The 60,948-nt window shown below is 32.3% G+C and overlaps 2 protein-coding genes across 7 annotated transcripts; one reads left to right on the forward strand and one right to left on the reverse strand.

Moving 5' to 3' along the window:
• Positions 1 to 16,219: 16,219 nt before the first annotated feature.
• On the reverse strand, positions 16,220 to 50,347 carry LOC139495215 (MYCBP-associated protein-like). 4 transcript variants are annotated; one of them, XM_071283438.1, is made up of 21 exons: positions 50,281 to 50,347; positions 45,289 to 45,389; positions 44,233 to 44,330; positions 43,714 to 43,787; positions 43,102 to 43,208; positions 38,612 to 38,741; positions 35,287 to 35,415; positions 33,887 to 33,959; positions 32,858 to 32,940; positions 31,877 to 31,989; positions 27,860 to 28,002; positions 27,171 to 27,357; positions 26,472 to 26,544; positions 24,237 to 24,422; positions 23,175 to 23,318; positions 22,017 to 22,133; positions 20,829 to 21,013; positions 19,983 to 20,101; positions 19,509 to 19,558; positions 17,624 to 17,842; positions 16,220 to 16,425 (listed from the first exon to the last, which is right to left on the reverse strand). In XM_071283438.1, exons 3-14 carry the CDS (start codon positions 44,298 to 44,300, stop codon positions 24,355 to 24,357), a joined length of 1,248 nt encoding a protein of 415 aa, XP_071139539.1. In that variant the 5' UTR covers positions 44,301 to 44,330; positions 45,289 to 45,389; positions 50,281 to 50,347; the 3' UTR covers positions 16,220 to 16,425; positions 17,624 to 17,842; positions 19,509 to 19,558; positions 19,983 to 20,101; positions 20,829 to 21,013; positions 22,017 to 22,133; positions 23,175 to 23,318; positions 24,237 to 24,354. The 4 variants fall into 4 exon arrangements, with proteins under 4 accessions (XP_071139539.1, XP_071139540.1, XP_071139538.1 ...); XM_071283439.1 differs by having other exon boundaries at positions 35,299 to 35,415; positions 50,281 to 50,346; XM_071283437.1 differs by having other exon boundaries at positions 35,299 to 35,415; positions 49,969 to 50,345.
• LOC139495216 (phosphatidylethanolamine N-methyltransferase-like) lies at positions 50,178 to 60,373 on the forward strand. Of its 3 annotated transcripts, none has more exons than XM_071283441.1 (8): positions 50,178 to 50,234; positions 50,681 to 50,814; positions 51,987 to 52,082; positions 52,542 to 52,657; positions 54,760 to 54,905; positions 57,935 to 58,046; positions 58,697 to 58,771; positions 60,177 to 60,373. In XM_071283441.1, the coding sequence occupies exons 2-8, from the start codon at positions 50,725 to 50,727 to the stop codon at positions 60,220 to 60,222; spliced, it is 681 nt and encodes a 226-aa protein (XP_071139542.1). In that variant the 5' UTR covers positions 50,178 to 50,234; positions 50,681 to 50,724; the 3' UTR covers positions 60,223 to 60,373. The 3 variants fall into 3 exon arrangements, with proteins under 3 accessions (XP_071139542.1, XP_071139541.1, XP_071139543.1); XM_071283440.1 differs by lacking the exon at positions 50,178 to 50,234 and adding an exon at positions 50,370 to 50,493; XM_071283442.1 differs by lacking the exons at positions 50,178 to 50,234; positions 50,681 to 50,814 and adding an exon at positions 50,386 to 50,493.
• The last annotated feature ends 575 nt before the right edge of the window (positions 60,374 to 60,948 follow it).

Consider the following 60,948-nt stretch of genomic DNA (forward strand, 5'->3'; position numbering starts at 1 on the left):
TATCTATACTGGGTGTCTTTTTATTGTTTGTATAAGTACCTATGCACTCTTTGTTTTCTATCCGTTAAGTAAAGACTATTTCAGTTGATTTTCATAGTTTGTTCTTATGTTGAACTGTTACACCACTGTCTCAGGTTAGAGATAGTGTGCATCTTCAAACGAGTTTAACCAAGCTAAATTGTTTATGTGTCTGTCCCTAGTCACGAGCTTGTAATTCAGTGGTTGTTATTTGTAACTGTGTAAAATACTGTTTTCTGTTCACTATTTTGTACATAAATAAGGCCATTATTTTTTAGTTTGAATTGTTTTAAATTTGTAATTCCGTGGGCTTTAATGGCTGAGTATGCTGCGGCTCATTGGCGTAGGCCGTACGGTGTTTTATATGTATAAATGTATGTGTCATTTGGTCTCTTGTGAAAAGTTGTTTCATTAGCAATCATACCACATCTTCTTGTTTTTATAGCATTGTCAAAGTTCCACCTGTAAGTGATCGTCGGTGATTGGGTGTTCCGATCACTCCCTCACCACTAATAATTGATCGTCACGAACTAGCACAATAATGTTGAAAGCGACGTTACCAACGAATCAATCATTAAATATCCTGAATGGCTTTAGAGCAACTTTAAAATCGTAAAAAAACATATTTTAGGTGTTTCATAACACTACAGGGAGATAACTCCTTAAGAAATTTTAATTACGTTTCAGTAATATTACGCTTTTCAATGATTAAAATAGTGTTATTACAAACTACTATATATTCAATAAAATGTGGGGTTCAAGTTTAAAAAAAAATCTTTTAGTCAAAGGATCATAGTAGAGAATAGAAAATGGTTTTTTTTCAAAATTTTATATAAAGTATACGAGCAAAATTCATTTCAGTCAAGGTGTCTGGTACCACCTTGAACACCAAAAATATATAGAAAATAATGACCAAAGCGCCTATAATGAGGGGTCATATAATAACATTTGTTTTTGTTTCTTTTGTAGATAATATAGTTAATAGTTTCATCAATATTCGAAATACTGGGAAAAGTATTAAATGTCCTCTAGGTTTGTCTTCTGGAGAGTGCTACCATCACATGCATCAGCTGATGACAGTCTGGATCAAACGTATGATCTTAACACATAAGCTGGATAATAACACCTGGGAGATCCGAATATAATAAACACGTGACCTGAACATTATGAGCACGTGACCTGAATATTATAAACACGTGACCTGAATATTATAAACATGTTATTTGAATACTTTATACATGTGAACCGAATACTATATACAAATGAACTGAATACTATAAACACTTGACCCGAATATTTAAAACATGTTACTTGAACACTGTATAAATGTTATAATATTTCATTTACGTTTCAGTCATTACAGCTAAACGGATGGTCCGCGTCTCATTATCCGCAAACTGCAATGTGTATACGTAGTAACTGATTTGTTTCGCCGAACCGTGAGCTAATTACAATAAAAACATTTGCAATAATGTGATATTTCATTTAATCATTGATCATTTGTTTTATTCATACTTCATGTTAAGTTATCATTATAAATATGAAAATAATAAAATATAATATATAAAAATTATACCGTGAGTTATCTTTAAGCTATGGCCAGGTATCAATCGATCTATTAAGATTCTATTTTCATTTTCAAGCCGAGCTGGGACAAAAAGATTTTAGAAATCCAATGTTATTATTTTTTTCATCAGATTGTTCTTGAAAATTATGTTAGATTGTTGGTTGCTTATTATCCACCCATAGACATATATCCAAAGGATAGAAATGTAAAAAAAACAAACAAAAAAAACAGAAATTTTGAGAGATTTGATTTCATTAAATTATCATGCTCTAGCATGTGAAATAACACAAAAAATTGAGAACTCAGCTGGAACTCATTAATATATATGTACAATTAATGTTTGCATGAACATCCAATATTTATGCTTACAAACATTTTATATATAAGTCTTGATTTTGAGTAATTTCTCGCAATTTGATTGGCTGGTTTTGTCCTAATAAACATTTTTTTTATTAAGTCAATTCGAATTATCTCCCTTATACCATTGACTTGATAAAAAAAAAAGCCTAATATATTTTTCATTTTTCACAGTTTTAGAATAAATATCAAAATATATTTGGTTGATTTTCCTTATAATTAATATCTTAAATACTATTTACTACCATGTTTAAAGGACAATAGATAAGTGGTGTGATAACACAATCAGAATAAATTCGTTACACAGTGTGCAACTGTCCTAATACGGGAATTTATCGGGTCTATTAAATAAATAGCGGGTGAGGTTTTATGTAGCAATGCAAAGTTAGGAATATAAATAAATATTTAACTTGATAAATTTTCACACCCCTCCCGCCCTTTTGAAAACAAAAGTAACAACAGAAACAATGATAACAAAAGTAACAACAGAAACAATAATAACAAAAGTAACATCAGAAACAATGATAACAAAAGTAACAACAGAAACAATGATAACAAAAGTAACAACAGTAACAATAATAACAAATTAAAAGTAACAACAGAAACAATGATAACAAAAGTAACAACAGAAACAATAATAACAAAAGTAACAACAGAAACAATAATAACAAAAGTAACAACCACAATAATAATTACAAATTAAAAGTAACAACAGAAACAATGATAACAAAAGTAACAACAGAAACAATAATAACAAAAGTAACAACAGAAACAATAATAACAAAAGTAACAACAGAAACAATGATAACAAAAGTAACAACAGAAACAATAATAACAAAAGTAACATCAGAAACAATGATAACAAAAGTAACAACAGAAACAATGATAACAAAAGTAACAACAGAAACAATAATAACAAAAGTAACAACAGAAACAATAATAACAAAAGTAACAAAAGTAACAACAGTAACAATAATAACAAATGTAACAACAGAAACAATAATAACAAAAGTAACAACAGAAACAATGATAACAAAAGTAACAACAGTTACATAAGTCTTTTGTCTTCTATGTTGTGTCTCGTGTACAATTATTTGTAAGTTTTCTCATTTTCTTTTTTAGCCATGGCGTTGTTAGTTTATTTTCGATCTATGAGTTTGAATGTCCCTGTGGTATCTTTCGCCCCTCTTGGCTCTGTCCCCTCAGTCAAATTTTTGTTTAGTTTACATGTATTTAATTTTGATGATCAAAGTCAATGATTTTTGGTATACAAATTTATAGGCAGTTGTAAATTTCGTTTAAATGGAAATTGTATAGCCACCACCTCCTCATCATGGTTTGTTGACTTTGAAACTTGTACATAGTTTAAAAGTTAACGTTTGTCTTTATGTTTGGTTAAAAGGAACGACTAATGATAAGTTGATGGTTTTTGATATGCAGTTGTACAAGCATTGGCACATCTCATTTTCATGGAGATTGATTGGTCATGTACCTTCAGTTGTGGTTCATTGCCTTTTAATATTTTGCATAACTTGCATGTTTAAGTATTGATATTTTATTGTCATCATTTAATTTTTACTAACAAGAAAACAAAAAGGAGAGACATATTATATGTTAAAAATTAAGTCCAGTTTGTTCGTATGTTGAGCTGTTATACCATTGTGCAATTTAGGTGATGTTTCATCACCCCTAATTCTGTTTAACCCTGCCACATAGTGTATGTGCTTATCCTAAGACAGAAACGTGTTATTCAGTGGTTGTCGTTGGTTTGTGTCTATCATATTTGTTTTCCGTAAATAGGCAGTTAATTGTCTGGTTTGATTTGTTTCATATACTGAACGTACAAAGGCAGTATAGCCAGTCAAGGTCATTAAAAATTTCCATATATTCACATGTTTCCAAAATGTTTCTAGAGAGAAAAACTTAGCCAATTCAGTATATATTTATATGAATATTACAATTAGTGATAGTTTAAAAGCATAATAATTCGATGGATTTGCATAAAGAAATTATTTAAATCTACATATAGGATTATTCTGTTATACCGGTAATGCATGTGTTCAAAATGTGTACTTTAACACTTCATCAATATATGGATCTAAAACACTGGTGTAGAAAATCTCGGTTCGAAACATCTAGTGCAATCATTCCAGGAACAGAATCAATTGTGCAATCATTCTATGAACAGAATCACTTGTGCAATCATTCCAGGAACAGAATCACTTGTGTAATCATTCCAGGAACAGAATCACTTGTGCAATCATTCCAGGAACAGAATCACTTGTGCAATCATTCCAGGAACAGAATCACTTGTGTAATCATTCCAGGAACAGAATCACTTGTGCAATCATTCCAGGAACAGAATCACTTGTGTAATCATTCCAGGAACAGAATCACTTGTGTAATCATTCCAGGAACAGAATCACTTGTGCAATCATTCCAGGAATAGAATCACTTGTGCAATCATTCCAGGAACAGAATCACTTGTGTAATCATTCCAGGTACAGAATCACTTGTGTAATCATTCCAGGAACAGAATCACTTGTGCAATCATTCAAGGAACAGAATCACTTGTGCAATGAACAGAATCACTTGTGCAATCATTCCAGGTACAAAATCACTTGTGTAATCATTCCAGGTACAACAGTTTAACTGTATCGTATGCCCTTAACCTGGAACAGTGGTGTTACAGAAAAATGTAGAAACTGCAAAATTTATTGATAAATTGCTTCACTCAATAGAATTGTATGAAACACAAAGATATAAGACATTACAAAAAGACACACAGTACTGTTTTACAAATGCTTGCAGTAACCAAAAAGCTATATTAAGGTAATAGAAATTACGACTATTTGCTTCATTTTAAACTTGTCAAGATATTCATACTTATAGTAATACAAAGGTAATTATGTCAGAATGGGCATAGAATGACTTTTCAATTTTAATATGAAAATTCATTTGAAGCCGACGTAAAGGACAAATTCTAGAAACAGCCATTTTGTTTTGATAAGACCAAATCCTACAATTTGAATTAAGTAAACAAATAAATAGATTTTTTTTTCTTTTTAACGGATTTATTCAAATAGTGTGTGCCGTCGATATCTTACATTACAAATTCTCTTGTGACATAACGATTAAAAGTTATTGTGTATCATCTGTTGGTTTATTTTTAAGCAGATAATAGTTTTGTTAACAAATCAAAAGAAGATTATCTTACTACATCGCGTTTGAAATAAGCCGTGCATTAATCCTAGATCTTAGTGTATTTTTTAAGTCTTTTTAATCCGAACATAGTTTCATTTACAACGTAGGAGGAGATTGTTATTTTAGAAAGTGTATGGAACTGATCTCTCGTATTCACACATACGATGAACCCAATAACAAACGAACTAAAAATAGTGACATATCGTTTACATTTAACCATTTCTCGCTATAGCAAATTAATCAACCAATACAAACTAGGAATCAAATGTATCCGAGTGGGAAAATGTGTTTAATTGAAATATGACGAAACTTTATATCTATGTATTTGCTACGCATGCATAAACGTCACCCATATTTTTTGCGTACAATTTCAAAAGTATATAAATTGATGTCACCTCACTCAATCTATTATTTTTATCATATACCTGTAATTGACCAAAGATGAACACATCTTTCATTGTTTTATTGTTTTTGATTCTGCTTTCGTTGGTATGTGTGCAGGGCCAAAACATGCCACTCTTTGATGCTTTAAAAAGAAACAATATTTGTGGTAAGTTTTATGAACAAATTATCTTAAGTTTGTATACTGTAAACCAACTTATTTTCGCGTATACTTTATTTCGCGTTTTATCCTTCCTAGTCCTCTTCGCGGCTATTTAGTTTCGCGATTTTCGAATGTATATGATGTAGTTTAAGACGGAAAGATCCAAGTTTTACCTTTTCGCGACGATTTATATTCGCGTTATTTTTCTACTCGCGCAAGTCGCGAAAATAAATCGCTCGCGAAAATAAGTTGGTTTACAGTATTTACATGGGCCTCGGAGGTCGAATAAGTCGAATCCAGTAATTAGAAGTAAGTAAGTGATAAGTTTATTACAGACTGAGTGTCATAGTTTAAAAAAATCAGCATTAAAATATATAAGATTCCTGCCTTAAAAGACATATGAGTCACTTTTACCTCATGCTATTTAAATGCATACACAATTCAAAACATTTTTCGAAATTAAAAATTATTTAAAAATACCAAACACTTACTTTTTAGATCAACAATTTTTCAATTGAAAGAACAAACAAAACTAGAAGAGATTTAAAAATCTGAAAAAATATGCTTATAAATAATAAGTAAAAATCTAAACTCTGTTAAAGTTATAAATTTATTTAAGTTGCTGGTACGCCACGAAATAGCATTTGCTGAAAGTGGCGTTAAATTCCAACCAATAAATCAATTAATTAATTATTCAATCATTCAATATATGTCCTGCATAGCTTTTAAGCTTTTTTGAGCAATTATTTAGAAGGGAAAAGTCATTCTAGAATTAATAGTTTATATAGAGTTGATTTCTTTTTATATAACGGAGATATAGTATCAAATTAAGTAGCTTTATTTTCTCCATTTCATAGAAATATCATAGATAAATAGGGAAGTACCACTTCGGTTGTATGGAATGTTTTATCATACATGTACATATAATAGAATAAACATACATGTATATTTGATGTTGGGACGGTAAATCTGATGCATCGTGTAGGAAGAGTGCAAAAAAAGCTTTGTTCGAGATAATAAAAATAACTATTACAAAATCTCACAATTGTACAGTATATTAGTGGGGGTGGGGGTGGGGGGTCGAGTATAAATCTATGTTCTTATCACATATTCCTTAACATACGGGCATATTTACATAAAAGATAGAGGTAGCGGTAGTAGAAAGGTTGTGGGGTAGCAGCCTCGCTATGAGCTTTCTCGTGGTATTTTTATATTGTGATTGCTTGACCGTTTTATAGCGATTATTTGATTACCATACAGAATAATTTAATTTTGGATGTAACGCGTCTTCTGATTGGCTGACGTTATTTTGTTATGAGCCCATAGACATAATTTAGTCATGTGACCGTGACGTCATCAACGTTTTTTCATGGTTTTCTACGGTTTAAAATGGAATTTAGAATTAAATTATAAGAAATGACTGTAATATTTGTTCTGTCTATTCGAAATAACATTAAAAATGTGGTGCACACTGTTAAATAACCCGCTACGCGCGTTATTCAGTGTGCACCAAATTTTTTATGTTATTTCTTCATAGACAGAAAAAATATTACAGTCATTTCTTAAATATATTATGATTATTAATTTATTTGACAATCTAGGGCTGTATTTATTATTATTTCATTATCTTATTAAAAAAATAAATACTTATGTAATCATATAGGCAAAACGAATTGTGATTATGTGAGTACTTGGACGACTCATTATAAATAGGTTGTGGGTACGTAATAACAATAACACATACAGTAAGGGCATATAAGGTTAATAATACATAATATTGTCAGGTTCCAAAAGAATAGGACCATAATCCTGTCGCAAGTGTTTTTGCTTTTTCTTTGTAAATAACTGAAAACTAAAATACGATAAAAAATCTTCTAGGTAAAATAACAAAAATATTAAACTCCGAGGAATTTAAATGGAAAATTCCTAAGCAAATGGCAAAATCGAAAGCTCAAACAGATCAAACGAATGCATTACTGTCATATTCCTGACTTGGTACAGGATTTTTTTTTATGTCAAAAGAATGGTGGATTAAACTGGTTGTATACCTAGCTAAATCTCCTACTTGTATAACAGTGGCATAAAATTAAAAAAAAAAAACCCCAGACATAAATGAATTTATACTGAAAATTTCATGGCTAATGAGAACTTTTTTCTCGTTATATTTTTTGTAATCACCAACAGGACAGTTTATTATTGGTTTGTATGAACACATGATGAATAAAAGCAAAAACACATTAAATAAAGTGAAAAAAGTTGGAAAAAGACAACTTAATGTAATAAAAAAAACCCGACTTAAACACAAAAAAAGGGAGAGATCCATGACCAAAGCGCATTCGATTATATTATTTTTTTTTCTTTGTAGATAATATAGTTAATAGTTTCATCAAAATGCGGAATACTGGTAAAAGTATAAAATGTCCTCTAAGTTTATCCATTGGAGAGTGCTACTATCAGTTAATGACAGTATGGATCAGACGTGTATTTTTTAAACGTAAGCTGGATAACAAGTGGTATACCAGAATGTTATAAACACGTGACCTGAGTATTATAAACAAGTGACTTGAGTATTATAAAAATCTTACTTGAATACTAAAATTGGGAACGAAAATGAAGAATGTGTCACAGACAACAACTCGGCCATAGAGCAGAGGGTCACCAATTGGTCTACGACACACTATATGCATATGGACACGTTGACCAGTTATCTACATGGTCCTGAAAAGTGCCGATGTGAAAAATAGTATATCAAACCAAAACCAAAACCAAAATAGTAGTATAACAATATTGACTTATGCAAAACTAAGATGGCCGCATCCTGATTGACACAAACTGTTTGACATATTGTAATGCTCACTAAACGCCTTCAGCGCAGCGAGCCGACCGTGGGAGTACTTTATAGTCAGTCATATATACATTATGGAAAGTTAACATCAATGTAGTTGAACACTCCTGTAGTTATAAGAACCGTGCGGTTTCACTCATATATTGGTGAAAAGAAGTGACAAGAAGCGTCAAGAAGCACCGAGAAGCGACAAGAAGAAATAAAATAGCGAAAAAAAGATAAAACTAGAGACAAGAAAGTTTATTTTCTATTTGTTCTTTTTCCGTCGATTTGGCTAGGTGCCGATTTGACTAGAATTTACCAGAGAATCCCGTGAGCTGAATAAAAGAAACATTTGTAGTACTGAAATAATTCATGGAATCATTTATATGTATATGAAAATGAATAAAATAAAACAAAATAAACTGAGGTATTTATATTGTTTTGCCAAGTCAGGGATCTTCATGACCTGTTTAACGATGACGCCCGCCATCGTTCAATTACCTTGCGCCATCATCAGATTGTCTCCTCCATGGTTAAAATTGTCTTCGCCATCGTTAAACAACGCCCGCCATCGTTAAAATTATTGTCAATATTTATTTTCGTATCGTAGTCGTCGCCATTTTTGTTTGAAGTATCAGTCAATCTATAACGTTGGTTTTTGGAAAGATTAGAATGTTATTTAAATCTTTACTAAGGCACTGGCCTCCCTAACAACACGACAGGTTAGCTACTGTTACTAAATGTATTCACACTAAAATATAGTTCTCATGTATGTGCACATAATACACATATGAACTGAAAAAAATGGTATATTTTTGGAGCAGTTCATCCAAGAATGTAATTATGTAACCAAGGTGTGTTGATGTGCAGGCCTTTTTTTTTATTACAATTTGATTAGGTAATTGGGTATTGATACAATACTATAATGATTGACAACTGTCATCACCAAACAATCAGAGACAAGGTGGACCTTTAATTAAAATGCCCCATTTTTCATTTTCAAGCCAATCTTGGACATTTAATAGGCTCAGAGGCAAGTCAAAGTATCCTGCAAATACCAAATACAAAACAAAAATACAATCTTCAGGGATTTTGCATAAAAAAAATGTACATTCAATATAAAGCAAGGATATGCGGTATGAATGCCATTGTCAAAAATGAGACAACTACAAACAAGACTTAAATTTAAGCAATCGCAATTCTATTCCAACTTTATTTGTATGTACTCCATCCTCTTAAGGGCATCCGATACAGTTTCAAGGGAGTTAACTCTTGGCGCGACTTTAAGCGTTTGAATTCCCGGAAAACGTCACTTTTTGCGGGACGTCATGCGTGTAGTTTTCCGTAAGAAGAAACGTAATGTGGATTTTCCGATGCTCCAATTTCTGTTTCTCCCGCATGCTTACTTCCTAACCATTGATATTAGTGCATTTGATTCTAACAGGATACTAGTCTAATAACATAATAAGAAATAAAACACATTACTGTTTCTTTGAGATCTTCAACAAATATCGTATAGTGAGCAATCTCAAGACGACTGACCCTTTTTGGTGTTACTATTATCATGCATGTCAATTATCATTTTTATTTTCATTCATAATCTATGATTTGGTACGGTTCCGATTTTCTGATACAGCACAGAAAACCAATGATATTTTAAAACTAATACCGAAATGTAGGTGCACGAAGAAGTCAATTTACTTTCTGAACAATTTATTAAGTTTATTTATGTTAAAAAAATAATGGTTTCCCGCTAATATAAACAATGATACAACTTTTACAAAAGAACAAGGTTCCTATTTCCTCCACGTTGCATGTATTTTATCTAACAAAAGGCAATAGCCAACAATATGTTTATACACCCGTACAATTTTTGACGGGACGTATTATGGTATAAAAATGCCTGCGTCCGTCTGTCCGTCGTAAACATGGTACAGCATATTATCATTAAACTGAACATGGTTGTTTTTTCAGCCATGATGGTCAAACGATCTATATCATTTTTGGTGATCGTCTTGAGTTACAGGACTTTGGAACTAACACAGTTGTTTTTCACAGTTCGCGCTGTATCTCAAAAACGATGTACGACTATTGCTTAAAACTTTACACACTTCTTAGTTATATTAATCTGAAGATTTGTATATACTTTTGAGAATGATTCAAAATTTGATTTAAGAGTTATTGAGTTTATGACAAAAAGAGGGGGTTTTCACATGTCGCGCCGTATCTCAGGAACTACAATGTAATTATAATTATTGCATAAAACTTCACCTACTTTTTAGTCAAATTATTCTTAAGATTTGTAAACATTTTCGTGATAATTTTTTAATTCATTTTTGAGTTTTTGAATTTTATTGAGCTTCAATTTGGGGATCATATAAAACATGTTGTGATATATAAACTTCCTATTGAGCAAGAATAATGAATTAGTCAAAATATACATAGCATGACTTCCCGTACAACCCCCGTGTTAATTTAAAAACATGTATTATGGTTTTTTTTCATAAGACGACGGGCGTATCATGCGAGCGCAGCTGTTACTTTTGTTCTTTATTTTTTTTTATAAATATATTAGAGAAATGACGGAATGACAGAAAATACAATGCAATTTCCGATATAATTAATATTTCCAAATGGCATAACACTTTTAAAGAATAGTTGATATGCACTGATGTGCTCTGGAAAAGAACCTCTTGTAGGCGAAATTATTTCACAATGCCGCTACTTCCTGGCAAACAATTCACATCGTGCCTCACATACACATTTTATTAGTCTCTTAAGAAACTTGAAAAATTTCGTTTCGTTGTCATCTTCACAGAGGAAACTACTCCAAACCCTTGGTGTTCTACCAGAACCAACACCTTTCCATCTGGCACGAAAAAACCTTGCCTTTGTCTTGTCACAGCCTTGAAATTATTCATTTAGTAAAAATCAAATACCATGTCTACTCTTGAATACTTATCGATGCAAGATTATATGTAAGGCAGTATGACATTATTTGCATAATCATCAATTATGTTTGACCAACTTTGTGACCTAGTATGAACCACCGACGATAAATGCGTCCCAATTTAGATCAGCAAATCGCAGAATGCTTCAAGTAAACCCATTTACAGTGATTTAATACCACTATTTCAAGAAACATCCTGCGATAAAGACGAAGCAGCAGTTTGCTTTTGATGGATAAAGAAATATTCCAAGTAAAAGTGTCTACTGTGACAAGAAATGAAAAGTCCAGAAAAGTTTCCCATTACTTTTAAGGTTCTCTAGCTATATTTTTGACAAAGACGTTTCCGGTGTCATTTTGCGGCCAAAATAGGATGTTGTTATTTTTTATTTGGTTATAAAAAGCAGGTTCTCCTTCGTTTTGTATTTGCTTCAAAAGATCTTCGTATTGTTTGGACCAATATCTTGGAGTTTATTTACATATCTTACCTGTTCAACAATTTCCTAAATGGAGTAATTTTTTTTACAAATCTGACAACTCTTCTAGAAATGAATTTCTAAACTTGATCATCACTTTACAAAGCCTTCAAAGCTGTTTAAAGACATCTTTTTGTGGTTTTTTGTAGAGTCTTCATTAGGTCGTTCATCTGTTATAGAATGACCCAAACCACAAGATCTTTCAAATTCATCCTTTTGTATACTGACTCCACCCATCCACTTGTCTAAATGGGATCTTCGGTTAATCCTAAAGCACCAATATCGCCCTTCACAATTGCATTATTCTGTTTTTGTGCCTGATCAATTGTGTTATAAGAAAGGAATTTGCTGGTCTTACGTACAGTGCAAGTATCATTTTCAAATTCCATTGCCACTTTTGGGTGATGTTCGGGAAGGGAAGTCATATATTGGAGATGGGTCGGTAACGATCGAGCATAATTCATCTGATCAAGACCTAAATCAATACCCTGTCATGCTTTATATGGACTGTTTGTAAAGTACGAAATCTAATTCATGAAATGAGCATAATATTAAAATCAGAAGTTCTTATTTTATAATTGAACGCCAGGAATGAAGCTGTGGTCGAGATGACTCTATTTCTTTACACCAACGTGGCAAATTCTCCCAACTTTCTCCATTTTTAAATTACTGAATACGTATTAAAAATTTGGTTTTCTTGCTGATGGTGTTTCCGCCTACCTCCATTGGTAAAAACTGGTGGGCATCTTAAAGCCAAAATTACTGAAAGTGGCGTTAAACGCCGATAATTAATCAATCAATCCTATACAGAAATGTGAACACTTCTAGATACTAAACCCCTCTTTTGAAAATTCTTCAGAAAGATCAATACTGGTTCTGTTAATGTTGCACCCGTGGTTGTAGGTAGAATATTTTTTTTTTTTATATTATTTATTTTTCTCAGCAGAATACGTGTTTTTCGATTCTTATACATCCTTGCATTTCAAATTGTCGACTTTTGCCGTTCTTAATGAAGGACACTTGAATTTATACCGTATTATTATCGTTGATAAAAATTTTGGTTATTTCAAACGTTTAAAGTATACATTCCCGATGAATATCATTCTCAATGAAATCCACATTTATTGATAGAAAACTAACACGAACAACATGAGTGTGATTATCCCTCTAGTATCTTTAACCACTTGTATCATATATATGAAGGGCATAACATGATGAGTCAGCGAGAACAAACGATGCAACAACTAAAAAGGCCTATAAATAATTTCTTACCATTTTCTACATAAGAAAATACTTGTACCAAATCAGGAATATGACAGTTGTTATCCATTCGTTTGATGTGTTTGGGTATTTGATTTTGCCAATTTATCTTTAAAAATGTCCTGTACCAAGTCAGGAAAATTGCCATTGTTATATCATAGTTCGTTTCTGTGTGTAACATTTTAACGTTGTGTTTCCGTTGTGTCGTTTGTTTTCTCTTATATTTGAGTGTGAATTCACATTACTATAAGACGTGTCACGGTACTTTTCTATCCCAAATTCATGTGTTTGGTTTTGATGTTATATTTGTTATTTTCATCGGATTTTGTCTAATGCTTAGTCCGTTTCTGTGTATGTTACATTTTAATGTTGTGTCGTTGTTCTCCTCTTATATTTCATGCGTTTCCCTCAGTTTTAGTTTGTTACCCCAACTTTGTTTTTTGTCCATAGATGTACAAGTTTTGAACAGCGGTATGCTACTGTTGCCTTTATTCATTAGGAACTTTCCATTTTAAATTTTCCTCGGAGTTCAGTATTTTAGTCTTTGGTTGATACTTAATGAGGAATTTACAGTAAAACTTTTTCAATGATTTAACATGCATTGTATTTCAAAAAATATTATTTACAACTGCATATAATATTTAAACGCCTTTTTATGCAAAATTGCAAATTGCATTATTTCAAACAATTATTTTGCATCAAATTGTAACCAAAATCTCATACATAAAGGGACAGGAATGTATTGATGACAAGTATCTGTTACCATCTGTTAACCAGAAAGACCATCACGGTCATCCACTTTTTGTTGGGTTCTGTAAAGTTTTCGAATGCATTACCTCAACTTCCATCACTGTAGACATTTTGGTTAAATAACTTCCTTGTATGCAGCAACCCTTTATACCGTATTGTTATCGTTGATCAAAATTTTGGTTATTTCAAACGTTTAAAGTATACATTCCCGATGAATATCATTCTCAATGAAATCCACATTTATTGATAGAAAACTAACACGAACAACATGAGTGTGCTTATCCCTCTAGTATCTTTAACCACTTGTATCATATATATGAAGGGCATAACATGATGAGTCACCGAGAACTAACGATGCAATAGTTTTGTACGCCAGACGCGCGTTTCGTCTACATAAGACTCATCAGTGACGCTCATATCAAAATATTTATAAAGCCAAACAAGTACAAAGTTGAAGAGCATTGAGGATCCAAAATTCCAAAAAGGGGTTCCAAATACGGCTAAGGTAATTTTATGCCTGGGATAAGAAAATCCTTAGTTTTTCGTACAATTCAAAGTTTTGTAAACAGGAAATTTATAAAAATGACCACATTATTGATATTTATTATATATATGTCAAACCCGAAATGTTGACTACTGGGCTGGTGATACCATCGGAGTTTTCGAATGCATTACATCAACTTCCATCACTGTAGACATTTTGGTTAAATAACTTCCTTGTATGCAGCAACCCTCGATTGGGGAAATCTTGGTAGGATCTTACAAGATCTTGAATATCACATCAAATGGGAGATATATACTCTAAAAATTTGAAATTAATGGGTCATTTGTTATTATGAAAAAAATGCGAAACATTGTTATAACCTTTATCGCTATAAAACAAAATTGTCGAAAAAAGAAAACAAAAAGGCAAATAGACAAAGCACATTAGCATAAAACGCAAGACAAGAACACAAAAATTTACCATAGCACAATAGCATAATGACGGGATGTACAAGAACATCGCAATAATTTTTCTTTGCATTTTAACTCATATCGATAATTAAGCAATAGAAGGAATGATTGGTGTATTGAAATGAAATGCCAAATACCATGTCTTAGGTAAAAGGATAATAAAAAGTATTATTTATTATTTGGCAAAATAGATAACATGGGATAAAACTTGGGTATAAAATTGGACATGAATTAGTAATTTTGGTTTTTGGGATTGAAATTCAAAGAGGTTGAGATGTCACTTTTATTTGTGAATTTTTGTTTATAATTGTTCTAAAAAGTATTATCAAAGGGTGGATCTAATGTGTGTTTAAGAGTGCATTTTCATTAAATGTGGTTTGAATATTTTCCTTTGAGCAGAAATGTAAACATGGAGAAAATTGATTTTAAGTATATGGGACATCAATGCTAGTTTTTTTACCTTATTGTGCCTTTAATTTTAATGACTATCGATCCATAATCCCTCAAACTGATTCAAATCTTCCTGTTCTGTCACAATTTTATAAACTTATACTAAGGAAATCAGAAATGTTTACTTTTGGCCAAAAACTGTTTAAAAGGTTAGGACCATTACCCCCAAAATCAGTCCTTACCTTTCTTTTGTAGTATAATCCTTGTGGTACAATTTGATAGAGATCTGTATACTTATTCTCAAGCTATTGTCTAGAAACCAAATTTGTTTGAAGGACGGTGACGTCGCAATACCATAATACGGCAACGAGATTTCGCATCCATATAAAAAGGAAAGAATTACTAAACGAAAAAGAGAGGCGAAAGATACAAAAGGGACATTCAAACTCATAAGTCAACAAAAAAAGAATGCAATTGGCAAAAAAATAAATAAAAAACAAACAAAAGAACACAAAAAACAACAGAGAAAACTAAAAACTGAGCAACAAGATATCCATCAAATACTGGGGGTGATCTCAGTTGTTCCAGAAGGGTAGGCAGATTTTGCTCCACTTAGGCCAAGTTCAGATGGAACTCGAGTTCTGACTAGTGTTCCATATGAAGGGTAAATAATTTTGAAGAGTAAGGTCTCTGGATTACCGGAAGTACAAGGCCCTTACTCTGAATATGTTTTCATTCAAATTTGATTGGATTGAAACATCCTGGATATCGAGTCGATCTCTAGGAACCCTGCTGCAACCCAGGGCTCCTTGAGTGTTAATGGCGGTAAAGCTATATCCAATCATAACAGGTGTTATATATGACCATGTCAATCCCATCTACTCTAGATATCCATCCCAACTTGGCCTTAGAGAATAACTAGGTATTACATTCACATTATTTATTCAAAACAAAGTATAAAAACTGAGCAAGGTTTCTTCATCTGTTAAAGTTATATCACATATTCATACAATTTAGTCAAGTTTGTGATAACATGTATATTTATTGCTACATCTGTCTGTGTGATGTTTCTTCCAAGTCAATAAAAATAGATTCGATTCTATCTATAGCCTCTTGTAATATAGAATAGCCCTACAATATACAAATTTTAAAAAAATCAATTAATATATAGAAAATATCTTAAAACAATCATAAAGATAATTAAAAATCTAAATACTTTTCTTTAAGGAAAAGTCACTTTTATTTACCAAGATTGCACTAATCCAAATAATTATGACGTCTTGAAAGGCTATTATATTGGTTTTTTTCTTTGACTCTTTACATTGATAGGAAAGATCAAAGCAAAAATTTAAAATAGCCTTCCTAAACGTCATAGTTATTTGGACTAAGATTGAACATGCTGAAATGTTTCAATTGCTTTTTTTATCATAATTGAATTTATGTTGAAAGTCTTACTGGAAGTATTATACACTTAAAATTATCATTGATCAGGTAAATGGTGTCAAAGTAAGAAGTATACATTTTTCATATACATGTCCTATAAATTCACCTTTCCAGTTAATTTTAACTTCAATTATAAGTTTTCAATCTATACATATCTTTTCAATCTATACATATCGCTGTAAATTTACCTGCATGTATATATTTTCTCCGAAATTTAACATGCATGTAAAACTACAATGTACATTGTATAACCTTCCCTGTTAATCTACCTGCATGATTAACTCATCCCTGTAAATTTACCTGAAAGTATATTTTTTCTCTATTTTTGTACCAGCATAGGGGGTCTCATTGGGGGTTCTAATCCCGCATCCCGCTTACTGTTTTGTCAGATTCCCATATCCTGCTAATACTATGTACTTAAGAAATTTTCATTAGAATCACGCTTAGACCCCAATGAGACCCACAAAATAGTTTATAATTTTCACTGTTAATTGACTTAACCTGAATGTATAACTTTTCCCTGTTAATTTACAGGCATGTTTAACTTTCCATGCAAATTTACCTGAATGTATAACTTTTCCCTGTTAATTAACATGTATGTAAATCTACCATGAACATTTACATGAATGTATAACCATCCCTGCAGGCATGTTTAACTTTCTCTTGTACATTTACTTGAATGTATAACTTTTCCCTGTACATATACCTGAATGTATAACTTTTCCATGTAAATTTACTTGAATGTATAACTTTTCCCTGTTAGTTTACAGGCATGTTTATCTTTCCCCTGTAAATTTAAATGCATGTTTAGGGTTCCAGGTAAATTTACCTGAATGTATAACTTTTCCCTGTACATTTACTTTTAAATACCTTTACGTAAATTTACCTGTATGTATAGTTTTTCTCTGTAACTTGACAGTTGTTTAGGTGATGCTGTTTCTAGAAGTGGACTAAAACTTTCCAATTCCAGGTGTTGGGGAGGAAGAGGGGTAGGTACAGGGAGTACATCTTTCTGGGGGGACCCAGCTCCCTTCTTTCTATTTCTCGATGTGGCGGAGGACATATGCTTGCCATTTGAGGGTGATAAGTTGTTCTTCTGATCATTCTAAAAAAAGACATAAATATTGTACATAATCGCTATTTTACAAAATTTCCCTTTCATCTTACTGATTTATCTCTAGAAACTAGGGGGCATGTGCCATTGTCAATGTAAACAATGACATGGTCATAGGCAAAATATATAGCAATTAAAACAGATTAAAATTGGTCATCTCAACTTGATTGCTTTTCTCACTTTTGTCATACTGGCTCAGGCAAGAAAATCAATCTTGTTGAAATCCAAAGAAAATCTATAATTATTGAGAATTTGGATAGGATTTACAGAAAAATGATATGCAAAAATATAAATAATAGACAATGATAGGCTAAAATATAAATAATAGATAAAATGGCATAAAAAAATAAAGAATACAGAATTGTGCTAAGTCTATACAAACAATTCAAATTGCAATTTGTTAAAAAAAAAATTCAGATCAAAACTTTATTCTCAAACAAAAAAACGAAATAAGATGCCACACTATTCAAAGAGGATTTTATTTGTAAAAATACTGTAATCTTCCTTAAACTTTACCTATCAATCATTGAGAAAGACAGCAAATAATGCAAATTTAGCTATTGCTTGAATTTATTATTGCAATTTTTTAAAAATGTACAAAAATTTTAGATTAATTTTTTAGATTTCAGATTCGTGTTGCCCAGTCTTTATTTTTCTATGTTATGTTTTGTGTACATTTGTTTGTCTATTTGTCTTTTTCTTTTTTCTTTTTTAGCTATCAGGTTATCTGTTTATTTTCTACATTTGAGTTTGAATGTCCCTTTGGTATCTTTGGCCCCTCCTTTGCATATAGACATTTGAGTTTGAATGTCCCTCTGGTATCTTTAGCCCCTCCTTTGCATATAGACATTTGAGTTTGAATGTCCCTCTGGTATCTTTGGCCCCTCCTTTGCATATAGACATTTGAGTTTGAATGTCCCTCTGGTATCTTTGACCCCTCCTTTGCATATAGACATTTGAGTTTGAATGTCCCTCTGGTATCTTTAGCCCCTCCTTTGCATATAGACATTTGAGTTTGAATGTCCCTCTGGTATCTTTGGCCCCTCCTTTGCAAAGACATTTGAGTTTGAATGTCCCTCTGGTATCTTTGGCCCCTCCTTTGCATATAGATATATGTACCTAATATCAAAAGTTCTTATTATTGTGACACTCATCCAGGAGCATGATTAGGTCTGAGTACACAGTCATTTCGTAGTGCATTTCTTTTAGACAATAAATGGAAATAAAAAAAATCCCACTTGCGCTTTCTCAATAATATTTTTACAGTGTTATGTACTACTTTTGGGACAAATTATATCAAAATGATAGAAAACTTCATCAGCTCTAACTCAAAATATGGACAATTTTATGTTCAGGGGGTCTTGAAATCTTTTGACAGCTTCCGAAATACTTTTCCAGCTGGACCAAATCACCACTTCACTTTAAAATTCATGAATCAAATTTTTTCACTGTGTAATTTTATCCCCGTACTTGCTATTTGAGGCATAAAACATCAAGAAATAAATTTGGAAAGGGTATTAAAAAGATTGGCAAGTAACACACTGTCCACACTAGGGACTATATTCGTGTACAACGAAAACGATAAATGTATACTCGGACAATTAGCATTAGTAAAAACCTAGCAAAAGTTCCTGAATTTACAGTCACAATAACTTACCCCTTTCTTATTCTTTGGTGGGATAGAATTTCTCCTCTTGTTCTTTTTATCTAAAAATGACATTAAGAGAATAATCATAAGAGAGAAGAAATTAAAAGAAAAGAAAAACTTGCCAATCTAGTCAACTATTTTGCCACTTCTAAGTTAAAAATTTATAACTCCATCAGTTTGTATCACTCTTGCCAACTCGTTTAAAGTCAGCATTCTTTTTTTGTGCAAAAGGGTTGAAATTTTCACCACATTTTTGCTTATATGTTTTTTTCAACCTACAAATAGTGTCATATCCTTTTTCTGATGGTTCACTGAGTCTTTCTTTTTTGTGACCCTTTATAGGTGGCTGTTTGGTGTGAGCCAAGGATCCATGCTGAAGACTACTTTCACCTAGAAGATTTACTTTTATAAATTGTGACTTGGATGGAGAGTTGTCTCATTGGCACTCATACCACATCTGCTTAACATCTATAAATCACATACCTATTTTTTCCTCGTTAGTTTCCTCTGGTTCCAGTGGAGTGACAGGAAAACCAGTTTTGTAAGTCATTATATAGGCTGAGTGGGTGAAACTTTCTATCATATCATGAAGCACTTGATTGCTGAAATTGATGAATGCATGCATTACAACATGTTAACCTTGCCACTCTTTATAGAGGGTGGTAAAGGGTTATTTTCGTGCAACATATTTTGCCATTTTTATTTCACATGCAATCGTGAAAAACGTTCGTTATTCACCTTTTTCGTGAAATCAGTTAAAAGATCAATGTGCAAGACATTTTTAATTGTTCCTTCATCGTGAAATAGTAATCTTATTTCACCTTATTCTGTGCAGATATCCCCCCTTGACGCACCCCTTTATATGCATATTTCAAGAGTAGGATCTTGTAATCTGTTGGTTGCTGTCTTCCATATTTTAGTTTTTCCCTGTTTTGGAATAAATCAGGACATTGATTTTTCAAGTTTTAAATTTTGTCATACAAGGTCCTTATATGTGTATGGAATCACTGAAGCATGACTGGAGCAGGGGCTCCCACTTATGAAAATTCTGGATCTGCCACAATGGAGTACTGTAAATTCAGAAATTATTGCGAGGTTTTTATTATTGCGAATAATGCGACAGAATTGTAAACGCAATAATTTAAACTCGCATTTTGAAATATTTTATATGGTTTAAACCGGACCTTTCTCAAAATCGTAAAAATAAAAATCGCATTGAAGTCTAAAATGACAAAATCGCAATAATAAATGCACGCAATAATTTCTGAATTTACAGTATTTATATCAAACAAGGGAGATAATTTTTGAAGGGAGACAATTATGACTTACCATATAAAATTATGCTGTAAGTTTAAGTTGGTGTATGGTACAAGATGTTTAAAAGACATGTCTGTAGTTAGAGCAGTGTATTCGTTTGTAAACTCAAGTTGTTTGCTGTACTTCTGTTCTAAAATCTCCATATAATTATCATGATCTTCAGACGGTAATTCCATTGAATCCAGCATACAGATTGACTACAAAATAGAAGGAAAATCGTGTGAATTTCAAAGTTAACTTTTTTAATATCCTGAAAATTCTTCTTTGTACATTAAGGGCATACGATAGTTACAGGGGAGGCAATGACGTTGCTAACGTAAAATGTTATTTTCGCGACGACAAACTATGACATATCGGGAAAAGATGCATTTTTCGACTATTTTTTATCATTCGAACTGATTTAATTTGAAAACAAGTGCATGGACCCCTATTTTTTAAAACGACATTTTGTTTCATTTGCAGGGAGATTATGTGGACCAAATTTTATAAAACTGTAAATAGAGGATTTTTTTTAATTTTGATAAATATACAGCAAAAAATACGATTTCTTCTTAATTCATGATCATGTGATAAATATGAGTTATTTCTGAATAAAAAATGCATATTTTTTAATAAAAAATGCATATTTTTTTTAGAATACTTATAAAATACGAAAATTACAAATTATCTAACAAAAAACAATTTGTGTTTATCTTTTAAAACAAAAAAGTTATGGCTTTCTTTCGAAAGGGAAAATACGGCCACAAATCCGAATTTTGAGCAAATATACAAAACTTCAACCTCATTTAACTCAAAAAGTAGCACATGAAGGTATATTTTTTATTGCATATTGATTTAAGCTGGCAACAACTAGCCTATATGGAAATTTTCATCAAACTGTAAATACAGGATCAAAACTGTATCCTATGCCCTTAAGCAACACAAACGGTGTCACATGGGGGGCATCATCTGCTTTAGAAGCATTACAGATCACCCTTAATTTGGCAAGATGTTCCTGTTGTTCAGTTTTAAAAAGTGTTACATGTCTTATTGCTGGGGGCAGGGTTCCAAAACAATTTATCTATTCGCTTCTACAATTAAAATAATACCATTTAAATCTATTTAAAAATACGTGTTGGGGGTCTTTGGAAAAAAGTATTTTCCATCCCTCCCTCAACTCCATATATTAAATTTTGATGTAGTCTTTATCCAATACTCTACCTGTGTCATATTGTGAACTGTAAAAGATTCCTCTGGTTTTATTAACATCAGATCGCTGTTACAAACAGAATCATACAACACCTCCATCTCTTGGAGTTTACCACTGTGGTAGAAAAGCTGAAACAAACAATAGCTACATGTATTAACTTATAACTTTCAACTGTGAGTATACACACAAAAAGATATGCAATATTTTATGTACATGTATATTAAGGTGGTACCCAACACTTTCACTAAAATTAATTTGGTTCGTTTAATTTTCATATTTACTTTGACACTTTTAACAAAATTGAAAAAATTTTGAACCAACCGTTTTACCAGAAAAATTACACTGGTTATATAGCAATTTGACAAACACCAATTTTGATCATTGAGAAGCTTAATATTCCTTTTACAACACAACGTAATTAAAACGTTTAGCTGACTTTACAGAGTTATCTCCCTGTAGTGTTAGGTACCACCTTAAAGAATATAACTTAGATAATCTCCCCTTGTATCATATAAACCAGAAACACACCATAGTCCATATACTGATAATAACTAGAAGAGAGAATGAATTCATGAGAGATACTGTAAATTCAGAAATTATTGGGGGCATTTATTATTGTGATTTTTCAAGAATGGATAAAAATGTGAGTATAATTATAATTAATAGCGATTTTTGAAAACAAATCTGCATACAGGGACAGTTTCAGTTATCAGAATGTGAGTTTTTATTATTGCCATACTCACCCATTTGCCTTATTCGTGCAATAATTTTTGAAAATACAGTATTCAATTTAACTACTACAGCTGCATCAGATAGAAATCTGGTATTATATAATAAACTTTAGAAGTCCACAGATAGGTAAGTGTGAAATTATTCAATAGACAAAATCAAAAACCTCATTTTTAAATTAAAGATTAAAAAAAAATAAACCAACCATTTTACAATATTTTGAATAGTATATATCATTTATTCTGGTATCACCTAAGTTGGACAAAGGTATACAGAAAAACACATTAGTTTACATTACATTACATATAAGTACATTTGTTGAGGAAGCATTAAATATGAGTTTTTTTACAACGGTATGATCAGTATAGCCGACAGGTTAACATCAGAGAGAATCCATGAAGAAACCTTAACATTTTTTGTCCATCTGTTCCCAAACTTACCCCTGGATATGACTGGCTAAATTCTTCTTCTGGGGTCAAATAGGTTACTATAGGTGATAACCTTTCAGGGGTCATGATGCTTGATGTGATGGTTTGTATGGAGGCATTAATTATATTTGTCTTTTCTCTCTGCATCAAATTTTTCTAAAACAAATTAAGAAATGTTATTGACTATGGCATCTGTTTACCTTTTTCGGTTATTCAATCTCAACGGAAAATCAGTGACTGTTTAAAAATTAAGTTATTATAAGAACCCTAAAAAACACAACAACATTATTTTTTTCTTTTCATATTTGAATGTTCCAAAATCAATTAATATAAAAAAAAAAAGATGTGGTATGATTGCCAATGAGACAACTATCCACAAAAGACAAAATGACAGAAATTAACAACTATAGGTCACCGTACCGCCTTCAACAATTAGCAAAGCCCATACCGCATAGTCAGCTATAAAAGGCCCCGATAAGACAATGTAAAACAATTCAAACGAGAAAACTAACGGCCTTATTTATGTACAAAAAATGAACGAAAAACAAATATGTAACACATAAACAAACGACAACCACTGAATTACAGGCTCCTGACTTGGAACAGGCACATACATAAATAATGTGGCAGGGTAAAACATGTTATAGATCCCAACCCTCCCCCTAACCTGGGACAGTGGTATAACAGTACAACATAAGAACGAACTGTAAAAATCGGTTGAAAAAGGCTTAACTCATCAGATGGACAAAAATACAAGTGGACGTGGCACGGTACTTATACATCCCGACACAAAAAGACACAATGAACAGATCTGAGAGTACTCGCAGTTATCTGACAGCTAGTTCAAAGCCACTAACAACTAATAAAAAATCATGCATCTAAGACTAAACAATAAGTCTTATACATGTATATATATACCTGCACTTGCTTATGGTCGATTTCTATCCAAAACAGCTCATTTGTCTTTTTTAATTTCTACCCATAAATACAAAAAATAATAAATTTCTTTACTTATATAAAGGGGATAAAAACCACTAGAATAACATTCATGGAAAAGATTTTCCCTAACTTTACCTCAATCTCTGAAACACAATCCAGATGTATCATAGGTTCACAAGCTATGCCTCTAAAGTTGATGAAGATATCTGCTCCACCACAAAGAACGGGACGAGTCTTCAACTTCCACCTTTCTTTAGTTTCCAGGAAAATCTGACTTGAACAAGACAGGAAGTTGTATATCACCCCCTGGTGGTAAAATACCTAAAACAAGATCCAGTGTACGTTAATATTTGACATAATTTCATACTTTATTTTGAGGTAAATGAAAGTGTCTATCTATATCTCATCTGATATCAGTGATCGGGAAGGATGTGCGCCCTGCGCCTATAGCGCATATCGACCAGAAATGGCGCATAGAGTGACAAATGTAAGCGCCCACGTGGCGCACAACATTTTTCACTTCGTTTCGAAACGTTTAGATATCGTCAAATGGATTTCCGATCAGGTTCCGTGCCGCCATGTGTATGTACACAACTGTGTAATGTACCTCCAATGCTAGGAGCACCTATATATTTTTGAGACGTCTCGGGTGTTTTCCTATGATAATAATAGAACCATGCGGTATATCTGATTACACAAAAAAAACGTAATTGACCATCATTCATGATATAATTTTTTATAAACAACTTTAAATTTGTGAAATTTTGCTAGTACAGACGAGATTTATCTCTAATTATAATTTTGTAAGTAAGTTAGTCTTGCTATTATTTCGATTGAAAAACCCGAAAGCCTTTTTATGAATATAGTTTTTGTCTCCATAAAAGGCGCTTAACTGTCCTTGTTGTTTATTGGTCTTTGGCTCGTTTTGACATTTTGTAAACAGGCATTCAGCAAATTGTTGTTTTGTTCTATCAATTAATGATACTCTCTACTGTTATTCTTGTCATCTTGGTGAAGTAATAATAATACAAGAAGTGCAGAGGAAATGCCAGAAACGTCGTCTATTCTAAAATGGAACGTCTGGAATAATTATGGTATCGACGAAGACCCAAATTTAATGTTAAAAAAAAACGTGAACTAGAACATGAACAAGGCAACAGTAACAGTTTAAACATTGTAAATAAAGGTTATCTTGAATATTGTCCGGTTTGGAAGAAGTTATTGTATATTCATTGAAATTGAAATTACAAAATCACAGGAACAATATCCATGATATTATTTAAAATCAAAATGGTAAGTACCACCACCTCTAAATGCTGAAATACATGTATACACTTTTTTTCTTTTTGTGTAGTCAATTTAAATGGCCCACTCATTTGACAACATGGCCCATTATTTTTAAAAATGGCCCATTGAATTTATTTTTGGGAGGCCCTGGGCCCATAGAGAAAAAATCCTTCCAGATCACTGGATATGACTTTAGGTTGTAAAAAAGATGTCCAAAAAAAAATGAGTTTTTCAGAGGTTCTGGAGCATATTAAATTGCAATCTGATTAAAATTAAGATCATATGTCTACACTTTGATTACAAAGATCTGGCATCATGTTTTACTCTGTAACTTTACTGGGTTTTGTCATAATGATAAACACTTTTTTTTTAATAGGCTATTTGCCAATTCTAGTAATTGACCCTGTAATTAGAGATCCCTCTTTTAGTTGTCTCCCTTATGAGGACATTAATTTTCATTTATAATGAAGAGCTAGCAGAACAAGCAAATTTACCTGTGCGTAATGTGAGTAATCATTATTGTTTGCAAATGTTTTAATTACACTAATTTGTTGTTAATCTAAATACTTTTGACATCAGAAATTATTTTTTATGAAAAATTAGTTAAACCGCCGATACATCACTTTCAATTCATCATACTTTGCATTGGCAAAAGCCAATTTTGTCCGGTATGGAACCAGTCTACAATTGACAAAGGGAAGTAATTTGTTTACAAAGTGTGTAATAACAGAATCAAATCGGTAATTGTCAAATGCACTATTAGAGGCAAAAGTGTCATTGATTAATGAAATAATTATTAGATCAGAAAGTAGAAAGCATAAAGAAGCCAATGACGTCCTTGGACTGTTTTCTGCTCTTTGATCAGGTTGTTGTCTCTTTGACACATTCCCTGTTTCCGTTCTTAATATTGTAAAAAAACCTATTATCGTGATTTAAGGCAAGATGCAAACGAATTATGATACCATCATATAAAATGTGAGATTTTACTTTAATATCTGCTATAGATAGAATTTGGTGGGAAAATGATTTTTATCTTACATAAGTTTTACATTTTTTTTTGTATTTCCGCAATGATAAACATACCATCTTCAGTGAAGAAATAATACTGTTGAAGTCTTCGCTTCACAAATCCAAATGGGTTCTCCACTGGAACTTTCTGTGAATCAAAATAAAACATATGACTACAAATAATTAATATTGAACTATTTTAAGGGAAATAACTCTGTAATTAGTAAATGTGCATTCATTATCATTTGTGGATTTCTTGGCAGTTGATGAACAAATGTTCAATGAAGTATGAATTTTCTAAAGCTTAGACAAAACCATTACATATTTGTTTTTCGTTCTTTTTTTTACATAAATAAGGCCGTTAGTTTTCTCGTTTGAATTGTTTTACATTGTCTTATCGGGGCCTATTATAGCTGACTATGCGGTATGGGCTTTGCTCATTGTTGAAGGCCGTACGGTGACCTATAGTTGTTAATGTCTGTGTCATTTTGGTCTTTTGTGGATAGTTGTCTCATTGGCAATCATACCACATCTTCTTTTTTATATGAAAATACAATCTGTTCTCTATCGATAACTTATTGAATTTTTTTCTTTAAAAATATCAGCAGTATTTGAATAAAAGAATCATCAGTATTTATGGAAAAAAATATTGGTATAAGATGATTTTATGTTGTGTAGACACAACATGACAGTTATTTTGTCCCCACATTGCTTGTGTTATTTTATCTAGATCAAAAGTCAAAAACAGCTACATATATATTGACTTATCTTTACCTCCCAATAATAACGCACAAGTGTACTCCCACAATTCTTCATTGGTATTTTCTTTATTTGAATCTGGCCTAGTCCTGATCTAAAGGTCAAGGTCAAAGGTTGTATAGGGTTTTCCCCTGTACCGTTTTTCCAGGTCAGTATGTGCTGACCGATGGCTAATGCTGGTCCTTTGAAGCTATCATTTTCACTGAAAGAAAAAACATTTTCATTATTAGAAATAAGAAGAAATAAGGGAACGGAAACCAACTTCGGGACGTACATACGAATGGACAAGTATTAAACTTAATGTTCCCTTTGCTGTGGCTGGGGAATAAAAAAACAGTTTAAATATGATAAAGTTTTACAATGGCAATACCACATTTTTCACTTCAGTGAACATGAAATTCTGGGGAAAATCCCTAATTAAAATAAAACATAAAATTGAAAATAGAATATGTCAGAGCCCTGAACAAAGAGCAGATAACAGTCTATTAAAAAATTTCATGTCATAATGAACCTTTGTTCTAAGATCTATCCAAGCTTGAGGTTGAAATCTCCAACTCCAAATAAAAATTTCTCTGTATTAATTATTAATTAAAAAGTTTGCTTAAAGTATACTACATTTTGTCAAGTTTGAAATAAAAACAATAAATTGTGAAAATTTTATATACAGTTAGATGTGCATTATTTGTGTTGTTAAGTATAAATACCTCTTAGGATCAAGATCACTGAATTCTGTCATAGAAACTGTACGATGAAGAGTTATGTGTCCTTGACCAGTCTCTTCTTGAATAGATGGCACTGTAGTTTTTGGACTTTGACCTTTACCTTTAACCACAAGATCGGCAAGATCCTAAAATATTGTCATGAAAGAATACTATGATTTTTTTCTAGATTATAGAAGTAGTAAAGTTCTGTTAGGTCTAAATACACATCTAGATCTACAATTTCAAATGTTGAAGACATAATCTTCAAATGCAATCAGTTTAATTGAGGGTTGGCGCTGGCATGTCAGTTACTGTTTGTAGCTCTTTGTTCATTTATGTATCATATTCATTGTCATTTTGTTTAGCAGACACAGACTTCTTTTAAACTGAGGTTTACTGTGTGTTTGTTTAATTTACATTGGCTAGAGGTATAGTGGGAGTGTTGAGATCTCACAAAACATGTTTAACCCCACCACAATTTTGCACCTGTCCCAAGTCAGGAGCCTCTGACCTTTGTTAGTGTTGTATTTATTTTTAACTGTTGTTCATTTATAGGTTTAGGAGTATAAGCTGAATTAGTTAGGGGTAGGGTTGGGATCTCACTAACTTGTTTAACCCCAACTCATCCGGTATGTATCGCCTGTTCTAAGTCAGGAGCCTGTAATTCAGTGGTTCTCGTTTGTTGATGTGTTACATAATTGTTTTTCGTTTATTTTTGGTACATAAATAAGGCCATTAGTTTTCTCGTTTGAATTGTTGAACATTGTCATTTCGGGGCAGTATGAATATGCAGTATGGGCTTTGCTCATTGTTGAAGGCTGCACAGTGATCTATAGTTGTTAAATTCTGTGTCATTTGGTCTCTTGTGGAGAGTTGTCTCATTGGAAATCATACCACATCCTCTTTTTTATATTAACTCATTAACACTTAGATTTATTGCACTAAAGCTGTTAACAAAGACCTTACTAATTCTGTTGTCAGGTTATTGTCTCTTTGACACATCCCCCATTTCCATTCTCAATTTTAACGATTACATCTATATTACAAGCAAAATTACAGAATTTAATATGGTTTCACTAATTAAATATTCCAAATGGGTTCTATATTTTTCTATCGAAAGAGAAAACTAATGATAAAATATTGTTTGCTTCTGCTAACATTGATTAGTAATCTTGCAAAACATAATTTTGTAGAAAAACTGATGCAACAATTATTCAACATATGGTTTTCTTTCTTTATTTCATTATAAAAATATAACTGGAAGAGAGACTACTTTGGTAGGGCCTGCAAAGCAAACAAACCATATATTTTTTTAAAGAATTGAAATGCAATGCAGTTCTAAGTTTGCAGTACACTTGAAAAATAAAAATTATTTGCAAAATAAAAAACAAAACAAGAATGTGTCCCCAGTACACGGATGCCCCATCGGCACTATCATTTTCTATGTTCAGTTGACTGTGAAAATGGGAGAATATCTCTAATTTGGCATTAAAATTAGAAAAATCATATCATCATGATCATAGGGAACATGTGTACCAAGTTTCGAGTTGATTGGACTTCAACTTCATCAAAAACTACCTGGACCAAAAACTTTAACCTGAAGCGGGACAGACGGATGGACGCACGAACGAACAGACGGACGCACCGACCAGAAAACATAATGCCCATAAATTGGGCATAAAAAATTGCCAAAAGAGGCAAGAACAATTAACCTTCATGAAAGCAAATTAAAATTCTAATTCCACAGAAATGTAATTGTTATGAGAATTTCCAGGCATAAAATAACATAAAGGGTTATTAGTGAGACAAACACAATGATTAAATATAAAGCAGTAATAATGTGAACTAGAGGCTCTAAAGAGCCTGTGTCGCTCACCTTGGTATATGTGAATATTAAACAAAGGAAGCAGATGGATTCATGACAAAATTGTGTTTTGATGATGGTGATGTGTTTGTAAATCTTACTTTACTAAACAGTCTTGCTGCTTACAATTATCTCTATCTATAATGAATTGGCCCAGTAATATCAGTGGAAATGTTAATAAAAATTTACAAATTTTATGAAAATTGTTAAAAATTGACTATAAAGGAAAATGACTCCTTAGGGGGTCAATTGACCATTTCGGTCATGCTGACTTATTTGTAAATCTTACTTTGCTGAACATTATTGCTGTTTACAGTTTATCTTTATCTATAATAATATTCAAGATAATAACCACACATTTTTAAAACTAGATACCCCAAAGATGATTGTTGCCAAGTTTGGATTAATTTGTCCCAGTAGTTTCAGAGGAGAAGATTTTTGTAAAAGATAACTAAGATTTACGAAAAATTGTTAAAAATTGACTATAAAGGGCAATAACTCCTTGCTGAACATTATTGCTGTTTACAGTTTATCTCTATCTATAATAATATTCAAAATAATAACCAAAAACAGCAAAATTTCCTTAAAATTACCAATTCAGGGGCAGCAACCCAACAACGGGTTGTCCGATTCATCTGAAAATTTCAGGGCAGATAGATCTTGACCTGATAAACAATTATACCCCATATCAGATTTGCTCTAAATGCTTTGGTTTTTGAGTTATAAGCCAAAAACTGCATTTTACCCCTATGTTCTATTTTTAGTCGTGGCGGCCATCTTGGTTGGTTGACCGGGTCACGCCACACATTTTTTAAACTAGATACCCCAATGATGATTGTGGCCAAGTTTGGTTTAATTTGGCCCAGTAGTTTCAGAGGAGAAGATTTTTGTAAAAGCTAACGACGACGGACGACGACGCCGGACGCCGGACGACGACGCCGGACGCCAAGTGATGGGAAAAGCTCACTTGGCCCTTTGGGCCAGGTGAGCTAAAAATGTGTGTTTAGGGTTTCATGCTAAAGAATAAATTATAGGGATATTAGGTCAAGATATATCAAGCAGGGAAATTCATGTTTTCACTATGACTTAGGTCAATTTCAGTATTGTATTTTTAATTTATCAAAAGTTCATCATTTAGCATCTGTCAATCATTTCTCAAATAAAAAGTGACGAAAATTAACATGATTTAGAACAAATCAGTCTCATATTTTGATAGGATACATTCATAGCTACTAGAGCTGTTTAGAAATTTGATCATGATAGGGGGAATAGGAGGAACTCAAAACTAACAAAATTAGGGTGGTTGCATTTTCACAATAATTTGTATGAATTATAAGTGAAATGGAAAATTTTATATCATGTGAATTAGTAATATTGCAATATTCATGCAATTGCATTATTCGCATTAATAAAAACCTTGCAATACTTTCTGACTTACATGTACTCAATTAAGGGTTGGACAGGAAAACCTAAACACACATGTTTTTTTTTTCATTTGGCCTTAAACTACAATTAGTGCAACAGAAAAACTCTTTACTCACCTTTGTAATACTAAAATATAAATGAGTTATTTCCCTTTATTAAACAACATATTTTTGAATATACATGTATTTATCTTTTATAGCCTTCTAAATCCAAATATCCTTCAGGAAACCTTCAAGAATATCTGATATAATTTGCTTAGAGTGAAAAACACAAATCTATTATACCAGTTTTTCATTTAATGCTTAAGAGAAAAGAAAATATCCGGAAAAATTGCATCTAAAAGGCATATTTATGAGTAAAAAATCTATGACACATCTTAAATTAGCTTGTACAATTATCCAAACATAATATTTTAAAACCGCTTTATAGGCTTTCAACAGATGATTCGGAATTCGTATGGTTCTCACATTGATTGACAATATTACTCATTTCTACAATTAACTATTTCTCAATCGAAAGAACTATGGGTAATTTCAGTTTTATAACACCAAAATAAAAACAAACTTAATACCATTGGCATTAATAATTTGTATTCACATAAAAAATAACTTACATTAAAAAGTTTAAATTTACCTACATGAATAAAGGAACTAACTATCACAATTTATCATGAATCTTGGTTCAAAAAGATGTTTTTAAAAGTATTTTGAGATAACCCCTTGAATACTTACAGGATGGTGTGGATTCAGTATGTGGATCACATCTTTGACATTTTCCCTCTGTTGGTTAAGATAGTCTGTGTAATAAGGCTTGTATGATCTCTCTAGAATTATCTTTCCTTTGTCTAAAGTGTCAAATTATCAAGATTGTAAACAAAATACACAATGACATGTACCCATATTTTGACTATTTTATTTATTGTGTCTGTTAAGTTAATGCATCAATGTGAATATAACGGAATTTGATGAGACTGTCATCAAAGTGAGAGGGTTAGCACTATAAAACCAAGTTTAATCCACCATTTGTTACATTTGAAAATGCCTGTACCAAGTCAAAAATATGACAGTTCTTGTCCATTCGTTTTTGATGCGTTTTGTTATTTGATTTTGCCATGTGATTATGGACTTTCCGAATTGATTTTCCTCTAAGTTCAGTATTTTGTAATTTTACTTTTTTTTTTTTCTGTCTATCATTTATTTTGTTATCAAACCATTGTTTTTCATTTTGTTTTGATTGTTTCTCATTTTTCCATGTCTAGCCCATTTATAGCTGAATATTTGGAATGGGTTTTGTTCATTATTGAAGGTTGTCTCATAATTTCAAAGTTGTGTATTTGTCCATAATAAAAGAAAACGTTTAATGTGTTACCTAACACCTTGACTAAAATTAATTTGACTGGTTTAATGTTCCCTATTGGAATTTTGAAAACAAGGATGGTTTAATTTTCATAAAATTTTGACAAAATATTTACTTTGACCCTTTGACAAAAATAATAAAAATTTCAAAAAACTTGAACCAATCACTTTCTCAGAAAAATTTGATTGGATATATATCAGTTTGAAAAAACACTAATTTTGATCATTGAGAAGCTTAATATTTCAGTGTAATTAAAACGTCTAGCTGATTTTACAGAGTTATCTTCCTTTTGTGTTAGGTACCACCTTAACATACATGTAAGTATATGATCTAAAAGAAACAGATTGTGGTCTTACCTTTTTCCAAATTGATCTGGTCTGGAACTTGTCTAAATTCTTTTGGACAGTAATCCCTTGTTTCACTTTGATTCAAAGTAGTCCTAAAATGGTTACATAAAAAAAACATTATTTATTACTTCTTCATTACAATAAAAACTGAGTAGAACATGTGTTGGTTGATGGTCAAGAATTATTTGAATTTTCAAAAAAAAATTCTAAAAACATACAGTTAAAGGACGACCTTTGACCAATAATGGTTTACTTTTACAAATTGTGACTTAGATAGAGAGCTGTCTCATTGGCACTGATACCACATCTACTTATATATATCTGGCTTAAAAATAAAGAAAAAGATTAATCTTCTTCAGACATCTCTGAAGCATTTACAGATCTAAAAAAAAAAAAAACTGTTGGTTCATTATTCTTCACAGAACGGCCAAGTAATCTTATTATACAGTATACCAACTTATTTTCGCGGATACTTTATTTCGCGTTTTACTCTTTCTTGACCACTTTGCGGCTATTTATTTTCGTGATCTTCTTATTTACTTGATAAATTGTTATAAGGAAAGATCCAAGTTTTACATATTTGCAACAATTAATATTCGCTTTATTTTAAGTCGCGAAAATAAATCGATACAGTAACCCCATGAGGAGGCTCAGTTTTTATTGTAATGAAGAAGTACCAAATAATGAAGTTTTTTTAACAATTCTACAATCTGACTAAAGTAAAAAGAAATCAATTTAATTCTTTAACCCTTTCCTCCACAGTGACGCCTTTTGACGCCACCCCCTTTACTTCATAATGACGCCTTTTGACGCCTGTGTAGTACCTCAGTTCAACGCTTTGACTACAAAGTGTCTACAGTAGACTTAATAAAATTTGTATCCAATATGTAAAGGAATATCGTAGGAATATCCGACTTTAATTCATTTGATGAAATATTTGTTTTTCGCATTGCATTTATAGCATTTTATTGAAAAATCCTTATGCGAATCAAGTATGCAAAAAAAAATTTCAATGGAGGAAAGGGTTAAGAAATTTACCATATTGCTGTTTCATCATCATGCCCACATTTAGAGTGCTGTTTCCAAAACTGAGAATTTACATGCTTTTCACCTGAAAAAAATATCATAAAAGAGTTAAAACATGTGTTGGTCTAAATCTTTGTCCCAGAATCTTTTGAATTTTCAAAAAAGGTTTTTACCCTATAAAATTTAAGATTGTAACAAAGACATTGACTAAAATAAATTTGGCTCTTTAAATTTTCATAAAATTTTGACAAAATATATAAAAAAATTGACAAATTATATAAAAATATACTTTCACACTTTGAAAAAAATATAAAAATTTCAAAAACTTTTGACCACACATTTTAACAGAAAAATTTCATTTAATATATATAGCAGTGTCACAAACACTCTTTCTGATAATTGAGAGGCTTTGTATGTCCTTAACAATAGAATGTGCTTAATGTTCAGTGGTTGTCATTTGTTGATGTGGTTCATAAATTTTTCTTGTTTCTTTTATATATATACATAAGATCGTTGGTTTTCTTGTTTGAATGGTTTTACACTTATAATTTTGGGGCCCTTTTTGCTTGCAGTTCGGTGTGAACCAAGGCCCACTGTTGAAGGCTGTACTTTGACCGATAATGGTTTACTTTTACAAATTGTGACTTGGATAGAGAGTTGTCTCATTGGCACTGATACCACATCTACTTATATATCTGGCTTAAAAATAATTTATCCCATATTTTTCAATTTAGTTTTAATATGCCATAAAATTGATTTTCCAACACCACCAATCAATACATCCAATATTGAACTTCAAGCACCTATTTTTCATGGTGCTCTACATGTGTAATAGTGTTTATTTGTCACTAAAAGTTGTCTTTGCTATGCATAAAAGTATAATTTCATGGACATTGAAAATCTCATTTGTCTGTTATCTTAAGAACACTCCAGTCCAGTGAATGATTTCAGTTACTTAACATCAGAGTGCAATAGATTACTTTGCTAAGTTAAACAAGAATTTTTTTTTTTAAATGTGTCCATAGTACATAGAGGCTCCACTCGCACTATGATTTTCTATGTCAAGTGGACTGTGAAAATGGGGTAAAAACTCTAATTTGGCATTCAAATGAGAAAGGTCATATCATAGGGAATATCAAGTTGACTGGACTTTATATTCATTAAAAACTATCTTGACCAAAAACTTTAACATGAAGCCAGACAGACAGACGAACGGATGAACAAATGAACAGACAAAAGAATGAAGGAAGGCACAGACAAAAAATCAAAATGCCCATAAATGGGGGATAGAAATGGGGTATAATGAGTAAGCAAACCTGAAATATTCTGTTTAATTATTTTTTACCTTATAAAAATTTGAGATTTTTATAAGTATATATATATACTTTTATAAGTATTACCGACTGACTGACCTACTGACATACCATATCCAGAGACTGTAGCTTGTAAAGCCTCCAAAGTTTCTACCCTACTGTCCACCCAGGCAGGATAAATGTTGGCTGTTCTCATTAATAAATCTTCTATTGGTCTCTGTAATTTACCTAAAATATATAATGGTGACACTTCTAAATATTCATGATATTTTAAACATTTCCTGTTTACAAAACTTTAAATTTTTCGAAAAACTAAGGATTTTTTATCCCAGGCATAGATAACCTTAGCCGTATTTGGCACAACTTTTTGAAATTTTAGATCCTCAATGCTCTTCAACTGATGAGTCTTATGTAGACAAAACGCTAGTCTGGCGTACTAAATTATGATCATGGTACCTTTGATAACTATTTACACCACTGGGTCGATGCCACTGCTGGTGGGCGTTTCTTCCTCGAGGGTATCACCAGTCCAGTAGTAAAAACTTCGGTGTTGACATGAATATCAATAATGTAGTCATTTTATAAACTTCCTGTTTACAAAACTTTGAATTTTTTGAAAAACTAAGGATTTTCTTATCCCAGGCATAGATAACCTTAGCCGTATTTGACACAACTTTTTGTTAGATCCTTAATGCTCTTCAACTTTGTACTTGTTTGGCTTTATAAATATTTTGATATGACCGTCACTGATGAGTCTTATGTAGATGAAACGCGCGTCTGTCGTACTAAATTATAATCCTGGTACCTTTGATAACTAATTAGTGTGTAATTTACCTAAAATCCAGGATATTGCCAAATGAAAATTTTATTTTTATATAACATAAAATTGAGAATGGAAATGGGGAATGTGTCAAAAAGACAACAACCCGACCAAATAAAAAACAACAGCAGAGGGTCACCAACAGGTCTTCAATTTAGCGAGAAATTCCCGCACCCGGTGGCGTCCCTCAGCTAGCCCCTAAACAAATATATACTAGTCCAGTGATAATGAACGCCATACAAATTTCCAAATTGTACACAAGAAACTAAAATTAAAATAATACAAGACTAACAAAGGCCAGAGGCTCCTGACTTGGGACAGGCGCAAAAATGCGGCGGGGTTAAACATGTTTGTGAGATCTCAACCCTCCCCCTATACCTCTAACCAATTTAGAAAAGTAAACGCATAACAATACGCACATTAAAATTCAGTTCAAGAGAAGTCCGAGTCTGATGTCAGAAGATGTAACCAAAGAAAATAAACAAAATGACAATAATACATAAATAACAACAGACTACTAGCAGTTAACTGACATGCCAGCTCCAGACTTCAATTAAACTGACTGAAAGATTATGATTTCATCATATGAACATCAGGCACAATCCTTCCCGTTAGGGGTTTAGTATCATACCATCATAACATATATGAGAAGAACATAACCCGTGTCATGCCAATAACTGTTTTTAGAATAAATATGTTTAGTTCCGATGCAAAGACCTTATCAGTGACTCAATATTAACGCCAAAATATGCAATCTTTAATGACTTGACAACAGTATCGTAATTATATCCTTTCTTAATAAGTCTATTCAAAGGTTTTGTAAGTTTCTGAGGTGAATACTGACACCTTTGTGCTTTATAAAGAATATTTCCATAAAAAATTGGATGTGAAATACCTGAACATATTAGAAGTCTGCATGTTGAGCTATATTTACGAATGATGTCTTTATACCGATGATAAAATTTAGTAAATGTTTTGACTAGTTTGTGATATCGAAAACCCAGGTGTAATAATTTTTCAGTAATACATAAATTTCTCTCGTTAAAATCTAAAACATTGTTACATACACGAGGGAATCGTACAAGTTGAGATATATAAACACCGTAAGATGGTGACAAGGGAACGTCACCATCTAAAAACGGATAATTAACGATAGGAAATGAAAAATCATCCCTTTTATCATAAATTTTAGTATTCAGCTTTCCATTAGTGATATATATATCAAGATCGAGAAAAGGGCAGTGGTCATTGTTAGTATTAGCTTTATTTAAAGTAAGTTCAACAAGATAAATTTCATTAATATACATACTAAAGTCGTCATTATTGAGAGCCAAAATATCATCCAAATATCTAAAAGTATTATTAAATTTGTTTATCAGATGTTGTTTCGATGGGTCTTTGCTTATTTTTGTCATAAATTGTAACTCATAACAATACAAAAACAGGTCTGCAATAAGTGGTGCACAGTTAGTCCCCATTGGAATTCTGATAATCTGACGATATACGTATGTTTCATTAGTATCTGTAATTTTGATTGACTGTCAACAATCAGGAGGAAGAGGCGGATTTAGGAGGGTGGGGGTGGGGGGGTTATATAGGGAATCACTGAAGCGTAACGGGAGCGGGCCCCTTCTTAGGCAGCCAGTTGGTTATCGCCACTGGGAGGTACTTCAATAATAAATTTGATTAGGTATAAACTGCCAAAGCTTTAACCACATGCATTCTGGTCCGAGACCACAATTAATTCGTAGTGCATTTCTTTTAGAACATAAATGAAAATTTCAAAAATCCCACCTGCGCTTTCTCAATAAATTTTTTACAGTGTGTTGTACTACTTTGGGACAAATTATATCAAAATTATAGAAAACTTCATCGGCTCTAACTCAAAATATGGACAATTTTATGTTTAGGGCGTCTTGAAATCTTTTGACAGCTTCCGAAGTGCTAATTTTTAACCTTTTTCAGCTGGACCAAATCACTACTTTCCTTTTAAATTCTGGACCCAAATTTTTTTAGTGTAATTTCACCCCCCTACTTAAAATTTGAGGCATAAAACATGGAGAAATAAATTTGGAAGGGGTATAAAAAATATTGGCAAGTAACCCACTGTCAACACTAGGGACTATATTTGTGGACAACAAAAATCAAGGGACGACAATTGTGGTCTCAGACCTTCTGTGACAAAGTTAAAATAATGCATAGAGAAAGAAATGATACAACTCTTAATTTCATGGTCGTAGCATAGAAATGTAATTTAAGAATTGAATGCTTCTAGATACTCTTTTATCGTGTTCATTATCATACAGAATGTGCTTAGTCAACACTTTTATATCCATGGCCAATAAAATTATAAAAAGAAGCAATCAATTCTGAAGTAACCATTTTACTTTACTTTTTTTTAAATGTGTGCAGCAGGGTCAACATGATCTAAGGCAATTTCTTACAAGCAGATTTTCCAAGATTTACAACCAGTAGTTAACTTTGGAGTACCAGATGCACAAAATATGTTACTTTTAAAGCCATGGGTAGCTAAAATAAAGGTTTTGTAAAATTTTGACTGTTAACATATGCCTAAATAATCAATACATTAAGAAAAGCTCTTACTAGACAGATATTTCTGGGCTTTGTTCCATTCCTCTATCCCTGAGTTCCACTTTTTCAGAGAATTGCAACCTTTTAATGTTTTACTTGTTTTCTTAGAATCTCCTGCTGATGGGTTGGTCTTTAACAGATGCTAAAACAGAAAGTATATGAATAGATTACATTTCTGTTACATTGTATTTTGTCTAATATTCTATTCTATTTCTATATATAATTTAATTTTGGATGTAACACGTCTTCTGATTGGCTGACGTTATTTTGTTACCAGCCCATAGACATAATTTAGTCATGTGACCGTGACGTCATCAACGTTTTTTCATGGTTTTCTACGTTTTAAAATGGAATTTAGAATTAAATTATAAGAAATGACTGTAATATTTTTTCTGTCCATTCGAAATAACATAAAAAATGTGGTGCACACTGTTAAATAACCGGCTACGCGCGTTATTCAGTGTGCACCAAATTATGTTATTTCGTCATAGACAGAAAAAATATTACAGTCATTCCTTAAATGTTTTTTTTATTTTATCAGATAAGAGCCTGGTAACTATTGAAGTCAGCATCACTTAACAATGGTAATTTAGAGTACGCATATCCTTTTGTTAAATAAAATCAATGATGTTTAAAGGGAAACTTCGCAAAAAAATCAAAAATTGATATTATGTCCATTCTGTATAAAAATTCTCAAAATTTATAGATATTAAAGTTTTATTCCGCTAGATAAGAGATCACCATCGATTTTAAATTTTGAGTATCAATTCTCTGCGTTCCGCCATTTTGTCATCTTCTACGATTAAAAATCACGATATGTCTATAAACCACAAAGCACCAAAACTACAGTAACCGATGTAGTCGAAATTGCGTGTCGATATCTTGTCAATCGTACGGTTGTTTTATCTGACTAACTAACTTGATACGGAAAATGTTCTTATTTTTTTTTAAATAACCATAGTCTGTTATTTTTAAACTGTTAATATTGGAATTAATTAAAAAGTCAAAGTTCAAATCATAAATAAGTGTTCCGTGAAAATTATTTTCGAAAATGTAAATCGTTCATAATTCTTTAAAGTAATAAACTTTATTCAAATAAATTCGGATCTTCCCTCATCTGATCACCAGCATGGCTTAAGGTATTACTCCCAAAGGTATTGTGAGGGGTGTGAGGTGACACGTCCAGGTATTCAAGCGATTTCCTGTCGGGCTTGCAAGTTCATGCATCGTTTCACTTCTGATCGGTGTACACGGCCGATAACTTATAACTTTCCATTTTGAACTATCAGGTGTATAATATACATCTCTGTCTTGCGTGTCCGAAAGTGATATAATATACTAGTCATTACTTAACTCATATGCTTGTTTATAAATATATATCATTTCTGGTGTAAAGAATATTATTTATAAAAATATAAATAATACATAAAAAAAAGATTTGAAGAAATAAAAATCTATTTACATATTTTTTCCAAGGGTTAATTTGGGAAAATGTAATATAAACTCGTTGTCAATAGTAAAGGACAGATTGGAACATACCAGAAATATTGATTTAAAAAATGTACGCATTTGCCGACGGTTCGTTTATACGCCTGGATAGAAAGTTACGGAACTATAGCGCAATTTTAATTATATACATGAATACATTGAACATAAGAAAGAAACATACATTTTGTGTAAAGTGGGGTAAAAGTTTTGTAAATAGACTAGTCCACGTATGCCAACAGTATGTAATCAACGAATTCGATAGACTATTGTATACCAAGAGAAGAAGAAGAAGAAGAGAACCAATTTGATTTAAATACAGGTCGATATATAACTTGCTTTGGTTTATCGAAGTTATGAACATAGTAAAATCACAGATTTATATATCAATTAGTTTGTTCTCGAATAAAGGGAGAAATTCGTCATCATCACAATTCTTCCGACATTCATGTAATATATATGCAACTGGACGTACACTAATAATCCCCAAGGGATGCGAATATTTTCTAAGAAAACTATTGAGTATTAAAGTTTCAAATCAATTTCGGGATTAATTTTCTTTCTTGATATTCAATGACAGCAATTTAAAGAATAAACTGCTTGTCCGCTTTAGGGGTATTCTTGCCAGTTGAACAGACTTATCATTACATTAAAAATGATACACTTTCTAAGATTTATATGTCCAACAACGACCCACTGCTCTACATGTGTTACTAACAGCATAAGATAGCAATTCTTTCGTTAGGTCAATTCTCTTTCGTACAATACCAGAAAACATGGAAAATAAGTTCTTTAAATTTTGACTCTGGAATTAATACCATTTTTTCGTGCGACAAACTTTATTTCTAACTAATTAATGTGTTTTTATAGGCTAGCTCAAATCCTCATCCAAATAATATAATCTATATGTAATAATCCCTTCCTACCACACCAAGATTTAATGCCGAGCGGTAGACATATTTTAGGTACTAGTTAAGTAATTAAATGAACAATAGATAACAATAATAAATCATAAATGTGCAAAGATTTAAAAACATTTTTTTTTCTTTATTCGTACAATTATATTCCGCGTCGGTAGAGTTATCTTCAGATAGTTTCAGATATTAATTAATACATGGGTTTCAAAAGTCTAAATGTAAGTGTTCTCGTACATTTTTTTGCCTAATAAAGACAATCAAAATGATTTGGTAAAGCTATTTCTAATTTCTAAGTTCCCCTTTTTTATGAGACTTAAATCAAGGACAAGAGGTGTATAACATTTTATTCTGACACATGAATTAAGTTTCCCGTCTTTAACCGAAAACTGTTTATTTCTTAGTAAATTAATTTATTTGAATTCAAATAAATAATAGCACCAAATATAATTAAATAATTCCATAGCGATCTATTTTTATTTGTCACCTGTATTTTTAATGTGTGTATAAATGCTCCCTTGTTTTATAATCCACTGATCCGAATAGACAGTTACACCTGGCAAGGTGTGCCCTAGAGACGTGGTTAAATACCGAAGTGCAAATAACAATTTACCTTTAAACAAGCCATCTACAAGTATTGCCACAGAACCGTGAATACACACATCGTATAAACCTAGTCATAGCAGAGATAGTAAAAGGTCAATAAGAGTACACCAACATATTGTCTTTACAGATTATTGTACTTTAATTTGTTCACCTTATCAGTCCGAAAATGCATAAATTAAAAACTTTTTGTCTTGTCTAAAAAAATAATTCGAATATATACGTTTAACATAGAAAATTTATCTCATGAATGTGTACAATGGCACGTCTGTGCGTTTTATCTTCTTATTATCGGCTGGTTATTAGATAAAGCATAAGTCATCGGCGCGCTTACGATTACGTTAAAATATGATTAAAAACCAAGACTTTTAATGATTGTATTTTAAATCCCGGCATGCAAAAACCAGGAGAAAACGTCACGACCTACAGGAAGTAGTTAATATTTTTTCATTAATTATTGAATTTCTCCTTTATTACTGCACATTTAGCGATAAAACTTTGTGAATATATATATTATTTCATTCTGAACATATTTAAACCATAAGAAAAAAATCGCGAATTTTCCCTTTAATAACAAGAATGCCCTATATTGTAAATTTTTGTGTGTGTCCAACTTTTGTATTTTCTTAGAATAACATATTTTAACCACAAAATAAACCCTATGCAAATATTTCACTCTCCATTTAGAAGTCTTGTACAAAGCCCTAAATTGTGTTAAAATGAACACAGCAAAAATTTAATTGCCCTTTCATGGCCCAAACCACTAGGAATGAAACAAGAATGTGAAGATAACCTGAGGTATGGTTTATGTCTACAGAACAGCAGGCTCCACATTCCCAGTAACGAGGGGGGATAGGACCTTTATCGGACTCCGGGATCAGGTGTTTTTAAGTTCGGGATTTCGAGATTGATCCTTTCGGGATCCGGGAATTCTTTTTTTTTTAATTTCGGGATGTCGGGATTTAAGTTGTTTAAATTGGGGACCTCGGGATTTCATGTTTTTAAGCCTGGAATTCGGGATCAGGACCCCTCCTATTCCCCCTTATACACTGCTAAATATATACTGTGGATTCATTGATATTCATTAGATACCAATTTTCTTTGAATTCGTGGTTAAAGGTGAACCAGGATTTTAAATGCTCCATGAATTACACATTTTCTATAGCCCTGTATGTCAGAAATAAGTATCCACCAAAATGTATATTTTACTCAGTCCACAAAAATTGGTACCCACGAAAAATAAATGAATCCACAGTAAGTCAAAACCCTAATTTGAAAATACTGTATACATTTATAAAAGTTAATCATCTGATCATAATGAACATCTGTACCAAATTTAAACAATATTAAAGTGGATGTGACTATGTTCAAGATAAAAATGCCTGAACTTTGACCAGAAAGGTCAGAGACAAATAGAGACACACAGACAGAAAACAAAATGGTAGACATGGTAGATGGGGCATAAAAAAAAACTCTCATTAAAAATTCTCAATTGCTTACAAGGTTTTCTCCCCTTCTCTTAGCTTCTGATTCAAAATCTTCCAGACTTCCCAGAATGCTGTGCGATATGAACTTCCCATCACCTGTATATCTTGGTCCTGTGTAATCTAAACAAAGAAAGATTATACAAATATAATTTATGCATCTGACAAGTACTTTCCAGGATATACATGATATAAAGGGAGGGTCGAGCGCTAATAAACATTTGTAACCCCTCTAGATTTTTTGTGTGCCTATTCAAAGTTATGAGCCTGTAGTACAGTAGTTAGTTCATATCTGTAATATTTGTTTATGTAAATTGTGGTTCATAATTGTTTCTCATTTGTCATTTTTTTTATAAATGTGGTATGAGTTTTGCTCATTGTTAAAGGCTGTGTGTAGACCAATAGTTACTAAATAATTTTTCATTTTGTCTGAACTGCACATTGGTTTTTTTCATTAATGAGATAATAACAGTAAAACCATAATAACAGAAGGTTAGTATGAGGTCTAAGGACATGGTATCTTCTCCTTTTATCTAGATCAGGAGATATTATTGAAGATCATGAAGATATTTAGTTTTTTTCTAGGTTATACCAAATAATGTTCACCCATTTCACAAAAAATGCTTACTAATAACAAATTCCATTGGTCTAAGAGTTACTTGGCTGTCAGAATTTACAGGTTTCATAACAATCACTGTCTTCCTATGAAAAAGAAATATAATACACGTCATAAAATATGTTGGAACTTCAATTATCTGTTCAAGATAAAAGGCTATAAAGTTATAATCAGAAAAAAACATGTTTGTTCCTTCACATGGACAATGATGGATATTAAATACAATCATCGTATACCAAATCTTTTTTTTTTTAATCTTCCTTTCTTTGGCTGTATTTCCAAACTTTTGGTTCTCAAGGCTTCCAACTTTGCATTTTTTATTTCATCACTGATAAGTCTTCTACAGATGAAACATGTGTCTGGTGTACAAAATTAGAAGACTGACAAGTACATGTATCTTTAATGAGGTTAATTTTTTTTTACATGCATATCACTATATATGAGAACAATTAAGTTTATCTCCCATAAATGCTTTATATTCTAAATTGTGAATTTTTGATGCTTCAAATAGTTAGTAAAGTTCATACTTACATAACATTTTCTTTAGGTTTAAATTTCCTCACACAATAATTTTCCACAGTGGGTTCAATCTTGGACATCTTTTTCCTTGGGCCATGTATGTGTTGAATCTGAAGTGTTTAAATACAAAATACATGTATAATGTTCTATGGTCAGGTAGTTGTCTCTTTGACACATTCCACATTTCCATTCTCAATTTTATAATGGTTCATTGATACTGACCTTAGTGTACAGGCTAAACCTGTATTAATTAAAAAAACTATTACCGTCTTTAGGTGTGTATAGTACACACTTTTTTACCCCCAAAAGGCAGTTGTTAGGGGGTGCATATTATACACTAACACTACTACATGTAATATAGGGACATGTAAGACATTTTTTCTTTCTCATTTTTGTACATCTTCAAGACTTTTTTTTTAAATTTATTTTAAAACAATATTTCATGTTTAACATGCCACCTTTCTAATGATTGAATATATAATCCCTTCTCTATTTTGTTGGTGATTTTTCACAGTCACTCCAAATCACCAGTAATCACAAAATTTTCCTGTGTTGGGTTGTTGTCTTTTTGACATGTTTGACACATTTACCATTTCCATTCTCAATTTTAGGCTTAGAAATGTCTTCCATGATTTCTATGGCCTTAAAGATGACACATGTATACAGAATCTGATTTAGAAAAGACTTCTATAGTCTTAAAGATGACTTAATGTCTGTGTCATTTTGGTTTCTTTTGGACAGTCACTCTCGTCACTAGTCTCATTGGCAATCATACCTCATGGCACATCTTCTTTTTTATATTAAAAGCTTACAGGTTGAGAACCTATGGTTTTATGAGTCTTTCTTAGACATAACATGCGTCTGGGGCATATATATATATAAAATTTCAATACTGGTATCTATGATGAGTTTATTTTCATATATAATTGGGTTTTTGTACGCTGCAATAGTCAACTGCATTGAGTTTTCACTTGTATTTATTGCATGATCACCATGATCATAAAAAATATGCACTGATGCAAATATGCAGCTTAATTGGAGTTCTGAGTTGAATTTATCATCACTTACATTTTTGAGAACATCTGCATCAATAGAAAACCTGCGACGTACATCATCTTCTGGTGGTTTTTCTTCTAGTGGCGATTCTAGCGTCTTCCCCCTCCATTTCCCTTTAAAACAATTATAAGGCCAAATAAAAATATATGGTTTTTCCAGTTACCCTATACCTACCCTACTTTTTAGTCGTAAAAATAGCCTACCCTAAAGATTTTTTTGTCATTTTCCATGAAGCACTGTTAAAGTCAATATGTTGCTCCCATAGACTCAATGTAAAAAAAATAACATGAAATAAAAAAATCCCTACCTACCTACCCTAATTTTTTTTTAGATGTAACTGGAACCACACATACTATTTTATTTGGCCTAATGTACGTGATGTATGTGTGCGATTCTAAATTAACAAGGTAACTTTAATACATGTCAGAAAATATTCAGAAAGAATGCTTTATTTATCAATACATTTTTATTGTGTAGTATAATATAATAATAATTATTCAAACATGTCAAATCAGCTAGTACATGACCATATACAGATAATTTTATACAGATAATTTTATTAACCAATCATGGTGCCCAAAATTTGAGCTATACAATCAAATGAATTATAAAATAAAGCACAAGAAAATGATTAGAATGATTAAAGTACATTTAAACAAAAAACCACATGAATACACATTTACACTAATTAACCTGATATAAACCAAGTTATTGACAAAACATAGTTGTTATGGGTGCCACTGTGACCTGGAGCAATTACATAATTCTTTATAGTTCTAGGTCTATGGGAGACAACTCCTGATCAATTTTATTTCCTATATATATATATCTATATATATTTTCTTCTACTATTTTTCAAACAACAATATTTTCTATAATTTTCTTTCGTTCTTCAAAAAGGGAGTGCAATAAATCAGATATCTTTGAAGTAACAAACAAATCTTCAGATGAAAGAATCCAAACAAATTTCATTTCATCAGATAATCTTGAAAAAATTTTGAATTTAGAATTTAAATTAGATAGATGTTGAGATCGCATATCTTTTAGAACAGGACATTTTAAAAGAAAATGTAGTTCGTCTTCAACTGCGTTCTTACATAGCTTACACTTTCTGTCTTCAGCTTTAATTCCAATATACCTCCCTCTTTCGATTTCAAGATCATGACAGCTAGTTCTAAATCTTGTGATTATTTGCCTGTATTTTTTTGAATTCATTTTTAAATATGGTTCAAACATAAAAATATTTTTTAATTTTCTGTAAGTTCTTAATTTATTGCCAGATTGTAACTTAGTACACTTCCCAGAATTGCTTTCTAAACTAGCTAACCATGCAGCTTTCTTTAAATTTAATAGTTAAAGATGTTTTTACTTTTTTTAGAATATGGTTTTGTTTAAAGTTTGACTGGTTAACAAATAGATATTCTAAGTCTAGAAATTTAAATATATGTTTAATGCTTCCTATCCAGGATTCCTGGTTATGTTTGTCCATAGAATGAGATAGATTTATTGCTTCCCTTAGAATAATATTTGAAGGTTCAATATCTTTCCAGGGAATAAAAAATCCACTAGCCCGACGCCCGGGCCTAGATCATTTACGCCTCGGGCAATAAAAATGTGTAATCCGATATGCCCGACGGACTAGTAACAAAAAATTCTTGACGTTTCCAAAACAGAAAGTGAAAAATCCCTTCATCACTATTCTAAGTTAGCCATTTCGATTCAATTAAATCATCCGGGATTCCAAGAATTTGAACCGGTTTGTACAGGTCCTGTTGTACATATTTTAATAAACAGCTGCGCCATAAGCGCATGATACGCCCGACATCTTGTGTGGAAGTTTAATGCAATAATCATAAATAGTTTCTGAGGACGTTTTAAGCAATAACCATTTATTGTTTTTGAGACACGGCCGGACATGTGAAACCCCTCCACCCTGTTTTTTTTTACAAATATCACTAAAACAAAATTTTGAATCAAAACAAAAAGTATAAAGATCTTTAAATTAGTATAACAAAGAAGTGTGTAAATTTTAAGCAATAATCATGAATCGTTTTTGAGATACGGCACGACATGTAAAAATCCCCTCCCCCTTTTTTACAAAATACTCAATAACTCAAAAATGAAATTTTGAATCATCACCAAAAAGTATACAGATCTTTAGATTAATATAACAAAAAAGTGTGTAAAGTTTTAAGCAATAATCATAAATCGTTTTTGAGATACGGCGCGACATGTAAAAAAAACCTCCCCCTTTTTTACAAAATACTCAAAAACTCAAAAATGAAATTTTGAATCATCACCAAAAGTATACATATATTAAGATTAATATAACTAAGAAGTGTGTAAAGTTTTAAGCAATAATCAAGAAAAGTTTTTGAGATACGGTGCGACATGTGAAAAAAACCACACCCCTGTTTTAGTTACAAAGTGCCGTAACTCAAAAAGTTTAAATCTTATTTTCACCAAAAAGTATACAGATCATTTGACTATAATAAGAAACAACTATATTAAGTTTCATGAAATTTGGATAAGTCGTTCTCAAGTTACGGTGAGACATGTTTACGACGGACAGACGGACAGACAGACAGACAGACAGACAGACAGACAGACAGACAGACAGACAGACGGACACCGGACATTTGTATACCATAATACGTCCCGTCAAAATTTTGACGGGCGTATAAAAATAGAACAAATAACTCTGGCATGTCTGGGTGGCCTGGTATCATGTGTTGATTGCAATTCTCGTACTTTAAATATCGATTTCTCATACCATGGCTTGGGGTATTGAACATTGCTTATCGTGCCGAGATTTTCAATTAACGGTATTTGGGGGTATGATGTATTGATTGGTCATGACCTGTCTTGTTGCACAGCTCTTGAGCACGAAACCATGCAACAAAATATTTCTTAATATTTTAGTACAGGAACCCCAGGGACTTCGTCAGTTTCAAAACGAAAAATGGTAGATAAAAAGTAACGAGGATAAAAATTTATCCCCCAAAAATGGTAAATACGACAGGGAAAAGCCCCGGAAAAAAAATAATAGTGTCCAGGACAGCGCTGTCCTGTCAAGTCTTTAGCGCGAGACTCACACATGTTCATGCTTATTTGTCGGCATTTTCCTTTGATCTCTTGTTTTTTTTCTCTTTGATCTCTTTGATATTTTGACCAAATAAACACACATTCACTTCCTGAAAAGTTGGCAGAACTGGGACACATTGATTCCTCTGGCAAGGTTGGCTGTTGCTGATGAAAAAAACAGACAATGCTCTGTGAATATTGCCGTTAGTTGCCCTAAGCACGCCATTCGCCAATAAAAAGTCTGCTTTGAATGTTGGAACAACTAAGTTAGGTTAAGCACCAAAAGAATAAATAACAGATCAACAAAAATGATTAAATACAGTGTATAATGTCTCCTTCAAAACAAAGGACACCCACTTTATATTATGCATCAAACTCTTGTTTTTTAAGGCATACTAGGGCTAGCAGGTCAGTTTTGATGGACTAGCAGTTCTTCCAACAGTGCTAGTAAAATCCTGCTGCCAATACATGTAAGTCCTGGGCTAGTAAGTTGTAACAATTTTTTTTAACCCCTGCTTTCATAAGATGGATCCAATATTTTACCATATTCATTATTACATAATACAGTGTAGGGAGTGAACCTAGTTTTCCTCTACATGCCATATTTGATGTTTTTATATTAACTCCAAGTGAAAATTTACAAAGTTTAGTATGAATTTTCTCTAGTACAAGATAATCAGTTTCTTTATGATTTACTATGCTCATGTTGACATATATTTGTAGATCTTGCAATTCTGACCATTTCTGCCCCTATCATATTTTTTCTTTCAAGATAATAAAAAACCTTATATTTACCCCCACATTCTATTTTTATCCTGTTGGCCATCTTGGTTTATAGGCGTTGATAATGCCAAATGATAACAACTGTAAAATTTTTAGGTAAATTTAATCCAACAGTTTTTAAAACAGGGTTTACAAGATTTTGTAAAAGTTTACAAACATGACAAAGATGACGACTAAATATGACAGAGGCCAAGTGCTGAGAAAAGCCAGCCGAACATAAAATAGTATTTATCAGAGGCGGATTTAGGGGGGGGGGCCCAGGGGGCCCGGGCCCCCCCCTTTTTGGGAAAAAATTTGGTTGCTTATATAGGGAATCACTGAAGCGTGACTGGAGCGGGCCCCCTCTTAGGTCAGTCAGTGGGCCCCCACTTATGAGAATTTCTGGATCCGCCACTGTTTATAGTTGTAAAAAATAGCTGACTATAAAGACTTAAATATTAAAGGTATAAGGCCAAAAAAAAAAATACATGTGTTTCTGCTTGAAACCCTACCTACGTTAATTTTATGTAGTGCCAACCGTAACTCTTTTTATGCCAATTTGGAATGAGCACTGTTAAAGTCAGACTGAATCCTGAGTAGTAAACCAGCTAAAAATGTGTGTAAACTAAAGTAATATTGCCTATACATACTTACCATAAAAAAAAAATCAGAAAATTGACGGAAACATGTGTTATAATTTGTTTGGCTTAAAGAATTAAAAACAAATAAAATAAAAGACACCCAGGTCCCACGCTCTACACTACAATAAGATAAAAAAAAAAAAAAAAAAAGGTATCTAGTTTCTACTCAATTTTAATGATTTAATAGTATTATCTTTTCTCTTACCAGCTGCTGATAAAATTTGTGAATTTGTTTCAGTAACCTCTTTTATTCCCGTCTTTTTGCCCGCTTTACTTCCTCTTCTTGCTTTCTTCATGATTGTCTAATCAAACTATTGACCACCAAACGTCAACCCTGGACTAATTCGGTAATTATGCAAATCTCCAATGCTGATTGTGACGTCACATTAGAAAAGTGATTTAACTGGCAACGTCAACGTCAACGTCAACGAGAGAAAACGTGTGTATAGTTTGACAACAAAAACATCAGAGGTTTGATTTAAATCAAATTTAAAAAAGCATGTATGAATGAACTTACTTTCAACATTATTGTCTCTGCATCTCCAGTCAATTAATACTTTACTTTCACTTTTAATTTATCCCGCGAAATCAGCCTCCTTTCAGATTGAACTTCCGGTTTCACTTTCATTTTAGCACGAGCTGCGTTTCTGAGTATCAACAGTCGTCGATGTCCAGAAGATTTACAAAACGTTGTTAGATATATTATTTCTTTAGATAGTAATTATCAAAGGTACACAACCATTTTACACAAAATCAGAACCTTATAGATGTGCAGTACCCCTTCTTTTTATTGAAGTTTGTCTTTTTCAACTTTCATTTTTTGTTTGTTCTCTCCTTACTGTTTGGCAAACATTATCAAATTTGAATATTGTAAAACTGCCAATGATTGTTTTCAAAGCTTATTTTCCTCATTTTAGAAGCTCAGTCAGAATGAGTTTAACGTGACTTACAGCGAGATTTGATGTTAGCAGACGACGTTAATGGTCAAAGTTCAGGGAGGCTTAAACCTGCAGGTTGTTGTGGTGATCATCTATTAATTGATGCATCAAAGGTTATATTTTTTTTCAAATTTTATTCAATTAAGATCCCCAACCCATTCATCCTTGTGTCATTTGTACTATCCCTTTTTAGTCTTTGTATGTGTGTGGGAGGGGGGGTTGTGATTTTGTCATTTAAAACTAAAATGCAATGTTAATTTCTGTGATATAATTATTGAGAACAAACCAAATTTAACCAGAGAGCATGTAGCTACTCTAAAAATGTATATCTTCACCGGGATTCGAACCCGGAGTCGACTGCATGACAGTCAGTGCGTTAACCCATCAAGCCAAAGAATCGATTCCCTAGCTAAGTTGATTAAGACCAGCTTTATATGTTCTACCTGTACTGAGGAGGGGAAGCAACCCCGCTACACTATTCCCCCACCACAAGAGTCATCATATCTTTATATATGACTCTTAACAACACAAAGCCTGGCTATACTCCAGATTACCATTCTGGATTTTTTTGTCTGGCGCCAAATGTAACCGAAGAGCATGTATCTACTCTACAAATTTGTATCATCACCACCAGGCTTCACACATCGGTCGACTGCATGACAGTTAGTGGATTAACCCTCTAAGCCAAAGAATTGATTCCCTGGCTCAGTTGATTAAGACTGGCTTTATCATGTTTATATACATGTTCTACCTGTACTAAGGAAGCAACCCTACTACCACTTGTATGAAAAAAAATATTAAAATGCGAGTTTGTATTATTGCGATTATAAGCCTGTCACATTTTTTCACATTAATATTTAAAAGATTGCAATCATGATTATTTCTGAATTTGCAGTATTTCAGTTCATCAAGCATGTCAAGAGGATTTCGGGTTCATCTTGATGGACTAAAATTTATGAATTACCAAATGATAGCAATGCTGATTATCAATTATAACTTGAAGAATTAAACTTAAACATAATTCATGCAATAATGAATATAGAGCTCTTCATATTTTATTCAACAACTTGCTTAACATGGTACAGGAAGTGGCACAGGATTTTTCACTAGAACCAAAGTTTTGAAGGGAATGCAACGAAATCACTTGATCTCTTATTTAGAGTTGTTATATTGGCAATCATACCACATCATTTTATTTTTAGACTTTAATATTGATTACAAATACAAACACAAATACTTTATTTAGTTATCAATAAAGACAATATGTTATTTATATATTTTTTAGATGGAATTACCATTTGACCTCCAGACATCAATCCAGGATGCTAATTTATGGTTTTCAATGCTAACTATAATGTTTAACCCTTTATTCTGGAATGTGGTAAGAAAAACAAACACAACACAGTTACACTCATAAAATACATGAATTTAGTTTTTGTCTGCAATTGTATGAAACAAAATGTTTACAAATTATTACTTTTGTCTCAAAACTTTTGTGAAAGAGAAATTTGTCAAAATTTAAAAATTACTTCCTGGCAGTCATGACAGTGAGAATCAAACATTTATAAACCAGACATTTCACTTTGAACAGCATGTAAGCATAATGCTTAATGTCTGGATGGTAGATTTTTTGTTGTGCATACTTCCATATTTTATCGTTTCTGTCTTCTGTTTGCCGATTATTTTCTCTTCTATATAAGCACATCTTAATTTATTTTTATTTATTGGCCTGTTTTATTCTATTCTTTGCTTTTGATCCATTTCATAGAGTTGTCTAATTATTTTCATTTCTTTTAACCCAATCCGATCTTTATAGACTTCCTAACTCTGAATTTTGCAGGTAGCCAGATGGGAATACAGAAACCACACATTAACTAAAGTACTTGGATCTCCACAAAGAGGATGTATATTCCTTGGATCTACAATTTTCTCTCTGGGATTGTTCAGGGATTATAGGTACGTTCAGTTTAATATTATAGGGTTATTGCATGAATATTGGGGAATATTGTCCCGAGTAGAATTTTATATTGCACGAGCTTGCGATACAATAATATTTGTTATCTTACCACCTATACATTTCTAGGAATAGGATTGGTTAAAACCAATTGTGTGAAGATCATGTATATTGCATATTAGGTTAGTAGTGGTGTTACCTCCCTTTAAAAAAACAATAGTCTTGAGGAAAAATCTTTAAGGTTTCAACAGACAAAGAAATTGTTGTTGAACGAATAAAATAAATTCATAAAATACATTTAAAACTAACACTTTGCTATTTTTTGCAATTGTTTTTGTATAGACCAACAGAAGTAGGTTCTTAACTCAAACAGTAATGATATGTCACTTAGACAGGTCTTAATACCACATGTTAAGTCTGTATAGTACATTCGTTACATAGTGTGCTAGTGACCTAATACAATATATTTGGGGTCAGTACATTCCATATGGAGTGTGAGCCATTTAGCTCAATTCCCAATATGGAATTTACTGACCCAATAAATACTGAATTACATCACTAGCACACTTATAATGTAACAAATTTATTTTAATGACTATCTCAACATGTCATATTTAGACTATTGACCTATAAAAATGAGCAAGTCTTCAATACAGTTAGCATTAGGAAATGTTACTTCCATTGATCATACAAAAAAGATGCCAACAATAACAACTTGTAAGCTTTAAATGTGTTTTATGAATTTATTTCAATCTTCATTATCAATTTCTTCGTATTTTGAAACCTTTCAGATTTTTTCCCAGTACCGTTCTGGTTTAATAATGGGACGTAACATTACTACTAACTGTGTATTGATATAAGCCCCGCCTCCCTCATAGATGCCAATCATTACGATTTTATTTATCAAAACTACGCTTATTACAGTCAATAGTCAAATAGTTACCCCTCTGTTCAATTTTGTAAAACACAGATTTTTATCATTGCTTTTCAGGCCCGGTTTGATATTTGAGTTATCAACCTATTGTTTGGCAACTAACTTACTTTCGAAGAGGCAAACACGCATTTTACTAAGTGGCTCTCTTCCTTTCTCTACGTCTCCTTGACAAAACGATGTATTGAAAACAAGAAAAAAAAAACAATTATGAACAACTAATGAATGGAATACATCATGGTTATTGCACATCACTTTGCAACCATTCGTCAGTAATTTTTTTGGTAAATGCAAGGTTTTGAATGACTACTGAAAAGTTTTCAAATTACTGAAAATTTGATAGATGGTTACTGAATTAGTCAACATGGTCAAAAGGGGGTTGGCATCTATGCTCCATACTAACCTAATATGGAATATACAGTCTTCATGTGGTTACTTTTAACCAATCATTTTCTTAGAAATGTAAGGGAAGTAAGATAAATTGAAATACAGAGATGGTGTATGATCATGATGATGTCAACTGAGACAATTTTCCACTAAAGACTTTTAAAAATTTCCCATTGAATAAACTCCTAAGAGAAAAATTATAGCTAAATATTGTGTTTATTCTATGAGACAGATCACTTTGAAAAAATTTGAATAGCCAGGTAAACACCAACTGTTTCAATATATATACATGATATATAAAGTTTATCAAAGTCTGAACTATTAAAATTTCTTATAAAAGAACTACCAGTGACAAAAGCCAATAAGATATTACAAAAGAAAACAACAACATTTGTGTACAAAACACTATGGCTATTATATAGAGAGCCATTTAGCATTTGAAAAAGAGAGTAGTGGACCAAGAGAAATGTTGTCATAGATATAGGAAGATATGGTATGAGAGCCAATGAGACAGCTCTCCATCCAAGTCACAATTTATAAGGGGTAAACCATTATAAGTCAATGTACGGCCTTCAACACGGAGTCTAGGCTCACACCGAACAGTAAGCTATAAAGGGCCCCAAAAAATACCAGTGTAAAACCATTTATATGGGAAAACAAACGGTCTAATTTATATAAAAAAACGAGAAACAATTATGAACGACAACCACTGAACATCATATCTATTTTGAAAGACCATCCAAATGGCAAGTTCGATATTGAAACATATTACTTGTAATCTTTCAGGTTTAATGTAGCACTTGATAGCCAACCTAAATGGCCTGTGTTGTATGAGAACTGGATTCTGTTATTAGGATACGGGTGTATATTGTTTGGGATGACTTTAGTTCTAACTAGCTACTGGGCATTAGGCTTCTATGGAACATTTTTAGGTAAGTTTGCAGAACAGATCACCATCTCACATGCATATATGTTTCCCGTTGAAGATCAGTGGTTTTCTCCTGGCACTCCTGACTTCTTCCACCAATAAAAGTTGGCCGCCGTGAAATAGCCCAAAAGTGGCGCTTAAAAATAGCTTTAAACCACCAAAAATCAATCACAGGCATATGAAAATAAGAAGATGTGTCAACTCTCCACCAGAGACCAAATGACATAGAATTCAACAACTTATGGTCACTCAGTGTATGGTCTTTAACAATGAACAAAGCTCATATCCATCTTTCAATCTTTTCTCTGTAAAAGTAAAGAAAAGTGGTATGATTGCCAATGAGACAACTTTCTTTCCCACCAAAGTTTAAATGAAGTGGATGTAAGCAATTATCATGATTATAGGCAACCATACAGCCTTCAACAATGAGAAATATTCATACTGTATAGTAGGCTATAATAGGCCTGAACATGAAAAATGTAAAACAATTCAATAGAGAAAACTAATGGTCTAGTATACTATTACATGTATTATTAGAATTATACAGGGGTTAAAAAATTCACTAGCCCGACGCCCGGGACTAGAGCATTTACGCCTCGGGCAATCAAAACTTTTAACCCAATATGCCCAACGGACTAGTGACAAAAAATTATTGGCGTTTCCAAAATAGATAGTAGAAAACCTCTTCATCCCTATTCTATCTTAGCCAATCAGATTCAATTACGTCATCCGGGATTCAAAGCATTTGAACTGGTTTGTACAGGTTTAGGGTTGCGTTCAATATCGTAGCCGCTACTTAGGGCTACGCAGATTTATGACTATTGAACGTGTAGCTAGCCTAGCTGCTACATAGATATTGTTAGCAGCTAGGCTAGCTACTCGTTCAGTAGACAAAAATTTATGTAGCACTACGTAGCCTCTACGATATTGAACACAACCCTGTTCTACAGTTACATGTTTTAAAAATAGAACAAATAACTCAGGGTGGCCAGGTATCATCTATTGATCGCAATATTTACAGTACCGGTTATTATGTATTGGTCTTGTCGGACAACTGTTGAACACGAAACAATACAACAAAATATTTCAAAATATTTGAGAACGGGCATCCCATGAACTTCGTTAGTTTCAAAGCAAAAATCGGTAGATGAAGGGGGTACTAATGAGGCTGAAAATTCATCCAGAAAAAAATGTAAAATACGATCGGAAATAGCGGAAAAGAACATATCTAGTGACATGGACAGAAAGATTCCTCTGGGCAAGGTCGGCTGTGGCGCCAGGATGAAACATCCGAGACCATGTTCTGCGAATATTGCCAGTGTTTTCCGGAGCATTCCAATAAAAGGTCTCCCTTGTATGTGTGGACAACAAATATAATAATTAAACCACTTGTTTCACACGATAAAACCAATGAACATGTTTTCTCTGCCTGATGACCCATAGTACTACAACGGATAAAAATGAACTAGTTTAATACAGTGTATAATGTCCCCTTCAAAACATGACACCCACCCTGTATAATGCAGCAAACTCTGATTTGTAAGGCATAGATGGGCTAGCAGGTCAGTTTTTATGGGCTAGCAGTTCTTCGAACAGGGCTAGTAAAATCCTGCTGCCAAAAAGTCCTGGGCTAGTTGGCTGTAACAACATTTTTTAACCCCTGATTATAGAATAATTTATGAAAAAAAAATATGACAGATTTGAATCAACAATAACCTCTGGACTTCAGGATCCTTACTTGGGTCAGGCACATAAATAAATGTGGTGGGGTTAAACATGATTTTTATACCCCCGCTTAAAAAAAGGGGGGGTATACTGTTTTACCTATGTCTGTCAGTCCGTCCGTCAGTCCGTCCGTCCGTCCGTCAGTCAGTCCATCCGTCCGTCCGTCAGTCAGTCCGTCCCATGAAACTTTCGTCACATTTTTCTCAGGAACTACACATCCACCCTTTCTGTAATTTGGTATCAACATTTATATATGTCAGCCATACCGTGTGATGCGTTTTCAGATTCATCACTTGACAACTTCCTGTTTACCGAACACTTGTCTGATTTTACACATGATAGCCAAGTTGAAAATTTTCGTCACATTTTTCTCAGGAACTACAATACAAGGATTTCTGAAATTTGGTTTCAGGATTTATATAAGTCAGCTTTACCGTGTGATGCGTTTTCAGATTCATCACTCGACAACTTCCTGTTTACCGAACACTTGCATATTTTTACACTATTAATATTATCCACTTGCGGCGGGGGTATCATCAGTGAGCAGTAGCTCGCAGTTTCACTTGTTCAATCTAGTCCACTAGCTTAAGTTTGTCTTAACGAAGTGTTATGAAATTAAAACACAAGGCTCATTACCACAAAACTCAGATCAAGTACAAATTTGGGTAGCGTCACTTATACCATTCTTGAGTTATGTCCCTATTTAACATTATATATATTGCAATCTGTGGCATCATGTCCCATTGACACATGTCCTATTTATTATACCCCCGCTTTAAAAAAGGGGGGGTATACTGTTTTACCTCTGTCTGTCAGTCCGTCCGTCAGTCCGTCCGTCCGTCAGTCAGTCCGTTCCATGAAACTTTCGTCACATTTTTCTCAGGAACTACACATCCACCCTTTCTGTAATTTGGTATCAACATTTATATATGTCAGCCATACCCTGTGATGCGTTTTCAGATTCATCACTTGACAACTTCCTGTTTACCGAACACTTGTCTGATTTTACACATCATAGCCAAGTTGAAAATTTTCTTCACATTTTTCTCAGGAACTACAATACAAGGATTTCTGAAATTTGGTTTCAGGATTTATATAAGTCAGCTATACCGTGTGATGCGTTTTCAGATTCATCACTCGACAACTTCCTGTTTACTGAACACTTGCATATTTTTACACTTAATATTATCCACTTGCGGCGGGGGTATCATCAGTGAGCAGTAGCTCGCAGTTTCACTTGTTATGTCTATTTTGAAAGAATTTGTTTTTAGAAATGATATGATTTTTTTTAAATTTCTTATTTTATAGGAGATTATTTTGGTATATTGATGGATAGAAGAGTGACAGAATTTCCATTTAATATATTCAATGATCCTATGTATGTAGGATCTGCATTTAGTTTTCTAGGAACCTCATTAATGTAAGTATGAAATACATATATGATATAGTGTGATATAAATAATTTTATTGTATAGCAATATAATATTTTCCACAGAAAGTAACCAAAAGTAAGCGTGCAGTAAATTCAAATATTGCACTAGTGCAATAAATCTTCAAAATTAATGACGATATCAACGTCAAAATCTGAGTTTAAACCAATTTTTACTTTCAAATATTATATTGCTATACAATAAAAGGGTTATTGCATGAATATTGGGGAATATTGTCCCTCATAGAACATATATTGCGCTCGCAAGCTCGTGCAATATAAAAATTCTACTCGGGACAATATTCCCCAATATTCATACAATAACCCTATAATACCATACTGTAAATTCAGAAATTATTGCATTTATTATTACATATTTAGAAAATGGACATAAAAGCAGGATGTGTTATTGCAGTTAAAAATAGAATGAAAAAAAAATGAAAGTTTTGCAAAAACTAACACAAAAGATAAACAAAAGTTCATCCCTCAGCACAAAACTTAATAAGATTTTAGAGAAATTCATCTAGAAATCTTTCTTAATTTTAAAATAGTTCAATAACTCTTTTATAAAATTTGTATCTTTCTTGAGACTTTTATATAGATTTGATATAGACTAATATGAAATATTCTTATACTTTCAGAAAAGCCAGTCAGACAGGGATATTTTTGACTATTTTTGTTGTCATTTGTTACAGAATTGCCACATATTTTGAAGGGTAAGATATTTTCTTTAGATAGCCCATTACCCAGTTGATCTGATATTAATGTCACATGTTTATGTTCTCTTTGCAGCGGAGGCCTCATAAATTTTTTATAAAACTCACACACAATACACTTATACACAATACTGAAAAGCACAACATGCAGACAGGGTATAATTTGGGCAGTAAGTCATTTACCATTCCAGAGTTATGCCCCTTTTGAACATGGAAAATAATGCAAAACTTGAGTTGTGGCATTTGTGTTCTTCTTTTATTCTTAGAAACTTCAAATCAAACCTTCATGAAATTTGTTATCAGGGTACATGTGAGTATTTTCACATTCATCTCTCATCAACTTCACGTTTACCAAATATACTTGTGTATTATTACAACATGTTTTCTTATGTTAGATTGGTCACATTTTCCTCCAGAACCATCAATCCTAGCATACTGAAATTTGAATCAGTATTCATGATATCACGCTATTAACTGGATGTGTTTTTACACCAAGGGCTCTTCAAGCAAGGTTTACATATAAATAGGGTTAAAATAATATGACCTAAAAAAAAAAAGTGGATATAGTTCCAATTTTTAACATCAAACATGCATAGATTTTTTTTGGTTAGATTTTGCAGAAGTATTGTTCTGATGTCTGATTATGAATGTTAGACTGATGTCCTTCAAAACAGTCAGTGTCTTTGCAGTGTGAGATTATGCTTGCTGCAATATATACTGTTTCCAGGTCCTAGCAAATAGTAATGTCATGACAGACAAGTGTAACCTTAAATCGAGAACAAATTCATATATGAAAAGACAAGTTTACATATATAGGACAAATTAAAAAGATGAATTTACGACGCAAGAATAACACAAGCAAAGAGATTGCCTGATCGTAGATTAACCATTTATATATCCATAGGTAACAGCCATATGGTCAATTCAAATATAAAAGGACAGGGGAAGTTAAGGAAATTTGCTCCTCAACATTTTGATTTTTTGCCAGATTTTCGGAATCCTCTGGTTTTATCCATGTATTAACATGGGAAAAAATTGCCCACTAACACCTAATTTTCTTTTCATATTTTTATTACATATTATTTAAAAAGCCATATTTCAAAATCTTGTGAAATCCTTGTTATTTTTTCATAGTTTTTTAAACAAAAAAGGTGTTAATGTTAAGTGAAAGAAAAATCTAGAGAGAATTATTTCCCGCCAAATTTTCAACGGCTTTTATCTCGAAAACAAGCACACGGACCCTCCATTTTTTCAGCTTTTTTTGTTTCTTTATCAATGTACTATCAATTTATAAGTCTTTTAAAAAGCTTATTATTTTTAAACTGAGTAGCAAACATCCTTAAGAATAAATATTAAGTCCATTTCTAATGATACAGTTTGTATACTGTTGTTTTATCTTTTTCAGGCCATTTACAGCCTATATCTACAGCCAGAAGAAGAAAAAGACATAAAAATAAAAGCAATTGGTGTCTTCAACAAAAGCTCATTCATTGTCTCAGGTTTTAAATGAACGTTTTAATATGATTGTTAATTATTTTTTTATTTAAAAATTTACACAAATCAGGTGTATTGTTGATTTTAATAAATACAGAATGAACAATTCTTGAGACTTTTTTACTGTGCATTTAATTTAAATTTTTGCTCAGTAAGTAATGTGATATTTTAAGGACCAGATAACCAAAAAAAATCACTGTACGTCAATTTTCAATATTGAAGTTAAGCCTGAAAATTGACATAGGTTTGGGATAACAATTTTTGGTAGATTTTGAAATTGAAAATAATGCATAATTTAAAAGATAACAGGATTAATCAAAAATATTAAATGATAAAACAGACAACATTTAAAAAGAAAAGCACATGATCCAGATAACCATACATGGTTTAGGATCCTCAATACTCTTCAACTTTGTACTTGTTTGGTTTATAAATATTTTGATATGAGCGTCACTGATGAGTCTTATGTAGACGAAACGCGTTTCTGGCATACTACATTATAATCCTGGTACCTTTGATTACTGTTTACACCACTGGGTCGATGCCACTGCTGGTGGACGTTTCATCCCTGAGGGTATCACCAGCCCAGTAGTCAACACTTCGGTGTTGACATGAATATCAATTATGTGGTCATTTTTATAAATTTCCTATTTTAAAACTTTGAAATTTTCGAAAAACTAAGG

The sequence above is a fragment of the Mytilus edulis genome, chromosome 11, assembly GCF_963676685.1.
Source record: "Mytilus edulis chromosome 11, xbMytEdul2.2, whole genome shotgun sequence".
NCBI classification, from domain to species: Eukaryota; Metazoa; Mollusca; class Bivalvia; order Mytilida; family Mytilidae; genus Mytilus; species Mytilus edulis.

Bases quoted from the DNA above. Each gene is read 5' to 3' on its own strand.
- LOC139495216 (XM_071283441.1), top strand. From the start codon at position 50,725: ATGTTAGCAGACGACGTTAATGGTCAAAGTTCAGGGAGGCTTAAACCT. The intron at 54,906-57,934 runs GTAAGTTTGCAG...CTTATTTTATAG, and splicing joins CTTCTATGGAACATTTTTAG to GAGATTATTTTGGTATATTG. The intron at 58,772-60,176 runs GTAAGATATTTT...TATCTTTTTCAG, and splicing joins ATTGCCACATATTTTGAAGG to GCCATTTACAGCCTATATCT.
- LOC139495215 (XM_071283436.1), bottom strand. From the start codon at position 50,059: ATGAAGAAAGCAAGAAGAGGAAGTAAAGCGGGCAAAAAGACGGGAATA. The intron at 43,788-44,232 runs GTAAGTATGAAC...TCTTTTTCATAG, and splicing joins AAACCTAAAGAAAATGTTAT to GAAGACAGTGATTGTTATGA. The intron at 28,003-31,876 runs GTAAGTATTCAA...ACAATATTTTAG, and splicing joins TACTGAATCCACACCATCCT to GATCTTGCCGATCTTGTGGT.